Here is a 72,089-nt window from a genome sequence, read left to right as displayed (position 1 = left end):
ATTTAGACAGCTGATTTAGACAACTAGTCGAAAAATTTAGACAACTGGTCGAATTTTAGACATATGTTATTTTACAAAAAATTATCAAAAGTAGGCCAAAGTGCAAAATCACTTCAAAAAATAGACTATTTTCACCAATATATATTTGAGTCCCTGGTAAAATAGTCTATTTTTTGAAGTCATTTTGCACTCTGTTTTATTTTTGATAATTTTTTACAAAATGGTTTCCGACACTCTAGACAGTTGATCGAAATTTTAGACAGAAGTCATTTTGCAAAAAATTATCAAAATTAAGCGAGAGTGCAAAATAACTAAAAAAAAATGCAATTTTCACAAATTACTCAATATATATATACTAGATACAAGCAACGTGTAATATGCACGTTTGCTTAGTTTTATTTATAGAATTTATTAATTATTTTTATTAAATTTATATTAATGTCATATAAATTTCAAATAAATATCCTATTTTAATTAAATAATTTATTTATTTTTGTTTAAGTTTATGTTTATTCTAGTTTTTGAATTTGGGAGTAACAACAAGAATTTTTTTTTTATGAATAAGAATCAATGCATACTCAAAAGCCAAATTTACAACCAACCAATACAAAACCAACCAAGCTAGCCACAAAACAGCTAATTAGTACTAAGCTTAGCAACCCAATCTCTATCTATGGATTTAGCCTTTTTAGGCATTACAAGAGTGAACCTAACCTGAAGCTCCCTAATTACTCTTTTTACAGTATTATCTACAAGCCATAACTTGTTGTTCCAAAACACATCATTTCTAACTCTCCAAAGGTGATACACAAGAGCTGCAAGCGCAACATACAAAAAGCTCTTCGTGATAACACTCACCTTCTTAGCTTTATGAATCCAACGAATTAAATGCACCAGATTTAAGGAAGCTGAATTCCAACCCAGCCCTTGCTTAAGCTTCTTCAAACAGATCCTGCTATAATGACAATGGAAAAAGAGATGATCAATGCTTTCAATATCACCACCACAAAGCAGACAAGATTGATCCATTAGAGGCTGAAACTTATGCAGCTGCTGTCTAGTGCGCAGCCTCTGCAACATCACCAGCCACATCACAAACCTGTGCTTCGGAATGCACAGCCTATCCCAAACAATTTTACTCCAGTTAACAGCAAGAGATTGCTCTAACAAAAGGTCATGACCAGCTTTAATGCTATACTTCAAAGCTGCAAAATTAGTCAGATCAATCTTAGCTTTGAAAGCATTCTTGACAGCAACTAACCTCTTCCAATACCAGCTGCAGTCCAGAGGCGCCTGGTAATCCCACCAGTTCCTATCCATCAGGTATACACTATTAATCCATTTCACAAACAAATTATCTTTTTTGGTAGCAATTGCCCAAACATACTTGCCCATTGCAGCCACATTCCAATCAATAATATTCCTAAAACCTAAACCCCCAGCTTTCTTGGGCAAACATACATGCTGCCAAGCTACCAAACCCGGACTACTACTGCCAGCCAGCCCCTTCCAAAGATAAGCTCTGCAAACAGCTTCAACATCCCTTAATAAACGCTTAGGAAGGATCATTATTTGAGCCCAATAAGAGTGAATAGTGATTAAAACAGAGTTTATTAAAGTAGCTCTGCCCATATAAGATAGGTTCCTTGTGCTCCAAACCTTGATTCTAGCTACCATTTTCTCAAGAATACCATTACATTCTGCTGCTGAGATTTTTTTTGCACAAACAGGAATGCCAAGATACCTGAAAGGCAGATAAGCTCGAGTAAACCCAGACATATCCAGCACTCGGGACACCTCTGTCTCCTGCATTCCACTACAATAAATTGCCGATTATATATTGTATGTTTAATGTAATATTAAATAATATATTGATTTTAAATTTAAGTTTCTTGATAGTTTTTTTAAAAAGTAATGTGTTGCTAATTCACAATAGATTATATTATATGTTTAATAATGATATTATTATAATAAGTGAGTTTTAAGTTTAATTGAATTTTATTTAAATTATAAAACGTATGATTTTATTATTTTTAAATAATTATTATTGTAAAATATCTCAAAAATATTCTATTTTAATTTTATTAATCATTTATTTTATTTTATTTAAGTGTAAGTGTTTACAAACTACTGTTAAATATAATAATATTCTGTTAAAAAAAAGAATATTCTGTTAAAGTTAACATTAAAAAAAGAAAAAATCGTTAAAACTAAAAATTTATTTTATCTACACACTTATTATATAGAAGATATATTAATGATAATATAGAATGTACAGATATAATTGTGGGATATATATAAAAATTTATTATTGTGTCACAAACTTGAATTAGTATACTGTACTCAACACAATGAGTGGTTCATAACATTACTTGTAGAAAAATATAATAGACAATGAATTGAAAAATAAAAAATACACATAGATTTGCGTAGAAATCACGGATGATAAAAAATTCATGATAAATGAGAGAAATTTATTATGTTAGAAAGAACGATACAATAATGTTTTGTACTACAATTTAGATATAATACAAAAGGGAAACCTAATGAATGTCGCACCGCGAGCTTCTCGGGCTAGGCATTTAGAGTTGCATTTAAAAGGTTTAATTATAATGGGAAATCCATGTTGTGGTTGAAGTGTAACTCCATTCCAAGAAGAATGAATGGAGCTACACTTCAATAAAAAAACATTATTCACAATAAATATACTTTTAGTTTCAATAATAAGAAATTATTACAATTTGTCACTAATATAATTTTACTCACACCTTATTAAATATAATGATAAATTTTCTTGCGATTAAAATATTTAGTCAGAATAAAATGTATTTTTATTAAATAAAACTTTTAGTGAATACAATATTTTTAGTCACAAATTTTTCACTTTTAATCATAAACTGTGTTGCGAGTAAAAGTAAAACACATACAAAAATTTAGAGAGGTTGCAATATAATTGGAGCACCGTATTGTGGTTGAAGAGTAAGGTGTTGATAAGGGGCATGTGTGTAGGAAGGAGATAATTGAAATGAGAAACGTTGGAGAATCATAGCCAACCCCATTTTGGCTTCTATCATTGCAAAATTTTGCCCCAAACAAATTCTTGGCCCCCAACCAAAAGGGTAGAAGGCCGCCTGATCATCCTTTGATGACTTGGCAACTCCCTCCGAAAACCTTTCGGGATTGAATTCTGCTGCATCGTGACCCCAATACTTAGGATCGTGATGAAGAGAGAGAATGAAGAGCACTGTCTCAACCCCTGCCGGAATTTTCATTCCTCCAATGTTGGTTTTGTGTTTTGTGTACCGATAGAGTGTAGTCACCGGTGGATACAACCTTAGAACTTCATAGAATATCATCGTTACCTACCCAAACAAGAAACTATTATTATTCCATTTCAATGAGATCATTTCGTTTAGTATTCTTTACTAAATTAGAATACAAATCCAAACCTAGGCTCCCCACTAAATAGAGGCCCTAATTTTTTCAAAATAACACTATTTACATAGCATTTAGAAAAATATCACTTTTATATTGAAAATATTTTACCATTCAAAATCCCAACTTGGGCCTCTAAGGGCTGGCCTGATTAGATTAACTCTATATTTGTCCCCCACAAAAAAATGGTATAAATTAGATTCAGTAGCTACTTTTAAGTAAGTCATTTTATCTACAATTTTTAAGTTTTAGTATAATACCTACTATTTCAATCAATATATATTATACTCCTATAATTGGTGGATACTGTTTTTAGAAAAGTACCATGTAGTCAATGGTATTTTTAGAATTTTCTGTGATAAAAATAGGTAGAACTAAACTAAAAATATTTCAAATGTAATTTTAGTTAAGAACTCATTAAACTGACTAATTTTCAACTTTTCCCACAAGTGACATTCATTTAGTAAACTTCACTATATATATGAGAATAAGAATATACTTAAAGTAAATTTAATAAAGGGTATCAATAGGGATTCCAAAAATGTATAGTGACTGAAATTAATGATATATATTAGTGAGTAATTTTTGTGAAGAAAAAAACTTACAATTTTGAAGTGATTAATGGCATCAAAATCAGGTGTTTGTTTTCCACACAAGTGTAAAACCTCTTCTCTTGCCTTTTGTTGCCAATTGGGATGCATAGACAGTACAATCATAGTCCACGTCAGCAAGATGGCAGTGGTCTCTTGACCAGCAATGTAGAGCAACTTACACTCCTCAATCACATCATCAACGGTCAAGACATCATCTTGATGATCATGATCAACGGCTTGATCTTTTAGTTGACATTTTTGTAGAAGTAAACCCAATAAATCCAATTGGGCTACTTCTTTCTCATCTTCCATGGCTTCTTGCTTCTTTCGAATTAGGCCACGTAATATGGCTTTGATTTCCTTGTCCACTTTGTACCTTCTTCTGTTCTTTTTAGTTGGTATAAATCTAAAAATAAATCAAAATTAGCATATTTGAATCTACAAATCTCTTTTTGTGGTTTCCCAAATATAAATTTACATATAGTACTAGTGTAAATTAAAGAATGATGTATGTACACTTACCAAAACACTCTATATAGTAGGTCTAGGGTATATACTATTTTAATTTATTTGTGTTTTGCTTAAATACCCACTTGCACACCAGTATTTTTAAAAATACCAAATTAATTACACCCATGTGTTTGTTTAAATGCCTATTTACACCTTTACATATTTATATAAATTTGTGAAAAATAAAGTATTTTTAAAAAAAAGTTTTTAAATTATTTATAAATATATATTTTTTAGTTAATTACAAACTTTAATTTATCATAATAACTACAAATAAAGGTAAACTTTAGTGACTACTTTTTAGTCATAATATATATTTTGTGTGACTAAATGTCATTTTTAGTAACAACAAAAAAAAATTTGTGACTAATAAGTCATACTTAATCACAAATTGTCACTAATGTAGTTTTAGTCACAATCTATTATTTTTAGTGATAAAGTTTGTTGTGACTAAAAATACATTTAGTGACAACAAATTGTGATTTTTGTGACTAATACTTTTAGCCACAGACTTTTTAGTGATGACATTAGATAAAATAATTTTTCTTTAGTCACAAATTTTTTATTTTTAGTCACAAAATTTATTGTGACTAAAACTAAATTTTTTTGTAGTTTCATAATAAAAATTGTAGTGTATAACTAATAACTTATTTTATTATATCAATATCAAAATTTTATTTTGTTATCCATAATAAAAATGCAGGGTATCATTTCAAAACAAATTATGAAAAAAAAAAGTAAGTAAAGTAGTAATCTATAAATTTTACGCCTTTTTTAGACTCTGTATTTTGGCTCATTACTTGTTTGGACCTTGTGTTTTAACAAATTACTTTTTGGACCATGTGTTTTCTAAAATAGTTCAAATAGACCACTAAACTCGATTTTGATCAAAGTTTTTTGAACTAAAAGCACAAATAATTTATCAAACTAACAACTCGGAACAAAAATACAGTCATTCTGCCTAAGAACTATGTTGTTATATTCAATTTTTTGTTAATCAAAATCAGGTTTAGGGGTTTATTTGAACCATTTTACAAAACACAGGATCTAAAAATAATTTGTCAAAACACATAGTCTAAACAAATAATTAGTCAAAACACATTATCTAAAAAAGTATAAACCATTGGTAAAATAAGAAAAATAAACCACATACCTTAAACCAGGAAAGTAAATGGCACTATAGGCTTCAAGAACTAAAGTAATTTGTTCTTTTTGCAGTTCAAAAATTTTCTTTCCTTCTTCATAGCTACTTCCAAAAGCTGTTCGAGCAATAATATCACCAGCAAGAACATGAAACTCAGGCATTACATCAACTTCAATTGACTCTTCACCACTCATTAGTTTCTCCCACCGCTCAATTAAGCTACAACAACTTGTTGAAAATGCAGGTAACATTCCCTATAATTAATAATACACAATTTGTTAAATATATATAATGAGACTAATTGTTTAAAATAATTTGTGAAAATATCAAGGGTCGTCTGGTAAAATTTTTGTTTTTGAATTTTTTAAACACAAAAATGAAAATATAATTTTATTTTTGTTTTTTTATTTTAAAAAAATAAAAATATGTTTGATAACATTTATTTTTATTTTTTGTTTAACAATATGAGGTGTTGATTTGAAGAAAAGAAGAAAAAATGAATCGAAAAAATAAAAACTGTCTAAAAAAAATTTAAAAGTGAAAATTTTTTATTTTTAAAATTTAATAAATGTTAATTAAAATTTAAAAAAAATAATAAATAAAAATAGCGTTATCAAACACCTTTATGTTTAATTTTCAAATTTCTAATTAATTAAATAAAAAATTATTTTTTTAAGTGTTACCAAATAGCCCCAAGTGTTTATACATTTTTATCTAGATTATATATTTTGACAAATTACCTTTAAGACTCTGTATTTTCTAAAATAGTTCAAATAGACCCCTAAATCCGATTTTGATTAAAGTTTTTTGAATTAAAATTACAAATAATTCATCAAATTAACAACTTAGAACAAAAATACAGTCATTCTGTCTAAAAACTGTATTGTTATACTCAATTTTTTGCTAATCAAAATCAGTTTAGGGATCTATTTGAACAATTTTACAAAATACAGGATCCAAAAAATAATTTATCAAAACACAAAATCCAAACCGATAATGAAACAAAACACATAATCTAAAAAAATATAAACCCAAATAACAATATAAAATTTTGAAATTATATAGCAAAATAATTTGATTGATTAAACATATAATAAAGAGAGAGAGAGAGATGTGGTATACTTTCAACATGTCAAGGTGAAAGGCATGTGTAATAAGTCTTCTGCGATGGGACCATTGTTGACCTTCCAAGGATGCAAGTCCCAACTGAAGAAGATCCACAAGAGGGTTCAGTGGTGGCTTCATGAACTCACCATTCTTGTCGTTTAATATTGATCTTATCAACCCTGACTCACCTATTATCAACCTTGGTTTTGATTCAGCCCAACTCATGCATACTTTTCCTATAAATATATATATGAACATTAATTAATCAGCCGTATAAAAAAAATTAATTATCCGTGTAACAATATATTTAAATTTAAATTTTAGTTTTGTAATTATTCAAAAATTTTTAAAAATTTTCAAAATATTCTACATAACTACAATAAATACGTAATTGTAAAAAAATTGTGTCAAAAACTACTCAAAAGCAAAAAAAAAAAAAAAAACATGACAAATCACAAAAAGTATGCACTGTAATATATATGAACATTAATAAATAAGTATTATCTAGACAATGACAATAAATGATCTTCACATCACAATTATATACTACTTTTTCTCTTGTCTTTAGGAGCATTTCCGAACAGTTGAGCTGCTCTATATTTATTTTACCTCACTAATTTTTTTCTTTATTTAAACCTACAATAGAATACATCACTTTTCTATTTTACATCACTAAAAATTCATTTTAATATTTTTTTTATTTATTTTAAACATTTTCTCTCACTTTCAATAATATTTATTCATGATGTTAAATATAAATATACTCTATTTTAAATAAATTCAAAAGTTAAACAAACTAAAGTATAAATTAATTCAAAAATATAAAAATAATAAAACTATTATAGAAATATTCATTATAAATATTGTAATAACAAAAAATAATGCATTATAATTTAAGAAATAATTAAATAACAAACAACTAATTAATGAGTAATAAAAAATAACATAAAAATACTTAAAAAAATATATAATATTAAAATATATATAGCACACATATATTTATATTTATATATATATATATCTATATATATACATACAGACATACAATAAAAACACACCCTACATATATATATATATATATTTATATATAAAAGATGCACTCACATTAAAAAAAAGAGAGGGAATGAGATAAAATAAGTGGGAGTTTAAAAAATAATAAAATAATTTTACATAAGTGAATAGTTCATCCTACATTTAGCCAAAAAATAATAGCCTAAGGTAATTTTTTTTTGTAAAATAGCACATTTGTTGGAGCACTATTTTACCATTTTTTAGCTAAATTTTTAGATTTTAACTATTTCATCTCTTCCGTTGGCAATGCTCTAAGTTTTTTTTTCTTCTTCAAAATTTATAAATAAAACTATGTCTCAATTTTATCAAACTAAACTTATAAATATACCCTCAATTTTTATATATTTAAAATATATTTTTAAATTTTAATTATATCAAAATCACTTTATTTATATAAATATATCATTTTAAAAATTTTGTGAACATATTTAAATTCATTTCAATTAGTTTTTATTTTAAATACTTTATTTCATATAAATAATAAATATATTAAAAAAGATTTTAAACAAATGAAAGCCTATAGTTAAGAGTATTTTTAAAAAATAGTTGTTCCAAAATAAAAAAAGATTCATAGTACTATTGTGGGACTAAATTAAAATTAATAATATATATTTTTTAATTTTAGAATCAAAATATAATATTTTGCTTGAATTCAGAAACCAAATAATATGTTCCGAACTTACCATATTTTTGCAACATGTGGTAAAAGAACGGGGAGACTCGTGGAGCGATTTCGTGGTTGAGTGACATAGGTTTGGACAAAGCTTCTATGGCGGAGCTTCTCATCTCTTCCATGTCACCATGAAGAAATTTGTAGCGAGTGCCTTTAATCCCTTGTCTCTTCAAAACATTTCCAAGATAAATTGGTTTCAACAAAACGTTGTACAAAATTCTAACAACAAAATACACCATCAACCCCACTATTGAGGAGCTCACTAGGGTTTCCATCTTTATTTTCTACAAAAATTAGTGATTGTGTTAGAAGGGTCTATTTGTTTTCCCTTTATAGAAGAAAAAAGGAAAATAAAAGAGATAAGATATATAGTTGGGGTAGTTGTTGTATTGATAATTTATGTCCAATCTATTATTATATGAATGTGTGGCTTAAAAATGTGGCACGTGCGACAAGCCTTTGTCTTAATTAAACTTGGAGCTCAAGTTTTTTTGACTAATAGCCTTGGGCTGCACACATATGTGTGGTGTGTACTTCAAGCATAAATTTTATTTTCTTTTTTTGGATTCAAGCAAAAAATATTTAGGAGAGCTAAAATTACACCCCATTCCATAAATAAAAAATATATATTTATAATTACACTTCATGTATTTCATATATTAGGTTTTAATTATACAATCTTTTTATAAAATAAAATTATGCACCTCATTTATTAAAAAACTAAAAATTAAAATTTTTGAATTAGAATTTTTCTCAATAAAATAAATAATATAAGTTTTTAATACAATCTCATACATAATTTTTTGAAAAATAAATTAAAAAAGTACAATATACTTACTTTTATATTATATGATTTTCTAATCAATTATTTATTTATTTTTGTATTGTTAAAAAGACTTAATTTTAATTAAAAAAAGTTTTCATTCTATTAGAAAGGGGAAAATATATAATTAAACTAAGCCCACAATTTCATAAATATAATTAAATATTTAAAATGGTATATTTTAGTCATTTAATTTACTTAAGGATTAGTATGTAGTAATTTGTTATGCCAAAAAAGGTGTATTTATATATTTATGGGGGTGTAGTATATATGTTTTGGAAAATTTGAGGGTTAAATTTAATGCAAATTTAGAACATAAATAAATATATTAAAAAAAATACTCAAAAAAAAAAATATATATATTATAAAACCTTAAGGAAATATATTTTCTCCATTTTTTTATATATATTTCCCCCACAAAATATTTTGAGTTCCAAACAAATATTAAAACATTATAATTTAAATTTTATTTGAACAATTATAAATTTATTTCTAATATTTAGTAATTTAAAATTAGTCTACCTTAAGTATCAAAAGTTTAAACTCATATTATATATTAAATAAATTATCATTTAAAAACTTTAATAAAATAAAGCCTCAAATTCTACACTCGATATAGACAACAGACTTGTCTTGGTAGGGCACGAAACGCCAAATTTTGCAACTTGGTGTCTTAATTTACAATATTATGAGGGTGTCTATTATCTATTTATTTTTTCATATTAAGAGCAATCTCAATGGCTTTAAAGTAGTCCAAATATAAATTTTTTTAACTAAATGATTTAATATCTATCTCTACTTCATTGACTCTTCTATATATATATAATAGTTTAGCACTAAACTCAATAAATTATATTATAAATATAGCTAAGCTTAAATTAGCTATGTAAACATTTTTTAATATTTTTTTTGTCCTTTTTTCCCAATCTCTCTCCCATTAGCAAATATTTTATTATTATTTTTTCTTTTTTAATATGTTTTTTTTTTACTTAAACTATTAAATAATATTTATAAATATAATATTTAAATGATGTAAAAGAAAATATAGAGTAGTTGATGTATGGTGTAATGTAAAAATGTGAGGTAAAATAAAATAAATGGGATTTTGATGAGGTATTTTAATAAATAGAGTAGAGTAACTATTGAGAGTGCTCTAAGAACGTTTTTCATGAAAATAATAATAATATAATTAAAAATTTTAATTTGAGAAGGCAGGGAACCACATGGTGGCTAGGGGTTGAAACACCCTCAATTTCTAATTTTTTAGCTATAATTATCTTAATATATCTATTAAGAAAGTTTTCCAAAATTAATAAAAATAGTCCCTAAGCTCCTTCAAAATGACAAAAGAAAGTTATATAGTATAGTCCTCCTTCACTACAAAACATGGCTCCATCACTGCTTAAGTGACTTTATGTTTTTCTATTTACATTTGTGGAATAATGAGGATATATATATTTGTATAAATATATATTATTTATGATTTATATAAGCACATTTTTCGTGATTCTGAATAATTCGAGTCGTGCCATACACAAATTCGTGTCTTGCCGAACCAGCCCATATGTGAAGGAGTAAGCCCAATACGACCCATATCCTGTCGTGTTGGGCCCAAATCAAGCCGACTTATTTTATTTATTTGGGCCCACGTTTAGACCCATTTTATTATTGCTAAAACAATTATGGGGATGTGGTATTGAACCCCCCACACATTCTCTTTAAAAATCAACAGGCCAACCACGAATCTAAATACATTTTTTTGTGTAAATTATAGTTGGAGATATTTTTATATATTTTCAACAATACTTTAAACAAAATTATATTAAATATAATTATTAGAATTTGAATATCTACTAATAAATACTCAAATTTTTAACTCACAAATCTTAAAACAAATTAATATAGTTTTAATTTTATATTTTATAATTATTTTATTTATAATATTATTAACATTGAGAAAAATAATAAAGTTTATTATTATTTTAATTTATATATAATTGAAAAATAGAATTTATTATCATTATTAATATCAAAATATTTAGTTCTTTTTTTTAGATAAATAAATATATTCCCTCTCGAGCTTTTCTCTCTCTCAGTTCCTCGAGCTGGTGCCATGGCGAAGAAGAGTAAGGTTCTAGAGAAAGCTAAGTCAGCGGTGAAGAAAAAGAAGAAGCAAGGGCCTTCCTCGTCGGATGTGGTAAAAAAAACGAAGTCAACGGCCGAAGTGCTTGGTGTGGAGGCTATTGATTTCACTGATGAGCAAGAACCAGAGAGCAAGGAAACGAAGATTCCTTCCCCGTTGCCGCATATACTGGGAAACGATGCTCTGGTGCTTTCTCCGGAGGAGACATTAGCGATCTTGCAAAGGCAAGATGATATTATTAGGCAGGACTTCTCAAATTTCCTTTCAGTATCGCAACGTTTTTCAAGGGAAATTGGTGAAGGTAAGTGCCCAACTCCTCCCGTGCTTAGATCTGGGTCTATTGTGCAAAATTTAAGTGTGAAATTTGCTAATTCTGAGAAGAATTCTGAAGTGAAAAGGGGGATTAAGATAGATCTAGAGGATATTGAAGAGGAGGTTAATTTTTGGAATTCCTCACTAGTTTGCTATGTGTTGGGGGCGAATCCCCCGTTGTCTGTCCTGGAGGGTTTTGCTCGAAGGGTGTGGAGCACTAGAGGAGTTTATAAGGTGGGTATTCTGTCTCATGAGGTTTTCATCATTAGGTTTGAATCAATTGAAGATAGAGATGCAGTGTTAAGGAGGGTTTGTATTTTTTGACAAGAAACCCGTCATACTCAAACCATGGGACTCTAATAATGATTTTAAGAAGGAGAATGTGTGCAAGGTTCCAACATGGATTCAGCTAACCGATCTAGAACTGAAATACTGGGGAGAATGTTCACTTTTCAAGATCTTTAGTCAATTGGGCACGCCTCTGATGGTGGATCCAATTACTAAAAATCGGGAGAAGCTGAACTTTGCAAGAGTTCTAATCGAGGTTACAATCAATCAGGATTTTCCTGAGTTGATTTCGTTTGAGAATGAATTCGGATTTAATGTCTCTGTTAGTCTGAATTATGAGTGGGTTCCTACTAATTGCAGTCATTGTAAAGGTATAGGACACAAAGCTATTGATTGTCGCAGGAAGGAGGGCAAAAAGCAGGAATGGGTAGTGAAAACAGGGAAGACAAAGGTAGCTGAAAAAGGAAAAGGAAAAGGAAAGCAGATTGTGGTAGATGATGAAGGCTTCCAAGCTGTTTCAAAAGGGGGGAAACAAAAAAATAAAGGCTAAAGCATTGTTACTGTTACTAGTAATAGCTTTCAAGCTTTAGAGAAAGATAAAGGGGAATGCTCAAAGGATCAAATGGAAGAGGCTATTAGTGGAGGAGGGGGAGTACCTCTTCTATCCAATGGATAGAATCATGTCGTGGAATGTCAGGGGGCTCAATACCCAACAAAAATAGAATGAGGTTAAGTAATTAATCTCTCATTATAAGGTTGGGTTGATTGGGCTCCTTGAAGCAAGGGTAAAAGCTCACAACTTGGGAGCTTTGTACCTTCATATGTTTTCGGGTTGGTGTTTCACTTCGAACAATGCTTGGAATAATGAAGGTCGCATTGTGGTGGCCTGGAATCCCACTATGTTTTCGGTTTCTATTATTAAATGCTCTAGCCAATTAATTCACCTTTTGGTTAGATTATTTGATAAAGGAAATAGATTTTATGTCTTGTTTGTGTATGATTTTAATGAAGAGGAAGGAAGGGTTGAGTTGTGGAAGGATTTGTCCGATTGCATCACTTAAGAACCTTGGCTGGTGCTTGGGGACTTCAATGATATTCTGAATAAGGAAGAGAGGATTGGGGTGAAAGTCAAGTACAGGAAGTCGGTTGCTTTTCGGCAATGTATTGAGCGGTGTAAATTGGAGGATGTCAAGTTCACTGGAAGTTTCTATACATGGAACAACAAACAGCAAGGAAATGATAGAATATACTCTAAAATAGATCGAGTCATGGCAAATCAGCGGTGGCTTGATTGGTATACAGCACTAGAAGTTACATTCTTGAATGAAGGCATGTTTGATCACTGCCCAGCTATGTTGACAGTATACCCTGATGTGGGGAAAGGTAAGAAGCCTTTTAGATACTTTAAAATGTGGAGCACTGCACCTATTTTTTTTTAGCAAGTTAAGCAGAATTGGTGTGAACAGGCGTATGGAATACCAATGTTTCGAGTGGTTACAAAATTGAAAAGATTGAAAGCTTTACTTAAGGATCTGAATAAGAAGGGCTTTAATGAGCTTCATTTGGCAAACATCAAAGCTTTGCAGGAACTAAATGAGTGTCAGGAACAATTAAAGGGTGATTTGCTTAATGAGGTGTTGATAACCAAAGAATCCGAGGCTAGGAAAAAATATTCTGAGACACAAAAACTGTATTGCTCTTTTCTTCATCAAAAGGCCAAGGTAAAATGGCTTCAAGAAGGAGATGAGAACACAACATTTTTTCATGCTAGCCTTCAGGATAGAAGAGCTCAAAATAGAATTTACTCGGTTAAGACTGAAAATGGTGTTTGGGTGGACAAGCCAGAAGATGTTTCTACTGCTTTTCTCTCTTATTATCAATCTTTGTTGGGGTGCAAACTGGAAAATAGAATTACAGTTAACAGAGCTGTGGTGAGACATGGATCGGTTGTTAGTGCTATTCAAGCTCAATTATTACTTAAGCAGTTTTCTGTGAAAGATGTAAAGCAAGCGGTTTATTCTATCCTTGGTATAAAAGCTCCTGGCCCTGATGGGTATTGTAGCTATTTTTTCCAAGATTGCTGGGATATTGTTGGGACCGATCTTAGTGAGGCGGTACTGTCATTTCTCCTTATAGGCAGGATTTTAAAAGAAATTAATTCAACTACCCTTACTCTTATTCCTAAGAGTAAGTGTCCGGATAATGTCAATGATTACAGACCTATTTCCTGTTGCAATGTGATTTACAAGGTGGCCACAAAGTTGATTTGCTATCGTTTGAAGAATATTTTGCCATATTTGATTGCTAAAAATCAAGGCGGTTTTGTACATGGTAGATTCATTGCGCATAACATCATGATTTGTCAAGACCTTGTGCGACACTATGGTAGGAAGAGTTGCAAGCGTAGTTGTATGATTAAACTCGATCTCAAGAAAGCATATGACACCATAGAATGGGGATTTATAGAAGAGATGCTGGATGCCTTTCAGTTTCCAGGTGAGTTTATTCAACTAATTATGAACTGTGTTAGAACTCCTAAGTTTTCCTTGATGTTTAATGGTGAGTTACATGGATTCTTTGAGGCAAAAAGAGGGCTGCGACAAGGTGATCCCATGTCCCCCCTTTTATTGGTCTTAGGCATGGAATACCTGTCTCGAATTATGGGGAAGGTTGGGAAGATATCAGATTTTCGGTTTCATGATAGATGTGAGGAGCTTATGTTGAATCACCTTAGCTTTGCTAATGATGTATTATCATTCTACAATGGTGATTTCAAATCGGTTTATTACATGTTGCAAGGGCTGAAGTTATTTTCCAAGACCTCAGGTTTGTTCCCAAGTGAAGCAAAATCAGCCATTTATTGCGGAGGAATGGATGAAAATGAGGTGCAACATCTATTAGATGCATCTGGTTTTCAGAGAAGTTCCTTGCCATTCAGATACTTGGGAGTGCCAATCTGTGCCAAAAAAATCTCAACCAAGGAGTGTGAAGTACTCATTGATAAAATGGTTGGGCGTATAAGAAGGTGGAGCACCAGAAATTTATCTTTTGCTGGGAGGATCACACTTATTAATTCGGTACTCATATCCATTCACTCATATTAGAGTCAATTTTTTTTTTATTCCAAAAAAAATTATAAAGGAGATCAATGTTATATGCCGTGTTTTCTTGTGGCAAGGGAAAGCAGTAGGTACAAGTCCGGGAATGATTGCTTAGGATCAAATTTGTAGATCAAAAAAGGCTGGAGGGCTTGGCTTCTGAAACATTCTGGCCTGGAATAAAGCAGCACTTGGGAAATATTTTTGGGCAATATCATCTAAGAAGGATGATTTGTAGGTCAAGTGGGTCAATAATGTGTACATAAAAGACCAAAATTGGTGGGATTACACTGCTCCTTTGCAGAGTAGTTGGTATTGGAAGAAGGTGGTTGTAGTGAAGAATGAACTTAAAAGTCTGGTTGATGAGCATCGATTCTCAACAGATAAATACAAGATAAAACAGGGGTACAATCTCATATGGCCAGAAGCTGACCGGTTACACTAGAGTAAGGAGGTTTGGGGTAGATTTAATCTTCCCAAGCACAGGTTTATTTTTTGGCTAACCGTTTAAAAACCAGGGACAGGTTGTTTAATCATAATATTGTGCAGGATTGTACTTGTCTTTTGTGTGGAATTGGGAAGGAAACTGCTGCCCATTTGTTCTTTGAGTGTGCTGTTAGCAAAATGTGTTTGAAGGAAGTTAAAAAATGGCTCAATTGGAAAGCTACTACTGATTCACTTCAACAGTTGGTTAGATGGACTTCTCAAGCAAGGATAAGCAAGTTCAAAAAACTCTGCTTTGCTGCATGCCTTGCTGCCCTGGTCTATCATGTTTGGCAAGCTAGAAATGATGCTTATTGGTCGTTGAAAGTAACTAGAATTGATATAATTGTAAAGAGGATAGTTGAAATTGTTTAGAATAGAGTTTTATTTGTTTGGCCAAAGCACATTGGCAAGCAAGATATAGAGTGGTTTGAGAAACTATAGAAAACACACACATGGATTTTATATGTATAGTCTTTGTGCAGGCCTTTTCTTTAAGGTGTTGTTAGGATGTAAATAATTTGTTATATTGGAATACAATTCTTTGATTTCCAAAAAAAAAAAAAATTTAGTTTTTTATCGTGTCGTGCTTTCAGGTTGGCTTGTTCGTGATTTTGTGTCGTGCCTTGCTTAAGCCCATGTCGTGTCATATCGTGCCAATTCGCAACTTCGTGTTGTGCCTGACCCAAGATCATTTTTTTCGTGTCATATCGTGCTCGTGTCAATTTTGTGTTGTGCTAAAAAGCTCAAATCGTATTTACAGCTCTGTGCACAAATATTATTTATAAAGTAATAATATTAATTTAATTAATTAATAATAAATTAACTTTCTTCTTCTTTATTTTTTTTCTATTTCCTTTTTTGTTTTACAATCTAATTGATTTAATATCTAAAAAATTTCAAGACATTAAAATCAGTTTTGCTCTTTTTTTTTTGGTAAGTGATAAAAGTATATTTAATAATATCTACCAAGTTATTATACAAGGATTTTTGAATATGAAAATTATAATTTGCATGGAAAATTATAATTATTTTTATTAAGTGCACATGGAAATTTTATTATATATATTATGTGTTATTATTTTAGTTAAATTTTTTGCATATTCTTGTCTTCCATGAAAATTTTATGATACATTATTGTCTAATATTGATTTATTTATGTATAAATAATATGAGTATTTAATACATTGATCATCATCTCAAAAAAAAAATCATCATATGATCGATATTTTTTTTCTTCACTATGTAAGATTTTTCTCATAGTAAAAAATTAATAATTACATAATACTTCTTGTGGATTCAAGCTACTTATATACAATCTATTCACTAAAGTGAGCAACAAAAACAAATACCGACCTATCTCCTTATAAAAGACATTATTATCTATAAATTTATATGTAGACTTATAATTACTTTACTTATGGCTCCAATAAAATTATTACTAATTTTCTATCTTCTTATCTTCCTCTCAAAAATACCATTTTGACCCCTGTATTTTTCCTGAATACGCAATCGACCCATGTGTTTTGTTAAATGATAATTCGGACCATGTATTTTACAAAATGAATTAAAATAGTACCCTAGACCTAATTTTGCTCAAAATATTTTCAATTATAAGATCAATTATCGGGTCGTTAGTGATGCGATGAGTTCAGAGAAGTGGAGAAAGTAGTCGATGAGCTAAGAATGAAATATTATATTTGAATATTTTTTTTACCAAAAGTGGGTTTAAGTTACTATTTTGATCCATTTTGTAAAATACAAGGTCTAGATTGTCATTTAACAAAACAAAATGGCTAATCGCGTATTTGGAAAAAATCCAAGGGTGAAACTGGTATTTTTCCTTAAAAAATATTGTAGCGTCCCGGAATTTTACTTAGCCAGATAGTAGTAGTAGTAGTCGTAGCAGCAGTAGTAGTAGCAGTAGCTGTAGAATTTTAGTTTTCATGGATATTGGTTCAAGCCGTTATTTAGTTAGAAACTCGTAGAAATAGTTATGGATTTTATAAGTTTAATTAGCATATGGATTAGGAATATTAATTTTGTCATAAGGTTTGATTAATGAATATAGTCTTAAGAATATTATTTATTATAACCTAAGGTTTAGAAAGATTAAATAAGAGCGTGACACTTGTCACATGTATGTTTATTAAGAATTCAAGTATTTTTAATGAATAATTTAATTAAAAGAAAGATCTTGAAGCTCTAGAACCTTCATTTATATGTTAGGATCACGTTTTACTCAGTCAAAGTAAGTTTTAATCAATTTCAAATTATTCTGAAATGTGCAAAAACGTGTTTGAAATATCAGCGTATGTTGATATATTGCAGCTATAAGGGTCGATATATTGCCTATGATTGGTCCGGAAAACACGTCGACTTCGTACGAACAAAACAACGGACCCTCAGGATCATGGTAGGGGCGATATATCACTTACCCTAGGCGATATATTGGCTCCAGTGACCATATTTGAGTTATTCATAAAATTCTAAACTAGAAACAGCCCTCAACAATCTTGACTCGTTCCTAAACGTTTTTGACCGAGTTCTGGGCATCTGTTGAACAAATAATTCAAATTTATTCATTTTTAATCATTTATTTATTCATTTTAAAGGAGTTAGTTTCACTCCTTGAACTCTATAAATAGGACCCTTCACTTACCCATTCTATTCATCATTCAAGCACAATTCAGAGCCTCCAAGCTGCTAAGTTTATTCTAGAGAGAAATACTAGGGTTTTGGGGTTAAAGCTTTCAAATATAAAGCTTTTCTAAATACTTGGGAAGTAAGTTTTTGTGTAATTTTAGTGTTCAAGGTATATATCGAGGTTCTAAGCTATCCAAGGTATTCATTATCTTCAGGTTTAGTTCATTATAGTTTCTATTATTCTTTCATTTTTCTTCAAATCCTAACTTGTGATAGTGACTTTTGGTTAGGTGTTCAATTCCTTTGAAACATAAGGTTTTCAGTAAGTTCTTTTCTTGATGGTTTAGATCTTCTCTTCAACTTCATTTCTTTAGAAACTCATGGTTTCTTTATGTTTGGTTTTAGGAGTTTCAATCCTGCTCTTGTCTCCAATATTGCAGTTTTTCGTAAGGAAAATTAGGTAGTTTAGTACTATGACCTAGTTTATGTAGTTTATGATATAATTTATGTTTGTATGACCTAACATTTTAGGTACAATAAAAGGGTAAGTGTGTCTGGACCTAAGGTGTCCAATGATGTATGACGGACTATGTCCGGTAGGCTCGGTTGCCAAAACTTTATGACGGACCTAAGTGAGGTCCGGTGTATGACGGACTTATGTCCGGGGATTAATTTCCACCGTTGTATAAACATTTATCTTTTTATTATATCTGACTTGTTATTATGACCCATAATTACGATTATGATTATGACTTATGACCCATAGTTATGATTATGAGTATGATTTATGATCTGTGACTTATGACTTAGAGTATGATTTAAGATTTATGACTTATATTATGATTTAGAGTTATGACTTAAGCTATTATATGACCTAGGGTTTTGTATTTGTATGACTCTTGTGAATTTATGTTATGTTTGATTATATGATTATATGACTAACTCTTGTTTGTATTTTCCTTATTGGGCTTAGAAGCTCACTCCTTATGATGTTGTTATTTCAGGCAATTAAGGATAGAAAGGCCGATGGCGAGTGTGGACCTAAGAGCTTCGTGATATACTTGTGGGGACCATATAGCTGAGGAAGATCAAGCGAGCCTATTCTTATAAAAGCATATTATTTTAAAGTTTTACTTAAATGTTGCTCATTTTTATGTTAAAGACAATTATTTTATTTTTAAAATCATGGATCCATGTATGTAATTATTTTTAAGTTTTTATTCAATAAAAGAGCAATATTTACGATTATGATCCAACGTTGTGTTCTCGGTAATCTATGAGAAATTAGGGCGTTACAAATATTTCTCCTTATATACTGTCATAACACTATTATAATATTTATAAAAATATGTATTTAAATTAACTATATATATTTATATAGAGAGTTTTTTAAGTAGGAGCATCATTTTTGCCTCTACCGATAGAAATATTTTTTATTTTCAATGCCTAGAAAAATTATAATCTAAATTCTGTATATGACGATGTACATGATAGTTATAGTAGTCATCCTATTAATTTTTAGAAAATTCTGAATAATTTCCGGTTCTGAAATTAAGGTTCGAACAATTTAATTTACAACCATCATATAAAAATGCCCCTACAATGAGAGCAAAAATGATACCCTTATTAAATATTATTTTTTTATATAAAAAAAAGCATCTATATGTACTTAAATTATTAAATATTATTCATCATCTTAAATTATTCAAAATTTTCTGAAATTTTGTAAAAGGTCTCTTATAATTACATTACACACCGTTATGTAAAAAAAATATACCAAAAATATTAAAAATACCTATGGATAGTGATTAAAAACAATCACTACCCAATAATTTTCCGCCATACTAATAATAGCATACATACATAATGATAATTATGATATATAGTTTTCTTATTAATTTTTTCTTCATAGAATGAAAATATAGCATGGATAGAACTTTAGTTTGATGGAATGTTAAATGAGATTGAGTAAGATAATTGTTATTTTGTATATGAATTATTTAAATTATTATGTATGGAGGTTGTATAGGATGGATATTAGGTAGTGTAGTATGATGATGTTGATAAGTTGGATGATTGGTGGGACAAGGAAGAGTTATGTTTTAATTTTTATGTGTGTAGGAAAAGAGAAGACAAGGTAGTAAGTTAGTAGTAAAAGACTTGATTTGGCTACTCAAGCTTGGTTACAATTTGGAAGCTTGATGGGGTATTTATAGTTGCTTACCCCTACATTTAATTTTATCTAGATTATTCTAGTTCTATATGATTTACAACTTTTCTAGACTTTTCTAATTGATTTACATTCTTCTACATTCTTCTTGATTGGTTACTTCTAGTTTTCTAAATATTCTAGGCTTTTCTAGTTTATTTATTTTACTAGATTTCTAAAGTTTTCACTAAAATATTCTAAGATACAAATATTCTAGAAATGTGTAGCACATTTTAACACTCCTCCTTGGTACACATTTCGGTAACTCCAATCATGTCTCGCAGTAGCTCGAACTTGCTTCTTGGTAGTGCCTTTGTGAATATGTCTGCTACCTGCTCTTCAGTCTTGCAGTGCTTGAGCTCGATTTCTTTATTTGCTTCTGCTTCCCTGATGAAATGGTACTTGATGCTTATATGCTTAGTTCTACTGTGAAATACTGGATTTTTCGCCATTGCTATAGCTGATTTGATATCGCAATATATCTTTGTAGCTTCCTTCTGTGATTCTCCCATGTCTTCTAGTATTTTTTTTAAGCCATATAGCTTGGCTTGTAGTCATTGCTGCTGCAATGTACTCTGCTTCAGCTGATGATTGTGCAACTGTTGCTTGTTTCTTTGAAGCCCATGAAAATATTCCAGATCCAAGTGTGAAGGCATATCCTAACGTGCTTTTCATGTCGTCCATGGATCCTGCCCAGTCACTATATGTGTAGGCAATCAGTTTTGACTCATTCATGACTTCGTACCAGATTCCGTAAAGTTTTGTTCCTTGTAAGTATCGAAGGATTCTCTTGGCTGCTCCGTAGTGAACTTGACTTGGATCAGACATGAATCTTGATAGAAGACTAACTGCGCACATTATGTCTGGTCTTGTAGCAGTTAGATAGAGTAGGCTGCCGATTAGACTTCGAAATTTTGATTCATCTGCTTTTGGTGAGCCATCTTCCTTCTTGAGAGCTTTGTTGTTGTCTAATGGAGTTGATACAGTTTTGCATCCCTCCATTTTGAATTTCTTCAATAGTGTCTCCGTATACTTCTTTTGTGAGATGAAGATCCCATCTTCTTTTTGAGTTATTTTGATCCCAAGAAAATAGTGCATTAATCCCAGGTCGGTCATCTCAAAATTTTTCATCATGTCTTCTTTAAACTTCTTTATCATCTTCTCATTATTGCTTGTGTAGATGAGATCATCAACATATAAGGAGACAATAAGTGTTTCATTCGTACCTTGAGTTTTGATATAGAGTGTTGGCTCACTTTTGCTCTTCCTGAATCCTTGTTCAGTAAAGTAGTGGTCGATTCCACTGTACCAGGCTCGCGGAGCTTGCTTTAAGCCATACAAGGCCTTTTTCAACTTGAGAACTTTATCTTCCTGTCCTTGCCCCACGAATCCTTGAGGTTGTTCCACGTATATTTCTTCTTCGAGAAAGCCATTAAGAAATGCCGACTTAACATCGAGTTGAAAAATCTTCCATTTCTTCTGTGCGGCTAGAGCTATCAATGCCCTTATTGTGTCGAGGCGGGCAACTAGAGCAAATGTTTCATTGTAGTCGACTCCGTATTGTTGTGAGTATCCTTTCGCAACTAATCTTGCTTTGTGCTTTTGGATAGAGCCATCTGCGTTTAGCTTTGTCTTGTAGACCCACTTGACTCCTATAGTATCTTTGTCTTGTGCACAATCTACAAGCTCCCAAGTCTCATTCTTTTCAATCATCTTTATCTCTTCATTCATGGCTTGTCTCCATACTTCTTTCTGTTGAGCTGCTTCAAAACTTTCTGGCTCCATAAGCAATAGGTTGCATGTCTCATAGATCTCAGCAAGCGGTCTTGTTCGCCTTACTGGTGAGTCTGGCGGGGATTCTATGACTTGTGTCGGTTCCTCTGTGGTTGGCTGAGTTGGAACTTCATTTTGATCAGTTTCTTGTCTTGGTGGTAGAGGAATATTGACTGTCTTTCTTTCAACTTCTTGTGTCTCCCAGTTGTATGCAGCATCTTCGTCAAATTTTACGTCTCGGCTAATTATTAGTTTATTTGATTCCAAGCTATAGACTCGATAACCTTTTGATTGAGTACTATAGCCTAAGAAGATTCCTTTTTCAGTTTTCTCATCAAGCTTGCCTCTTTTCTCTTTTGGAATGTGAGAGTAGCATATGTAGCCGAAGACTTTGAGATGCTTTGCTGATGGCTTACGTCCGCTCCAAGCTTCGATAGGCGTCTTATTCTGCACGGCTTTGGTTGGACATCTGTTGAGCAAGTAGACTGCAGTGCTTACTGCCTCTGCCCAAAATCATTTTGGGAGACCTTTCTCTAGTAGCATGGCTCTTGCTGCCTCCATAACAGTCCTGTTTTTCCTTTCAGATACGCCGTTTTGTTCTGGTGCGTATCCAACAGTGAGTTGGTGCTCCATCCCTTCATCTTCACAGAACTTGTTGAATTCATTAGAAGTGTATTCTTTGCCTCTATCACTTCTAATTGTCTTGATGTAGTGACTGCTTTGTTTTTCGACACAGGATTTGAATTTTTTGAAAATATCGAAGACTTGCGACTTTTGTTGCATAAAATAAACCCATGTCATTCTAGTAAAGTTATCAATGAAGAGAATGAAGTACCTGTTTTGGTCATTTGATGGAGTGCGCATTGCCCCACAGACGTCAGTATGGACCAGCTCCAGTGGCTTTTTGGCTCTCCAAGTTTTGCCGGATGGGAAAGGTTGTCGATGTTGTTTCCCGAGCATGCATCCTTCGCAGACTGTGTTGATCTCCTTAATTGCTGGGAGGTCTCGCATCATATTCTTCTGCTTGAGGATCTTTAGCCCATGGAAGTTAAAGTGACCGAACCTTCTATGCCATAACCATGACTCATCTGTTTGTGCTTGCATTGCCACACTGCTTGCATATCTCCATTGTATCGGAAAGCATCTGTTTTCTTTCATTTTTACCTTTGAAATTTGAAAGGATTTATCTTGCTTATCATAGATTGTGCAAGAATTTCCTTAAAAATGCAAAGAGTACCCTTTTTCAATCATTTGGCCTACACTAAGTAGGTTTTGATCGATGTTGGGTACCAAGAGTACATTGATGTATCTCTTGCCTTTTTTAGTGTCAATGGCGATGGTGCCTTTGCCGACTGCTTCCATGAAGTCACCATTACCGATTTTGACTTTAGTCTTGGATTTATCAAGACTACAAAAGATGCTTTCATTTTTCGTCATGTGGTTACTACAACCACTATCAAGATACCAAGTATATTTTCCTTCTTCTGTTGTAGCTTGACAGACATAGAAGAGATTACTTTCATCATTTTTCTCTTCGGAAAAATTAGCTTGATGGGATTTCTTTAAACGACAAGTTTTTTCAGTGTGGCCAAAATTTTTACAATTTTGGCACTGTGGTTTTCCTTTAAACCAGCAGTCTTTCTCCAAGTGAATTTTTCTTTTACAAATGCCACATGGAGGATACTTGTCGTTATTTTCTTTTTGTTTTTCTTGTGTCTTTTTCCCATCAACTTTTGGTTTTTGAGACCGCGGATTGATTTTAGACTGAAAGGCATTTTCAGCTTCACTTTCCTTATGCCTTTCTCGTCTACTTTCATATGCTTCAAGAGAGCCCATTAGTTCAGTTGGTGATAGAGTTTCTAAATCTTTAATTTCCTCTATCACAGAAACTATTGAATCATATTTTTCTGTACAAGAAATTAGTATCTTTTGTACTATATTCTTGTCAGAAATTATTTCTCCGTAGGCTCCCATTTGATTTACTATTTCTTTAATTTTAGAATAGTAATCTTTTGCAGTCTCATTATCTTTCATTTTAAGATTTTCAAAATCTCTTCTAAGCTTTTGTAGTCTAACAATGCGTACCTTAATTGTTCCTTGGAACTCCTCCTGCAGCGTGTCCCATGCTTCTTTTGCCGTTGCTGCGCCCATAATCCGTGGAAAAAGATTGTCTGCCATAGCTTGCTGCAAGCAGTATAATGCATGAGAATCCCTTTGTTGACTATCCTCCATTACCTTCTTTTGATCTTCCGAAAGAGATGTAATGTCTTCCGGAATAGTGACTCCCTCTTCAATAATTTTCCATAGATATTGTGATCGAAAATAGGTCCTCATTTTGATGGACCAAAAATCATAGTTTTCTCCATGGAAAATTGGAAGAGGTAGAGAAGAGCGGTTGGACTCCAAACTCATGTTGATGAGCGGAAAAGATTACGCCCAGTGATATGATCGAACGGAGCTCTGATACCACTGATGGAATGTTAAATGAGATTGAGTAAGATAATTGTTATTTTGTATATGAATTATTTTAATTATTATGTATGGAGGTTGTATAGGATGGATATTAGGTAGTGTAGTATGATGATGTTGATAAGTTGGATGATTGGTGGGACAAGGAAGAGTTATGTTTTAATTTTTATGTGTGTAGGAAAAGAGGAGATAAGGTAGTAAGTTAGTAGTAAAAGACTTGATTTGGCTACTCAAGCTTGGTTACAATTTGGAAGCTTGATGGGGTATTTATAGTTGCTTACCCCTACATTTAATTTTATTTAGATTATTCTAGTTCTATATGATTTACAACTTTTCTAATTGATTTACATTTTTCTTGATTGGTTACTTCTAGTTCTCTAAATATTTTAGGCTTTTCTAGTTTATTTATTTTACTAGATTTCTAAAGTTTTCACTAGAATATTCTAAGATATACAAATATTCTAGAAATGTGTAGCACATTTTAACATAGTTTTATTTTGGATTTTTAATAATAATAATAATAATTATTATTATTATTATTATTCCATTTTTGTCCAACAGTGTGAGTGTGAGAGAGACAATAGGACAAAGGTACTCTGCATTTCACGTGGAAATGAAATGTGTATACTTCCAAAACGACATGTCTTTTATGTCGTCAGACACGATAACTCCTTAACATGTGTTATATGTAATTACTGTCCCTAATTCATTCATACTCATGCCCCTCCTTTTCTACACTCTCCTCAACCTCTTCCTTTTCTAAATTAAATAAAATAAAATAAAATAAAAATTTGTTGGAATTTATTTTATAAATAATAATAATAATTTTGTGTGAAAAATATTATAAAAAATTGTTTATTAATACATTGTAATTGTTAGGGCCGGCTCTGAACTGGTAGGAGCCAATATAAAATAGAAAATAGTATTTTCAAATTTTGAAGCTTTTTTTTTTTTATAAAAAAATAATATTTAAAAAAACTAAATCCTTTTAACTTGAGAGTCTTAGAGACAGGCATACCTACTCAGAATCCGTCCCCCATCGGATTCAATTAAAAAATATATTTATTTTTAGTGAAAGCAACCGCCCACACTTGTCTCTATGTGGGTTCGCCAATGAATCATCTCACGGTAGATCAAGATTTTTCATTTTACTTACCCATCAAATATTATGTAAAGACTTATTTTAGAATCAAACAATGTAAAATCTCCAAAAATTTAAAAAATAAATAAATAAAAAATTTCATTTTAGTTTTGAAGAAGCCTTAAATCCATGTCGTCCTAATAGCTCAAACCAAATAGAAGCATCATGCAGATTTTCATAGTTGTAGTTTTGATCAATAATGCTACTTTCATAAATGTATTCTAACCCTTTTATAATTCAACTTTCAAAATGATATGACAATCTCAAACACTTCATAGCATTAATTAACTTTATATTATTATATGGATATTTATTTTATGATGTGATCGAATCCAATCTAATTAGTTAAAATTTGATATTTAATTATAATTGGATTGGATATCATAATTAAATTAGATTAGATTAGTTGACGGATAATATTGTGAAAAATCCAAATAACTGATCCTATCCAATTTATATATTATATATTAAATTTATTATTAATATATAGTATTAAAAATTATAAATAATGTCTTACTAGTTATTGAAATCTATTACAAACTATTAAACTATATTTATTATACTATATACTATGTTATAATTATTTAACATTTTCCTATTATATATATATATATTAACTCTTAAAAAATGTTTACATGAAATTTTTAAAAAATCAATTGAAAAAATATCAAATTGTATAATAGAAGATAATTGAATTGGGTGATAATTTTTAAAATCTAATATTTAATAATGTTGTTTAAGCTTAAAAAAAAGTTAGATGGAATTTGATTGGAATGGATAAGTATAATTATACTAATTTATGATTAATTTAATATTAAAATTAAAGTAGAGTAGATATTTATCAACTTTATCCTTATAATAATTTTCATGATTTAATAGGTTCATGATTATTTTGGATAAACCCATTACTCATAAAAAAATAAATAATAATAAAGCACGTTTTCATGATATCATCGAAAACGACAATCATATATTCTTGGTTTGTATGGAATATTTAGTATTTAATAAATCCGAAGAAGAAGCCAATGATAATAAATTCAAAACGACAAATAACTGTGAAAATGGAGACCCTACGAACAATCACAATAGAGAGAGCCTTGAGCCTTGAGCTTTGAGCCTTTGAGCTTTTGAGCTTTTTCAAGTCTCTTCTTCTTCTTCTTCTTCTAGCTAGGGTTTACTCGAAACCACAAGAGAAGAAGATCAAAGAAAAAGAAAAATGCAGACGAATTATGATAATAATCTTCCTGATTTCATGGATGGCGACTGTTGCTCACCACCACAACTACTTCAAAACCACCACCATTATTACTCTCATCATCATCATCATCATCAAGATCATGGCGAAGAAGCTCATCACAACCTTCATTATTATCCACACCAACCTGTTCAGCCATGGCAGTACCGAGCTGAGCAAGAAACAGTTCTGAAACTGAGCTACCAGTCTCAGCAGGTCCCACAACTACTGAATTTCAAGCTGGGTCTGAACGAGAATTGTACTGCTACTACTACTACTACTTCTACTACTGCTTCTGCTAATAATGCACTTCATCAGTTTCACCACCTCTACTTTCCCGAGAAACAAACACATTTTGTTGAGTCCACCAAGCCCAAATATCGTCGGCAGCCACAAGAATATTCCATTTCCAATGAGCCCTTTTGGTAATTTTAGTTCACATGCATTTTAATGTTGGGAGACATCTCGTGTTGTTGTTTTTCGATTATTGTCTTCTACGTGTTTGTGTTAATGTTGCTGTGGATATTATTAGTTTTGCAGACGACAACAGTAAGGACAACTATAGTCTGAATGAGCTTGATGCTGTCTACAACCTTGCCAAGATCGGTGATAATAGTATTCCTTGTGAAGGTGGGGCTGCCATTGATGGTGCAACTTCCATAGGAGAAGAGGGTTTGTTGATGAGGAAGCTTAAGAAGAAGAAGAGGAAGAGAAGAATTAGAAAGGAAGTAATTCTATTGAGCTCGATGACTCGATTCTTCAAAGGCTTAGTGGAGAAGATCGTGAGCCACCAGGACAGACTGCATGAGAATTTCTTGGAATCTATGGATAGAATGGAGAAAGAGAGAATGAAGAGAGAAGAAGCATGGAAGCGCGAGGAAGCTCGATGGCATAACAGAGAAGCCATTGCCAAAGTTCATGAACAAGCTCAAGCTTTAAACAGAGAGGAAGTTATTGTCTCACACATTGAAAATATCACAGGCCAAAGAGTCAACTTTCCCATTTGATGATGATGATGATGATGATTTTGATCCAATGTTGGGAAGAGCTTAGTGCTTCGTTCATTGGCTTTAGTGGGTTGAAAAAGAAGTGTGAAAATATGCAAAGAAAAAGCAAGAAAATGTAGCTATATATACTCGAATACTCTCGTTCTTATTATTACTTTGATCGTTTGGATCAATTATACCAAAAGAAAAAAGCCTCTGTAAGGATGTAATTTCTTAGTGTGGTAAGCTCATGAAAATGTAGAATTTTAAAAGGAGAAGACCATGATCAAGATGAGCAAAATAGACAACCAAGTAGATGATGATGATGACTAAGATGAAGTTGAAAAAGAGGAGAATGTACATTAGCAATACTACTAACTACTTAGCTCTATTATTGTACTTTGTTTCAGTATTATATTAATTGTACGTCATTTTACTATATATTATTGTTGCAAGTTCGGATTATAGCTCTGCTGATTTCTTGTTCATTATAAATGTAATCTATACATTGTGTGTTTAATTTTGGTGAGATATGTTATTTTAATTGAGCATTGTTCATACTCAGTACTTGACGTATTGCTAATTAGTGCAATTTAGTACTATACCTTATATATTTCAATTTAAATTCAAATATATTGGACTTAATATTCATTTATACCTATAGCTATAGCGGTATAGGGTGTTACCTGTAAGAATAATAGCATGAAAGAGAATTTTAAAAAGTATAGTCAATAATTTTAAAAAGAGACCAATCTCATCACTATCATCATCATCATCAAAAAGCATTTTAGCTAATTGACTAGATTCATAACTTTTATGATATATTTTGTAGAAAAATAAAGTTTTGATAGATAAGTATGAGATATAAACTTTATATAGGGTTTCACTTTAAGTCCTATTGGTGGGGCTTTCAGTGTTCTCGATCCATCAACAGTTTTCAGCGTGCTTTTTTATGATCGTGTATATTGTAGCTATTTAGAGCATCCTGCAAATTTTCAGAAAATTTTGAATAATTTACAGTACCGAAAACTAAGTTCAAACATGTTGTTACACGCGTGACTAATTTTTTTTATGCGCGTGAAAAACAACATGTTTGAACATAGTTTTCGGTATTGTAAATTATTCGGAATTTTTTAAAAATTTGCAGGATGCTCTAAATAGCTACAATATACACGGTCATAAAAAAAATCACGCCGAAAACGGTTCACGGGTTGAGAAACACTGAGAGTCCTACCGGTAGGGCTTAAAGTGAAGTCCCTATAGAATAATTGTCCTAAAATTTAGATGCACAAATATGAGATATGAAATATCTTATTTATAGAAAAAAATATATAACTGTTGGAAATATAGCTCTGTGAAATAATATAATTAATTATTAAACAATTTTATATTAAAAATTTTAATTTTTAAAAAAAATATTAAAATAATGAATGTTAGTTAAAATAGAGATTGTGAATAGAAAAATTGGTTCTCTAAAATAACCTTTTTTGTTTGCTTGCTAAAATAGTTAAAATTTAGCTAAAATGTAAGGAACACCTTGGAGATGCTCTTACATTGCATATTTTATATTCTAAAAATGAATAGATATTTTTAAATATGAAATATAGCTTTTATATCCTTGTCTTTTTCTTCTATTTTTGTTTTATTAATAATAAGACAATAGCTGGGTAGCATTACATTACTTCATTATATAGCTAATAAAAAACTATACCTTCAACATACATAATTAATATATATTAACTAATTTTCATGAATATCTATTTTATCATTAGGTGAGGAACAATTCTATGTAAAAAAAAATATCTGCAATTTTAATATATTATTAAAGAGAATTGAAGAATCCAACAAAAATATATTACAATTGTGTGTATGAATGAAAACTATAGAGCAGTTTGGGTATAAATGGATACTAATGAAATAAAATTAAAGTACAGATAATTTTGGTCAAACAACAAATAAAATGGGTTTTTCTTCTTTTCATAGGATTTAGATATTCTCTTAAAATATTAGAAAACATATTTAAGGATAAAGTTAATTTAGTTATGATTTATATATATATATATTAATTATTTTAATTTCTCACATTTGGTTTTAGTTTAAGTGGTCCCATTCTGATTCCAGTGTACTATAGATGGTCAGACCTGTTTGTAGTCTTGCTCGTTGGTGAGAACATATAATCGAGAAAACTGGTGTAACTACCATGGTGGGATCAATTGAACAAATTGGCCAAATCGATACACCTAAAAAATTAAAGTTGATAAATGTGTTAATATTATAGTACATACAATAACGACCAAGGGGCCTTGAGGGGCCTTAGGACCCCCTAATTGTTTTGTGGGGGGAAATTTACAAAAATACCTAAGGTTTTAAAAAAAAATACTAAAAATATGAAACTATAAAAAATTACAAAAATATGGGGTGACATAATCGTAAATATCGAGTTTTTTTATTTGTAAACAAAATTTACAAATTTGTAATAGTGTATTTTTTTTGTAACCAAAGTTTACAAATTTGTAATTAAAATTTACAAGTTTGTAACTATATGTTACAATTTTGTAAACAATATTTATAGGCTAAATAAAAAATTATAACAAGCGATTACAGAACCGTAACAAACTGTTATTGTATTTTTGTAAATTTTGTAAAATTCCGTATTTTTCAAATTTTTTTGAAATTTGCAGTGCTAGGTGCAATTTTTCCATATTTTTGGCTTGGTGCAAAATGACTTTTAATAGTGTTCAAAAGTAGGTAAATGTCAATATTTTTAATTTTGTAGTAAAATAGTCTAACCACCATTTTATTATTATATATTACCAAATATACCATTTAGCAAATTACTATTATATTCTAACTATTTTAATATTATTGTATATGTATATTAGTTTTGTTTAATTATTTTTTTATTTTGAAGTTATCTTTTTTTTTTTTTCATTTTTTATGGGTTGTTGAATGATATATCATATCACAAAATACATATATTGAGTTGAAAAATAATATACCAACAGAAGTTATAAAATTATTACTAAAAAATGTATATACTATGCTAACAAAATTATATATTACCATTAAAATGTATATATTATGATACAAAATTATATACTACCATTATGATATAATAAGATAGAAACTAAATATCATAAAAAAAAATGATATACCATACCACAAAAAACATATACACTAGTTGGAAAAGAATATACCTACAACCCATAAAAAACTTAAAAAGTCAATATAACTTTAAAATAAAAACTAATTAAACAAAACTAATATACATATACCACTATATTAAAGTCATACGCTCCTAAATAAATAAAAAGATTATAAAAAATGACAATTTAGGTAATTAACAATGTAAAATTGTCATTTCTCTACAATTTTAAAAATGAATACATTAGCTTCTTGATGTCATTATATTAAATATATATATGTGCATAAATTAATGTTTATTTCTCTTAAAGTTAAAAAAGAAAAATTATACATTATTTTCTTCGGTATTTCCCTTTTGTGCTTTTAGCACGTGGATAATTATAATCCTATTTATTTTTATATGATTGTATGTAGTTGTTGACTAGCTTTTTTGCTAACAATTAATTAAAATAAAGCTTTAAAAAATGAAGATTAGACACATGAATTTTACGTGGTTTAGGTTGTGAATCGACCCTAATCCATGTTTCACTTGTATTAAGATTTGAAGAATTTGCAAAACTCAAGTTTTCTTGGGGGTTTCATGCAGCGTATTGGCTCACTTTTAAACTGAAAGATCAGATCCTGTACAATGTGTGCCCTAGCCCTATTTATAGGCAGCTTGGGGCTATCAAGTTCATTAATTGGAGCTGATTACAATTATTCTCCCTCAATGAAGATTTATTACATATTAAATGCACACTCTTGTAGTAAATGAGCTGGTAGGCTCTAGTGTATTTTGGTGAGCCCATTTTGGGGAATGTCAGCCCACTATTTTGTTGGAGGAAACGTCTCTGACACTATTAGAGTGATAGCTGCACTTTTTCCCATGTCAGGAACTTCAAAGACTTATACGCAATAAGAATATTGTTCTCCAAAATTTCTATTCCAAGCCTTCCCTAATTGCTTGAAGCTTCAACCTATTAGAATGAGATTTATGATTGAACAAGCCCTAAAAGTCATGCAAGTCAAACAATGTTTGATGAGTTTCTTGGTAAAAACTTTGGTATTTGAGAGCTAGAGAGAGAGAAAGAGGTTAAAGAGAGATTGGAGAGAGTGATCAAGTCTTCAAAAACTCTATAAGGACCTTTTTATAGTGTAGGAAATGTCATTAGGTATAACCAATAGGATTAGGGATAATTAACTCATTATTTGGAGCTTATTTCACGTGTTTGTATGTATCGCCTGTTGGGGCTTTTGAGCCCCTTCGCATTAGGCGATGCAACACCTCTTAGGAGGTGATGCATCGCCACCGATCTGAATTTTGACCATTCCAATGGTCCTAAAATTTCTCCAAATGCCACCTGTTTATCCAAAAAATAGTTTTTGATGACGTGGCAATAATTTTTAACACATGGCGACACATGGCAGAGATGCTACTTGCCTATCGACCAGAGATATTTCCATATGCGAAATTTAAGTTTTATATACGACTAGCCTGGTCGTATACTCCATATATTTATGAATAAATCTGTACAGTTGTAATGATATTCGAGAATATCTCTTCATTATAACCTGAAGATCCGTTTATTAAGGAAAGATATGACTAATTGATTCATGTAACCCTCATTGAGCCTATAAATATACAAGAAATAGCTTAAGGGGGGATCTTTTGATCTTTTTCCGAATTACATTACTATTATCCATCGTTTGTATTGTTTTCTCCTTCTAAGGTCTGTGAAACTCAGGAACCCTAGTTCTTTGATCACACCTTTGAAGCTCAATATTAATAATAGTATCAAGTGGACGTAGGTCATTACCAATCACTAGGGCCGAACCACTATAATTCCTTGTGTTCTTTACTTTCCATTAGATTGTTTGCTCAAGCATCGTACTTTTTTCCTGTTGTTTACTTGACTCCGTGTCGTTGGCCAAAACGAGGGTCAACATTCTGGTGCTTTCATTGAGAGATTGACAAAATATCTAATGGCGACTACCAAGAAGACTGGACAAGCTGCCGCTGCACCATCCCAGCCTCCTCCCCCAAATGTGGCTGAAGATGAATCTCATTTGGAGTTTGATGAGGAGGAGTTGGATTCTAAGACCCTGAAGACAACACTGGGGGTGCTGCAAGATGAGTTGGCCAATCTGAGAGCCAATCAAGAGAATGCTGCCGAGATAATGGCGTCACAGCAAAGGGAGATAGAGCGCCAGCGCCAGGAGCTAAGCGAGCGGCAGGTGGAGATGGACCGTTGGCAGAGGGATGCCATGGCAGCCCTTGAAGCAGCCATCCAGCTGGCTAGGAATCAGGCTGCGCCAGCCTCCCAGCCAGATCAGCCACCAAACGGGCCACCTCAAAGGGGTCCCAATCCTAGTCCTCCGCTCCAGCCAATAAGCCCTCAGATGTCGGAGCAGGCACCTATGCCTCAGGATGATGTCCCACCTAAGGATCTTGAGACGCAGCCTCCGTCTCAAACTGGTCGAGGCAATCCCCCGCGCCCGAGGTAGAATAGGGCTGGGCAACAGCCCCGTAGCCCTAGACGCCTAGAGGGTGAAGAGCCGCATCCATCAAGCAGGGGGCAACGTCCTTCTGCCAACAGGAGGAACTCAGAGACAGGCTCTGCGGTCAGGGGCCCCCCACGGCATGAAAATGTACGAGGACCGGCTGACCAGCGCAAGCCTCCCCCTAACGCTCGGGAAATGCCAGCCCAAGGAGGCAACAAAGGGAATAGTCGGTCGCACTATAGCCAGCCACGGTTCAGAGATGGCCACGGCTATAATGAAGTCGACTCAGGCAGAGGAAATGCTGGCCGGAGGAACGAAGAGAGAGGTGGAGGCAGGAGCCCCCCACCTAGAGAAGACCGACCAGTAGGTCATAACGCTGGGGGGCAGCCCAGGCAGAATAACGTTTTTAGTTGGCTCGGAGTCAGCGAGCAGCGGCGAAGAGACGATGATTTGAGGGATGTACTCAACGACCGCCGAGAAAGGCATGATGAGTACATTCCCCCGGCACCAGAGGCCCCAGCAATCCCAGAAGTTGTTCAAGCTCAAATCGACGCCCTGAACCAGGTTGTGCAGCAGCTGGTCGGGGGGCGAACATCACACATTGAGTACGATCGGAGGAGATGCACCCCTTTTGTACAGAGGATTGTTGTGGCAAAAATCCCTAGTAAGTTCAAGATGTCGACACTGCCAAATTTCGGCGGGTATGGAGATCCAGTATCTCATGTCAACAAGTTTGAGATACAAATGGACATTCAGAAAGTCTCTGAAGATACTCGCTACAGGATCTTCCCAGCGACACTTTCTGATGCCGCCCAGGAGTGGTTCTTTAAGTTCCCTCCTGCAAATATAGTATCCTGGGAGATGTTCGTGAATGAGTTTTACTGACAGTTCTATGCGGGTCGTGTGCACCCCACTGAGGCGAACCAATTGGTCGAGATACGCCAGAAAGTGGGAGAGCCCTTGAAGGAATATGTTCAGCACTTCATGCAAGATGCAGCTGGAGCCAAGACTGTGGGCGATGAGGGAAAGATGATGGCCCTAACTGCTGGGGTTAGGCGCCATTCTCCCCTCTGGAGTAGCCTCAGAAAGCATGGGGTTAAAAGTACCCAGGAATTTTTAGATCAAGCTGATCGCGATTGCCAATGAAGGGAAATCGCCAGCTAAAGATAAGGGGCCCAAGGAAGAACCCGCCAAAGCTGCCAACGGCAAAGCCAACAGGAATGGCAATGGTAAGAATGGTGGAAAGCGGGCGAGCAAAGAACCCTCAACCTCCGAGAGTAAGCGCCCCAAAGGTAATTGGTATGAACTGAGATTCACCAATTACACTGCCCTTGTTGAAAGTTGAGCCGAGGTCTACCAGGTGACTAGCTCGAGCGTGCCCTACAAACGACCCGCATCAATAAGGAAAGATATCTCCAAGAGAGATTCAACAAAGTTCTGTCGTTTTCATAACGACTACGGGCACGACACTAATGAGTATAACCAGTTGAAGGGCGAAATTGAGTTCCTAATAAGACAGGGACATTTAAGAAGATATGTACGAGCCGTGAGAGGTTCTCAGCAAGAGGCTCAAGGTGGCAACGAGTCGGCGCTTGCACGCCAACGCTCGCCACCTTTACAGCCAGCTCCTGTGGCAGGTACCCAACTCACCATTTGTGGAGGCCCACATCTTGCAGGAGATAGTGGGAAAGTGAGGGAACGATATGCTCGAACCCTGCGCCATGACCAGGACATCGAGATGATGAGTGTTGAGGACTGAGCACCAAAAAAGGCTCGAACATAGGAGGAACTGATCACCTTCTCTGAAGACGACGCCCAGCACGTGCGATTCCCACACTCCGATCCGCTGGTCGTGGACGCACAGATCGCGAACATCATGGTGAAGAGGGTGTTGGTCGATACAGGAAGTTCAGTCAACATCCTGTATAAGTCCTCGCTGGAAAGAATGATGTTGTCCGTGAAAGACCTGGAGCCATGCAACCAAACCATTTATGGTTTCTCCGGAGAAAGGCTCGCCCCAGTAGGGACGATTAGACTCCCAGTCACAGCAGGCACTGCACCTGCTAACAGGACATTACTCATTACTTTTATAGTAGTTGATTGTCCTTCAGCGTACAACGCTGTGATAGGGAGACCAATTCTGGTCGACCTACAAGCCTTCACTTCTATATGGCACCTCGCTATGAAATTCCCAACGGACGCAAGGGTGCGTGTTGGGAAACCAGAGGGAAGCGAGGGAGTGCTACAACGCCTCGATCACCAAAGCAAAGAAGGGTGTATCGAGAGATGCCACCGGAAAGGAGTTGCAAATGGCAACTGATGTTCAGCTCGCTCAGGTGATAATCTCACCAAATAGGGCGTTGCCCAAAGTGAGGATAGAGACTTAGATCCTCGCTTTGGGGATTTTGAAGAAGAAGTGGGACCCATCGAGGACCTTGAAGAGGTCCAACTTGATGAGGAAAGTCCGACCAGATTTGTGAAAGTCAGTAAAAACTTAGAGACAACAACAAAACAAGCACTGGTGGAGTTCATAAGGAGGAACCAGGATGTCTTTGCCTGGTCGCACAAAGACATGGTCGGGATAGATCCTGCAGTCATCAACCATGTCCTGAACATCGACAAAAGCTTTCCACCAGTGCAACAAAAGAGAAGGTTGCTCGACAAAGATAGATTAAAGGCCTTGAAGGAGGAAGTCGAGAAGCTGAAGGAGAATGGATTCATCAGGGTGGCGTTTTATCCATCGCGGGTCTCTAATCCCGTACTAATGCCCAAGCCGAATGGCAAGTGGCGTACGTGCGTGGATTTTACAGACCTAAATAAAGTCTGCCCCAAAGACTGTTTCTCACTCCCGAGGATCGACCAGCTGGTCGATGCCACTGCAGGGCATGAGATCCTCTCATTCATGGATGCAAATCATTATGCATCCCCCTGATGAGGATCACACTAGCTTTTGAACTGATACAGGGCTCTACTGTTACAAGGTGATACCCTTCGGTTTGAAAAACGCTGGTGCGACTTACCAGAGACTCATCAACCAAATGTTCAAGGAGTTAATTGGCACAAACATGGAGGTTTACGTCGACGACATGCTGGTTAAGTCGAAGAAAGCAGAAGGACATGTAAGGGATTTGCAGGGATGCTTCAACATCCTGAATAAATATAGGATGAAGTTAAATCCCCTTAAATGCTCCTTCGGAGTAGGATCAGGGAGGTTCTTGGGATTTATAGTTAACTCGGGAGGAATTGAAGCTAATCCCGAGAAAATAAAGGCCCTGATCGGGATGAAGTTGCCAGTGAAGATTAAGGATGTCCAAAGCCTGACCGGGAGAATTGCTGCTCTCAGTAGATTCATTTTGAAATCAAGAGACAAGTGCGTCCCATTTTTCAATCTACTGAGAGGCAATAAGAAATTTGAATGGACAGATGAGTGCGAACAGGCCTTTCAAGCACTAAAAATGCATATGGCGCAACCACCCATCCTGTCAAAGCCGGTCGATAAAGAGACTTTGTTCATCTACCTGGCAATCACGGACTACGCTGCTAGTGTTGTTCTAGTAAGAGAAAAAGAAGGTGTGCAGAAGGCTGTCTATTATGTAAGCAAAAGGCTGATCGGTGCAGAGTTGAGGTATCCCCCCATTGAAAGGTTAGCCTATTGATTGGTTTTGGCCTCTAGGAAGTTGCAGCCTTACTTCCAAGCTCATCCAATTACGGTCTTAATCGACTAGCCTCTTCGGCAAGTCCTGCAAAAGCCAGAGGCTGCAAGAAGATTACTAAAGTGGGCAGTCGAACTCGGGCAGTTCGACATATCTTACTTGCCGCGAGCAGCGATAAAAGGACATGCCTTGGCTGACTTCATCGCCGAATTCACAGAGCTCGCGGGTGGCGAGCAGACTGAAGAGCCCAGCGGGCCTGAGTGTCAAATCCAAGCACCCTCGTGGAAATTGTTTGCAGACGGTTCATCCAACAAATCCCACGCAGGAGCAGGAGTGATATTGATAACGCCGGAAGGGCATCGATTTCACTGTGTGATCAGATTTGACTTCACTGCTTCTAACAATAAGGCCGAATATGAAGCACTACTCGCTGGATTGCAGTTAGCCAAGGATATGAACATAAAAATGCTTGACATCTATAGTGATTCACAACTGGTGGTGAATCAAGTCTTGGGAGAGTACCAGGCGCGAGGTTTGAAGATGGTCGCATATCTAAACAAAGCAAAGGATCTGTTAGCCCAGTTCGACAGATACACTCTCTAGCAAGTACCTCGCGATCAGAATTCCAATGCTGACGCTTTGGCAAAGTTGACAAGTGCGAAGGATGCTGATACTCTGAACATAGTGCCAGTCGAGCGCCTATCGGCACCAAGCATCCAAGCAGCAGAAACCACTCTAGTCATCCAGATGGCAGATACATGGATGGCACCATATGTAGAGTATCTGTCAAGCAGCGTACTACTGACAGACAAAAACAAAGCCAGGACCCTTCAACGTCAAGCTGCTAGGTATATCTTGGTCGATGGGATCCTGTACCGAAGGGGATACTCCATGCCACTCCTCAGATGTATTACAAAGGAGAAAGCCAAAGAGTTAATGAAAGAGGTGCACGAAGGTTTTTTTTGGGACCACGCTGGGGGGCAAAGTCTGTCAAAAAAGATCCTAAGGCCGGGCTAATTCTAGCCAACCATGAATGAAGACTCAATGGAGTTTGTGCGGAGGTGTGACAAGTGTCAGAGATTTTCTAAAATCCCACGAGCACCTCCCAACAAGTTAAAGCAAATGCAGAGTCCATGACCCTTCGCAGTTTGGGGAATAGATCTAATCGGATCTTTGCCTACAGGAAAAGGTGGTGTAAAGTATGCAGTGGTTGCCATCGACTACTTCACCAAATGGGCCGAGGCTGAGCCACTCGCAACCATAACGACCAAAAAAGTGCTTGACTTCGTAGTCAAGAACATCATTTGTCGCTATGGATTACCAAGGAAGATAGTCTCGGATAATGGCACCCATTTTGACAGTTATCTATTCACAGACTTCTGCAAACGTCATGATATTATCAAAAGCTTTTCTTCAGTCGCTCATCCCCAATCGAATGGGCAAGTCGAAGTAGTTAACAAAACGCTGAAGGATACCCTGAAGAAAAGACTTGAAGAAGCTAAGGGAGCATGGCCAGAGCAGTTGCCTAAATTTCTTTGATCATACAGAACTTCCCACCGAACAACAACAAGTCATACCCCGTTTTCCTTGGCATACAGGTTTGAAGCTATGTTGCCTGTCGAGTTAGATCCACCCTCGCACCGCAGATTGACATACGACCAAGACTCTAACAGCCAGGTATTGATGGAATCCCTGGACTTAATTGATGAGAAGCGTAAACAAGCCCAGCTCCAAGTAGCTGTTTACCAGCAAAAGGTCGCCCGGTATTTCAACTCTAAAGTGCGAGAAAAAAATTCAGTGTTGGAGACCTCGTACTCCGAAGAGTTTTTCTAAACACTCGGGCCTAATTAGGAAGGGCCATACCAGATTGATGAGGTCCTTCACCCATGCACTTATAAACTTGCACGCTTAAACGGAGATCTCGTTCCTCGCTATTGGAATGGAGAACACCTGCGCAAGTATTACCAATGAACAATTCTTCTTAAAGAATTGGCTTGTATAAATTTTACTTTTTACAAGTTTTGAAAAAGTGTAAGAACTTATTGATCACTTGTACATATATGTTTAGTCCATTGATTACGAGAAATAAAAGAGATTGTGCTCAGCCAGTCATTTCTTGCCAACTATTGTATTTATTACAAGTATTTGCTCATTATGTGTGTTGTTCTGTTGTATTATAATGCTAATCATATTGCTACGAGCAGTAATGTTTGAACAGGTTCTGGTCAAGGCAAGTGACCAAGGACCTAAAGCTCCTCGATCACTTGGGGGCATATAAGGTACAAGTAAGCAAATCATATCGTTAAAAGGTATGTAAACACATGAGCAAAATAAGTGAAAGCATGCTAGGGCACTTAGAGTATTTTTCAAAATTTTGTTATTTTGTTAAATAAAACCAAAGTGTTATGCTAAGTTCGGTCATGCGAGCATATGTTATAATAATATGCAAATATATTATAATATCAAAATGAATCCTTTTACACCGCGAGTAGTCGCTGCTCAGATGTAATTGTTCAAATAAAAGTAAAAGTTGCCCATGCAGCAACAAAAAATATATTGTCTTTACATCACGACCCGTAGGTCGTGTAGTTAAAAAGATAGAATATAAATAGAAAAAGCTTAAGCATCCGGAGGATCTTGAGGAGGGCATTGATCGACGATGCCTGCAGCCTCGTTGTCTGCCCCATCCATCCCAGAGGCCAGCGAAATTTCAGGGGAAGCAGGAACCCTTGACCTTTCTTCCTCAACCAGCTGAGCAGCGCAACGAGCAAGCTCGGCGTCTCTCGCATTCTCGGGAAGGTAGTCGAAGTTGGCACCCTGGTTATGCTTCCAAAAATCATAGAAGCATCGAAGAGTGGCATTCTTGTACCTTTCCAAGTTGCTAGTGTTGGCTTTCTCCAACTCCTCAATCCGGCCCTCCAGGGTAGTATTCTCCTGCTTGCTCGCAACCAAGTCCACCTCGAGTTGTTGGGCCGCGCGGAAATTGAAGCGGTTAGACTCCTTAAATTGGTCCCTCTGCTCACGAGCTTTGTCCAGAGACCTCTGCTTCTCCTCCAACTCCTTAGCCAGTTTAGCCTTTTCCTCAAGCACCACTGCCAGCTGTTCAGCATATTTAGCCTCGGCAGCTTTAAGTTCATCCTCGTGCCATTGCTCCAAAGTTCTAGCCTGCTCAGTGACAGCACCCGAGCGGATACGGCCGGTAGTGAGGGTCGGCATGGCCTACAGTCAAAGCAGAAGTTAGACTAACTATAAAATAAAGAAGACTTGTTTCCGCAGAAAAAGATGACTTACACTGGTGAACTCGTTCAGGGCGCAGTTCAGGATCAGGTCAACATCCATCGCCTCTGTCGCAACCATTGCCTCTCGGCAGCGGTCATGCTTCACAATCTTAGTGACCCTCTCCTTGACCAATTTAAAGGCGCGACCAGTTATGTTGCCCCCAGTTGAAGTAGGATTGGCCTGCTGAGTTTGGTTGGTCGAGGTCGCGGGAGGTGGAGTTGATCTGGCTGGAGCAGGAGGAATCTGCTGCTCGCGAGGAGAGGATGGAGTTGTGGTGGCGGAGGGCCTGCATTGTGAGGCATCCTCGCCTGAGGCGCTTGACTGCTTTCCCCGTGGTGCCTCTTGCTTGTCTTCTTTTTGCTCGGGGGAGCCGCGACAGCCTCAGGAGTGTTGTAAATATCGAACACATTTACGGAGTCCGTGTCTGAAAAAGAAGAATTTTTTTTAACAATGAGATAGCATAAATGACAAAGTGTATAACATCAGAAAAATAAATAAAGAAAGATTGCAAAGTCAAATACCCGAGCTATTATTACTGGTCGCTATCCTATAGACTCTATTAGTCTTATACTCACTCTCTGACATGAAGAAATTTGGGCCTAAATTTGGAGCATTTTTTAAATTTCCGTCCCCGTCAATAGGTGACAGGGTATTGGCAAGCTATCTAAAAGCAAAATAAATGTACCATTATCATTCGAAGACTCGTCCGAGTGTTCGACAGGCTCGGTGGCCTTCTTTTTTCCTTTCCCCAAGGGGGCCGAGGGCCTCTCTGTTGGAGGAGTGCCAGCAGGTTCCTTCGTGGAGGTGACGCTGGAGGTTGCTGCTCGGGGTCCTCCTCGGCAATGGCACTCCTTGTTGTTGGCTCCCTCGTGTCCTGATGAGGGACCAAGAGGCCAACCAACCTAAGGTTAGCCTCTGTAACCAGATGCTTGACGCTCTTTTCTACGTCAATCATGCTGGCTAGGAGCGCCGATCTCAACTCCATGTCCGGAGCTGGGTTTGGTCGTAGCCATGGGCCTGGAAGACATTAACAGTTTAAGAAAATGTGGAGGAGAACACTATGTGAAGAACTAACAACCAGTGATACAAAGGTTTTACCTCCTTGAGCGAAGGCCAGGTTGTCTGTGATCATGTCAGTTGTGAGGAAGTACTCCTGGTAATACCTCCCCACATTTGATATATGGGTGGTGTCAGTCAGGAAGGTGCGCCCGGTTTCGTGATGACAAAAGTGAAAAAACCCCGTGCCTTCTTGGTTGGGGTTAGACTTGAGGTCAAACAGGTAGTTGACCTCATGAGGCGTTGGCACGGGCCATTTCTTGTGTCTGTACAGGATATAGAGTGCAGTGAGCATCCTATATTTGTTTGGGGTTATCTGAAAAGGGGCAACTCCGAAATAGTTGGCCACCCACTGAAAAAATGAGTGAAGAGGCATGGTGCCCCTGCCTCGATGTGAAACATTGACCAGGCACTGAAGGCGCCTCCAGGCAGGTTCGGCCTTTGGTCTTGGTTAGGTCTGACTAAGGTCACCCCCGTGAGACCGTACTTCCTGATATAATTGGCGATCATCCTGATCATCACTCTGCTCTCAGGAACTAAATGCCACTCAACATCTAGCTGAATGGCATGTCGTGGTCGAGCGTGTTTTTGGATGTTGAGATCGAGAGCATTTTCAGCTCGACCACTGGTCGAGGGAGTTTCAGCCCACAGAGCATGCTTATGTGAAGAAGTGGGGGTTTTCTTTTTCTGAGCTTTGGTCTTGGCACGAGCCATATTTTGAGCAAGGACATGTTAAGTGTTTGGATTGACACGAGAGAATGGGATGTTAGGAATCAGCGGCGATGGTTGCTCTTTGTCCTCAAGCAGTTGAGCCAATAGGTCGTCGTCTATAGGTCTTATGTTATCTTTCGACTTATGTAAACTGCGAACAAAGAAAGTAGGAGATAAGACGCACAACCTGGGAGCTTATGTTGAAAGTTGAAATAAAGTTGCTCGCGTCTACGACCAGCAACATTCTAACGGAAACACTAAGTTCTATGCCAGTAGTTTGAAAAACAGATCAAAAAGCGGAAATAAAAAGTCTTTGGAAAAAAGCTTTTTCGACTCCGAAGGGGGGGGGAACCCAGTTTTTCAACTGGCCTAAAAATCGAATTTTTACTTCGATTTTACGCCCTAAACTTACGATCTTGATTATCAAACTAGCTCCTAACTCCTACAGAGCAAAACTACACTACCCTATCAAGCATCAATCAACATTTCCACAATCCTCATGCATTTCTACCCAAGAACACAAAAAACTTCAGAACTCAAAACAGTCGTATAGCAGTATGCATGGCATGTCAAAGGGCTTAAAAGTTTAAATTTTTTACCTAGACGAAGGTTGGAGGTTCTGAAATGAAGCGACTTTGGACGTGCGAACGGAGGATCCTTAGAACAGCGACGGAAGATCTTCAAAACTTTTGAGCTCTGAGATGGAGTTCTTGAAGGTTCTTGGCAAGAAAATGGCTAGTAAAAAGTTAAAAAGTAAATTCGGGGATTATTTATAATGGCTGAGATGTGTTGAAAAGGGGTAATCATGAGTTACCTTTTTCAAGGCATGGGGGAGTGTAATAGCCGTCAGAGGGATTACTTGGAAACCGAAAAGGCATGATTGGACGAGATTAGATCACAGTTTTCAAGAACGCACGAGGGACTCTAACAGATTTCGTGGAGCATATGAAAAGTTAGTTTCCTAAGTTTACTTATTGCTGGTTACAATAAATAAACTTGGGGGGAAAATGTTTATCCAAAAAATAGTTATTGATGACGTGGCAAGAATTTTCGACACGTGGCAGAGATGTTGCTCGCCTATCGACCATAGATATTTCCATATGCGAAGTTCAAGTTTTATATATGACCAGCGTGGTCGTATACTCCGTATATTTATGAATAAATCTGTACAGTTGTAATGATGTCTGAGAATATCTCTTCATTATAACATGAAGATCCGTTTATTAAGTAAAGATATGACTAATTGATTCATGTAACCCTCCTTGAGCCTATAAATATACAAGAAATAGCTCAAGGGGGGATCTTTTGATCTTTTTCCGAATTACATTACTATTATCCATCGTTTTTATTGTTTTCTCCTTCTAAGGTCTGTGAAACTCAGGGACCCTAGTTCTTTGATCACACCTTTGAAGCTCAATATTAATAATAGTATCAAGTGGACGTAGGTCATTACCAATCACTGGGGTCGAACCACTATAATTCCTTGTGTTCTTTACTTTCCATTCAATTGTTTGCTCAAGCATCGTACTTTTTTCCTATCGTTTACATGTCGTTGGCCAAAACGAGGGTCAACACCACCAAACTTTTTGGAGATCCTTAGATACCTCCATGTACCACTTTGGACCCAAAAAATCATTTTTAAAGTGCCTACACTTGAAACTCAAATGTCACATATACACTCTGTGAAATTCACTAAGTGTTTATACCTAGCTTGTATATTATCACTTATTCATTGTATTTAACCAATCATAACACATCATAGGATACATGTGGCCTGGTCAAAGTCAGATATTGGAGAGCACTTAAAGTGCTTCTATACAGTGTAGGTGGGTCACCAAAAGTTCACTGTCACCAAGATAAAATCGATAACCTGGACATGTAGGAGTAGAGCAGGCTTTTGAAGTCTCCATATTAGTTTTTCATAGTATATCCATGCATACTTGGATTGACATAAAAAAATGATTTTTTTCTTCGAACATCAAAACTCAGAAAGTAACTAACCTTGCCCAAATTTTTAAGAGCAAACTGATGGTCTAAATCCAATATAACCTGCTGAATAACATTTGAGTTTGCACATGTAATGAGAATATCGTCAACATAAACAAGTAGTAACATGAGATTAATTACCATTCTTGAGACAATAAAATAGAGAAGTGTAAGAAACAGAGTTGTAGAAGCCCCAAGAAATTAATGCATGCATTTAAGCTTATCATACCAGGCTCTAGGTGCCTGTTTTAGACCATACAATGCCTTATGTAGCTTGTAAACATGGTTGGAAAATTGTGGGTCCTCAAAGCCTTTTGGTTGAGATATAAAAATAGTATCTTGCAACTCACCATTCAAAAATGCATTATTGATGTCAATTTGTTGTATATCCCAGCCAAAAGTAATAGCCATAGTAAACATAATCCTAATTGTGGATGCTTTCACAACTAGACTAAAAGTATCAAAATAATCAAATCCTGGAGTTTGTTGAAACCGAAGCCACTAACCGAGCTTTAAATTTATCTATGGAACCATCAACTTGGATTTTAGTCTTGAATACCCACTTGTTGTGAACAATACCAATATCTGAAGTGTAAGGAACTAATGACCAAGTCTTGTTTCTCATAAGGGCTTGATATTCAAGATCCATTGCATGGGATCAGACGTCGCCTGTTTTACTGTATTGGGCTTAGAGAAAATAGAGTTAGCATTAGTAATCTCAACTGCTAAAGCTTTGGGTTTAAAAATTCCAGATTTGAACCGAGTTTGCATGGGATGTTTAGACACAATATTGGGTGAAACAAGTGGCTGACTTAGGTGGAAATAAGTTGGTTGACCAGCAGAAGGAAGAACACTAAGAGGAACAACATGAAGAGACTCAACTGTGGAAGTGGAAAGGAATATGTTCAGTTGAGAAAGACTAACTGGGAACAAAATGGTGTTATGAATTTGGTGACTAAAATGCATTTCCAGATTCAGTTTTGGTGACTGATTGAACTTGTGTGATTTTGTTGATTGGAGGGGATAGATTTGTACACATCTTGAGGTAGGACAGGTAGAACATAAGAAGTAGTTGTAGTGTTAGACGCAGAGGCTTTAGGTTTGGAAAACAAAGTTTGATATGGAAAGCAAGACTCACCAAAGGTGACATGACATGCTACATAGATCCTTCCTGAAGGGTGGAGACACCTATAACCTTTACGAGCATGGCTATATCCTAAAAAGACACATGTAGAAGTTTTAAATGCAAACTTATGATTGTTATATGGCCTGAGGAAGGGAAACCAAGCACACCCAAAATTTTTAAATCTGAATAGTGTGGTTGTTTGGAAAATAGACTTTCAAAGGGTGAGAGAAACTTGGTATTTTGAATAGGTAGTCTATTGATTAAATAAGTGGCTGAGACAATTGCATCCCACCAAAACTTAAGTGAAAGTTGAGCTTGAGCTAGTAAAGTAAGGCCAATTTCGGTTATTTGTCTATGTTTTCTCTCAGCCCTTCCTTGTTGTTGGTGGGTATGAGGACAAGGGTGCCTAAAAACAACACCAAGTTTGTCAAGAATTAATTTTAAGAATCTATACTCACCATCCCAGTCTGTTTGAAGGCACTTAATTTTGCATGAAAATTTTCTTACAACATAGGCATTAAATTTGATGAACACATCACACATTTCAGACTTTTGTTTTAAAGGAAATAACCATGTATACTTAGTGAAATCATCAACAAAGTGCACATAATATCTATAGCCTTCTAAGGATAAATGTGGGGAAGGCCCCAACCATTGGAATGAACAATATCAAAATAATTAAGAGAAGCATTTTGAGAAGATGGAAAAGAAAATTGATGTAATTTGCATATTGACGCGCATGACATAAATCAGATTGTGCACTTGGAACTTTCAACACTTTATTCAAGAAAACTTTATTTGGGTGGCCAAGTCTTTTGTGCCATAGATTTACAACTTTGGAACTAAGAGTATATGAGCTAGAACTATGAGCTAAATTTGTTACAGAATTCAGACTCAAAACAGACTGGATTCGGAAATACAAGTAGCGTTGTAGTTGGAATTCGATGAGGAAGAACTTGAGTGGGTTGATGGGCACACTTTGGAACTTGCAAGCAAAAGAGCAACTTGACTGGTTTGAGGGGTTGACTGTGGGAGAGACTAACTGATATAGACCAGCTTTAAGTGTGTCGTGCAGAAGAATTTTCTTCGAAACAATGTCCGTGACAACAAAAATCAGAAGTAAACTCAACAAGAACTTGATTATCATGGGTAAAATAGAAAATACTTATAAGATTTTTGTAACGGAAGGGGCATGCAAACTATTTTTGAGATATAGGGTCTTACTAGCAACACGATAACTAGTACCAACATGTTTAGTAGAAAGATGAACACCATTGCCTACAACGAGTTTGCCTTTTCCTTTGTAGTCGACTTTATGCACCATATTCCCACTAGCAGAAGTAATGTGGTTGGATGCACCACTATCCATGTACCACGCTTCATCATTTACGGTGCTTGGTGAGGCAACAAGGGCTTGATGATTATTCTATGCGCTACTCTAAGCACCACTTTCTTGGCCTTGGTAAGTAACAACAAATCTGTGAAAACATTTCAAGACAGTACGACCAACTTGACCACATAATTGGCAAGTGGGTCTTTGATTTCCAGAGTAACTTCTTCCTCTGCCATAACCATTTCCATGGCCTCGACCATGGGAGTAGGAAGAACCCCTGTAGGTGTTATTGTAATGAAAGTTGTTGGAAGACTTCTTGGTTTAAGAAAAGTTTGCTGAGGGAAAATTCAAATCAAGAGAAGTCGTCACATTAACGAGTTCAAGAAGAATTTCATGATTTTGCAACATATTCTGTACTTCTTGAAGCGAGACTGAGTCTTTGGAAGAAAAATTAACCACAGCTAATTCATATTCATGTCCATGACCCGCGAGAATATAGAGGATCAGTTCATCATCAAAGATTTTGTGCCCAACTGCCATTATGCCATCTAAATAGCTCTTTATCTTCCTAATATACTCATCCACAAACATAACACCTTTCTTGATGCTTTGAATAAGAGAACGAAAATGAAGTTGTATGGCCTTGGACTTAGTAGTGAAAAGTTGCTCCAAGGTACTCCATATAGCTAGCTGTCGAGGTCTCACAATGCACAACATGACCAATCATTGGTTCGGAGATGGAAGATATAAGCCAAGAAATAAGGAATTGATCAAGATTCACCCAATTTTGATAAAAAGGATTATGTACCATTTTATTGGCATCTGAAGCATCTTTTACCAATGGCGATGGCATGTTGATAGTCTGTAGCAAGATCCCATCAAGATCATGAGCCCTAATCGTTGGAAGAACCTGAGAACGCCAATAAGAAAAATTGGTCTGATCGAGCTTAAAGGATGGGAGCGACATAGTTGAGGGCACAATAGACGGGAGCGGCACTGAAGAACCAGAGGAGGTGGTCAATTCAATCAAAGAGGTTGTAATGGAAGACCGGCCTTGACTCGGACACCAACTTAAGAAAGCACAAATCAGAGAAGTACACAAGCAAGGCAAAAGAACAATCTGTAAGAATAAAAGTTTGACTGGAGGAAAAAAATGCTTTGAACTTGTAACTATTAATTGTAACTATTAAATATAACAAAAGAGTTATTTATACAGGTTATACGAGTGGTTAGTTAACCATAGTATCACATAATTTAACAGATCAAGATTACCTGAAGAGTTACAAGATTGTAAACTAGAGATAACAAAGCACCAACTAAAAACACTTGTCATTCACAATCATCAACCAACTTAGTACATATATACTCAACAAGAGGTGTGCATTTGATACAAATGTACCTTTTGTGTAAAACAAAGGCTTAAAAAAATGGTGAATAAATGCAAAAATGGAAACCAAAAAAAAGTTAAAGTCGTAGTCCCACAAGATGTTTAGTCAGACATAGAGAAGAATTAATGGAGAAGTAATTAATGGTACAAATATATACTAATTAATTAAACTATGAGGAGTGCTAAAAAAATTCTCTATTGCATTCTCTTTTACACTCTCTTTCATTCATGCATGACATGTGTATATTATTAAAAAATTTATATTTTAATATTTATTTAATTTATTAGTGGAATTCACATGTCATTCATTGATTTAAGAGAGTACAAAAGAGAGTGCAAATATCATTCATATTTAGCATTTCTCAAAAATTAATAGGCGAGACATAATAATGAATTATTACATAATCAAACGGAAATAAACATCATAATGAATATTTAAAAAAAATTATAGTGGTTGGGTGAAGAAAGTGGTTACTTCTATTAATAATATCATTATATTCAATGGAGTTGAGACAACTAGGATTTAGTTATTTTTTCTATTTAAAGAAAAAGTGTTCTAAAACAAAATGGTAAACTGTTAAAGTGATTAAAAGCTAATTCTTAGAGAAAAAAAGTCACAAGTAAAATCCAACTTAAAACTAATGGACAATGAGTGAAGTAATGCATGGACTTATAAAAGTGAGAAATGGAGAGAGGGGGAGATTGAGAGAATGAGAACGATAGAGAGATGAGTGCAAGGGAAGGAACGACGATGAGAGAAAGAGGAAGTGAGAGGGGGATATGATAGGGATTTTTTTAAAGTGTAAAATAGGATTCATTTTTGCAAAGTATCATTTTGGTATTCTGTATTTATAATAATATTTATTTGGTACCCAGTATTTTGAAATCGTACATATTTGATACCCTATATTTTAAAATCATACATATTTGGTACCCTAAACTCAAATATAATTAATAAAATTTTATCAATTTAATCAATTATATAAGGTCCAAATTTAAATTTAATTATTTAATTACATATAACTAATGACAGTTTGATAATATGTACAAAATTTTATCTATCAAATCTGAGTCTAGGGTATCAAATATGTATAATTTTAAAATATATAGTACCATATGAACATTATTGAAAACAGAAGGTACAAAAATAATTCTTTGTAAAAATATAAAGTATCAAACGAGTAAATTCTTTTTTTTTTTTTTTTTTTAAAAAAAAGCACAAAAACATCTTCTGCAACATGGAAAACATGGCCCAAAAGTCCACAACGTGGTACCAAATGCTTTGTTGGGCTCAAGTAAAAAATGTTCATTTCATTAAGGCCCATTAGACTTGTATTGCGCTAAGATGTAGTTTTTGTGCCTTGGGGAATGTAGCGCAAAATATAGTCATAATTCCCCAGTAGATTTTTACACCACGTTTTAAAAAGCGTGGTATAATGATTATATATATGAAAATGGAGGAATTTTAAAATATTAAAATATCAAGGAAGCACAAATTTGAGTTTTAAAAATATCATAGCACTACAAAAATAGATTATAAAAAAAATGTACGAAACAAAAATCTAAATTTAAATAACATCACAAAAAAAATTCAAAATATATATTTCAGATTCAAAAAATATCACAAAATAGATTTCAAGAACTCTAAAAATACCACAAAGAAACAATCTAATACTTTCAAACATATATACCACAATACATTCAAATTCTGAAAAATACCAAAATATGCTATTTTTCTTTTCAAAATACCAATACATAATTTTTCACTATGGTTTGATTTCATTATTTATATACAGATTCCAATATAGATGACAATCATAATAAAAAAATTATTATATATTTTGCATACGTGATCACATCACATGGGGCACAATATTTGGTGCATAAATATTAATTATATTGGCTTTTGTCACATGCACTCCTTACTTAATTAAGAAATAAACCAAAATTGAACTCAATTGGCCAAACCAACTTAAATTAAGTTAATTACAGTAAAAAATCTCTTACTCACTCACTAGCTATAGTGTTATAATTTAGTTTATAAACACAAGTCAATCTGATCCCAATTTTTAATCACATCTGTAGTGACTCATAATATTATGTACCTAAATTCACGATTAATTAAACAATTAAATATATATATTTATTTGTATATTTATATAAACAACCGTTAAGGCACGTACTTGTAGTTAAAAGACTCCCATTTGTCTTCTCATGCAATATATATAGCGTAAGACATAAAAAATATATATACTTAATAACAAAACATAATTAATTACATATAATTTGAAATTCATCGTGTGCTAAAATGTTTACTTAATGTGTTAGTGTGCTTAGTTAACAAGTCAACAAAGTTGGGTTGAACTTATAGTGATTAAAAAAAACCCATTATAGATTAATATAATAGATAGAGATTAATTTACCTAGGAGCTGGCAATTGGGACATTTTTTTAATCCAAATTGAGATTAGACTAAAGTTTGAAATGTTGTGCTTATAAAAGGGGTTTGTAATATTTACTAATTGCATTGGTTGATACAAATTAAGTAGATCATAATATAATGGGAAGAAGCCCTTGTTGCCCAAAGGAGGGTTTGAACAAAGGAGCTTGGACAGTTCTTGAAGACCAAATTCTCACTGAGTATATCAATACCCATGGTGAAGGAAAATGGAGAAACCTTCCCAAGGAAGCTGGTAATTATTGTTTTTTCTTCTAGAAATATATATATATATATATACATTTATGTAAATTGAAACTAATTAGAGTGTTAATTATTACTAATATGGTTTGGTTGAATATTTATTATTATTATTATTATTAGGTCTTCAAAGATGTGGAAAGAGCTGTAGATTGAGGTGGTTGAATTATCTTCGACCAGATATTAAAAGGGGTAATATTTCTGAGGAAGAAGAGGACCTCATAATTAGGCTCCATAAGCTTTTGGGCAACAGGTGATTAATTTTCATTAATTATATATATATATACACATTTTTTATTAATAGATATACTTTACAATGTTTTCCTTTTGAAATTGAAAAAAAAAAAATTGGTGGATCATTGTTTCTTTTCACTTAATTTTTATTTTTTGAATTCACTTAATAAAATTGTTAGTTATGTCAATTAAATTGATGATCTTATTACTAGATATATATATAAATTAAAAAATTAATATAAAAAATTGAGACCTCTAATAATTTCTTAATTTCAGTCATCAGGTGGGTTTTTTTTTTTTCTTATTATTTTTTATACCCTTGCATGTTATTTATTTATTTTAAATTTTCTATCAATCAATATTTTGTATATTGATATATAATAATACATTATTTAATTCACTTAGAATAAAAATAAAATCTTCTCAGCTCCATATGCACCATTGTATAAATATAAATATATATATATATTTATATATTTCTCTCTTTTATTTTACAACATACTCTAAACCCTAGCCATGCATTGTGTGATTGTTGTACGTAGATGGTCACTAATAGCAGGAAGACTTCCAGGACGAACAGACAATGAAATCAAAAACTACTGGAACACAACCCTAGCAAAGAAAGTAATTAAAGCCACTACTACAAATCATGATCAAAAACGACAAAAGGTGGAGGAAAACGACACCAAACACAATCCTCCAAACACTCATCATCATCATCATCATGTACCAATTCGAACCAAGGCAACAAAGTTCACAAACAAGGTTTTAGTATACACCACTCATGATTTTCAACCAAACAGACCAGTTGTACCACTGCTAGAAGATCATAACAGCAATAATAATGACATGGTTGCCAATAGTTGTTTTGATTTGGATTTTGATGTGGGAGAGCTTCTTCGTCAGTCTGTAGATTTATCTGATTCTGAGCTATGGAAACTTCCTTGTAATGATGATGATGATTATTACTTGGATATCAACAATGGTGTAGATGATCATCGTGATGGTCTTGATCACTCCATTAAGAGTGTTGATAGTAATAATAATGATGATCATGATCAGTATGGTTATGGTTTGAAAAATAGCCGACCATTGCTTTTCTCTGAGGAAATGCTTGAGGAATGGATTAGTGGAAATGATGAACAATAATGTTATCGCTCGGTGTAGGGTTTCGCGATCGGGTGATCAGCATCATACGCTAATACAGATGGACTCTTTTTCCTGTTTAACTACTTATAATATGTATTGATGTTATGTTAATTGTTAGTATTATTCTTAACATTATTATACTTAGTACGTAATTAGTAAATTTGGAGGTACGAGCTTAATCTAGCTAGCTAGCTAGCTAGCTAGGTCAAGCTAAGATAAAATAACTAAGGCACATGTAATAGTAGAACTAATAGTACTACGTACTGATTATTAATTAATTATACAGATGAGTTGACTAAAATTATTCTCCTGTTTTAAGTTTATCCTATTGTTTATATTTTGATTAAATAATAATTATGCGGTTGTTATATAGACTTTCTTTTTTAATGTCACTTTGTGATATTTTTTATGGGAATATACCACTTATTATCCTCTTGTTTGCCTTAATACCCTTTATACTCCTATTGTTTAACGCATACCAAAATACTGCTATATATTTGACGAATCTATATAAAAAAGGTATCATAATTGTAATTAAATTTATTTTCAATATTACCAAAATAATCATATTTTAATTACATAAAATTAACAGTTTTTTATATCATAAATTTTATCTATTAGCAAAATTATCAATTTTCTGTACCTTTCTGAAATGCGCTAAGAATTTTTTTTTTTTAAAAATCAATAAGAATAAAAGGATGACTTTCTGTTTTCTCACTCCTATTTATAATTTTTAAAAGAAACTATAGTAAATGACTCAAAACAATGACATCAAGAAGTTGAATACTCATTTGGTATTACCCATTTGTCTGCAGTTCGTACCAATTTGGTATCCTCCGTTGGAATGTGGTTAACTCATATTTCAAATATGACCATATTGTCTCTCTTTTTAATGATTTATTTTATTATTTTTTTTGTTATTTTAAAATAATTCAAAAATATTTTTTAATTTATAAAATAAAAAATTGTTTTCTAAAATGAATCAATTAAATATGTAAATTTTTAAATAAAAAATAATATAAATTAATTTTTTTTTAAAATTTAATAAAACTATTTTAATTAATTAAATAAACATAAAAATGTTTAATTTGAAATATAAATAAAAAAAACAAACTAAAACCAATATTTTTTAAATTAATTAAAGTAAACTAAAAATCTAATAATTTTTTAATGTTTTAATTAAACTATTTTTGTTTGAATTTATTTTAAATTTTGGCTTTTAAGTTTAGGGTGTTGATTTTAATTTTTTTGTTTAAGTTTAGGGGTTAGATTTAATTTTTTATTTTCATTTATTTAAATTATTTCAAAGTTTTAATTATACGTTTTTTTACTTTATTATTTCAGAAAACATTTTAATAACATTTTAGAATAGCAAAAACAAAAAGAAAATCAAATAAAACATTAAAAAGAGGGGCAATATAGTCATATTTGAAATATGACTTGACCAAATTGCAAATAGAGGGTGATGAATGATTATTATTTTAAACATTGGGTACAAAGTGCGTATTTCGATAAAACATAAGGTACCAAATAAGTATTAACCTATATATATATATATATCATATCATTGTAATTAGTGTCCATTTTCTACTCCATTTAATTTGTATATATATTCTCTCTTCCTAAAAGCTATCAAAAAGGCACTTGAAATTCAAAAAATAAATGAGCTGAGAAATACCACTTATGAAAGAATTAAATGAAGGAAGATTCTAAAGTGTATTTCATTCCTTGAGAGGTACACGGTACATGATGTTGCTTATATAGCAAACACAACAATAAAAACAAGGCAGCATGTCCTGCTATGAATGGTGCAATAGCACTTCTTACAATTAACTAACTTAAGACTGAATTAGGCATAACTAATTATTGTTAATAATTTGTGATCCAGTGATTCAAGATTGGTGAGCAAAAAATAGTCATCACAATAAGAAGGGATATTGGAGTATAGTATCTCACATGAAACAAGTATAAGAATATTAAACTATTAATAAGAATATGAATAATTCCACTAACAACTAATTGATTTTTTTTTAGATAAAACCGCATAACTCTTGTCAAGGGAGACAGCCTATGTAAAACTCAGTCTAGAGATAGGAGGAAGGATGAGACAATGGCATGAGTGATCAATATTTACCGGTATCCCACAAATCCATTATATTCAATAGTGGGACTTGATCCCATAATTTAAGGTAACAAAGCTTCATTATATATATATATATATATATTTATGAGCCTTTAATATATTAAAAAAAATTAATATTAGTTTTCAAAAAATTAAAATCCAAATCATATAATAATATATTTTTAATAGTTATTAGCAAAACGACATTTTGACATGGTGTTGGGTGTGCTGGATTTTGAAAAGTCGTTTTACAAATAATTATAAAAAAAATTATTATGCAAATTCAGTGATTATTACAAAATATGTTATATTGTCAAAAAAAAAAAACATTTTTAATTTTCCACTAAGCTAGATATGTCGGATTCTATTAATAGGTAGCAAGATATGTGCGATTGCATGCTTCGTTACCACTTCACTTTAAACTAAAATTTTCTAATACCTATATATAATTTTTTTTTAGTTATTAGCAAGTTGTTTTTCTTTTTATAGTTTGCTTTGTCTTGAAGATTTAGTTAGCTAATTAAGAATTTTAAAGCTAAATTATATATATCTCACTTTATGACTCGAATCACTCCCCCTTGATTTCTATCTTCTCTCTCTCTTTATTAATTTATTACTTAAATCGTGGACAAGATTTGGGAAAGGGTCACTAGTCACTACTAGGGCATTCTTGTTACTAAAATAATGTACAAGAAAAAAAATATATAAGATAATTAGGAAATGTGTCAGGTTATTGAGTTTTATAATTATTAATAGTATTAGGAAAATTACTATATTAGCCTATTGCTTGGTTTCAAAAAAAGCTAAAAATAATATATTGTTACATTAAACTAACAAAAATAGTATGTTTTGCATGTTTCTAAAATAGTACAACGAAAAGCCCACCAAAGGGCTGGGCTGGTTCAACCATTAGGCTTAAAGTTTCATATTTTTATTTCATTTTTTCATGAGAAATAATGCCAAAAAAAAAAAAAATCAATTGAAAATAAGGCCTCCAAAAGTATCTTTCAATGAGAAATAAGGACAAAAAAAGAAGTCTATTTTAAAAATAAAGCCTCAAAAAGTATCTTTTAATGAGAAATAAGACCCAAAAAAAATTCTTATAAAAATAATGCCTCAAGAAGTTTTATAGGCCTAAGGCCACAAAACATGTTGCCTCGGCCCAGCCAGTGGGTGTATACAACAATAAAACCTACATAGCAAAAATATAATCAAATATTTTTACAAAATATATAGTTGGGGGGTTTAGAATCCTAAACTTTCCACTACAAGAAAAACAGTTTTATTTATAGAATTTATTAATTATTTTTATTAAATTTATATTAATGTCATATAATTTTGAAATAAATATTTTATTTTAATTAAATAATTTATTTATTTTTTGTTTAAGTTAATATTTGTTCTAGTTTTTGAATTTGGGAGTGATAACAAGAGATTATATATTATATATTTAATGTTATATTAAATATTATACGTGGATTTTGTAACGCCCCACCTCACTATGGTTGTTTCCTGGAATGACGATTAGCCCTACAAACCAACACGAGTCTTTCCAGCGTGCTTTGTCCTCACTCGCACGCTTCTTGGGAAAACTTCCCAGGAGGTCACCCATCACTTGAGAACTCCAAAGTTAAGTGTGCTTGACTTGGAGTAGTCTCATAATGGGTGACCTCCTGGGAAGTTTTTCGAGAAAGCATGCGAGTGAGGACAAAGCGCACTAGAAAGACTCGTGTTGGTTTGTAGAGCCAATTATCATTCCAGAAAGTAGTCATAGTGACGTGGGGCGTTACAGATTTTCAATTTAAGTTTCTTTCTAGTTTAAAAAAAAAAAAGCAACTTGTTGCTAATTCATAGTAGATTATATTATATGTTTAATATGATATTATTCTAATAAGTGAGTTTAAGTTTAATTAAATTTTATTTAAGTTATAAAACGTATGATTTTATTATTTTAAAATAATTATCATTGTAAAATATTTCAAAAATATCATATTTTAATTTATTTAATTATTTATTATTTTTAAATAATTATCATTGTAAAATATCTAAAAAATATCATATTTTAATTTTTTTTAATTATTTATTTTATTTAAGTTTAAAGGTTTATAAACTACCGTTAAATATAAAAATATTCTGTTAAATATAAAAATATCCTATTAAAGTTAACATTAAAAAAATAAAAAACCATTAAAACTAAAAATTTCCATTATACACACTTATTATATAGAAGAGATATATCGTTTCTATATATTAAGAATGGATAAGTTTCTTTGAGTAAATTCTTATGAAGTTCTAACTAAATCCCATAGTTCTCTTTTCTGCTAACGGAATTAAATTTTGACATTAAAAAAATTAAACATTTAAATACAACATCGCATAATTTTTAAATTCCCCAATTTTCCTTTAAAAAAATAGTCAAATAAGATTCTTTGCATGGCATGTGGTGTCTTTTGTAATTTTAATTATATATTTGATTTGGATTCCTTAATAAAATAATTAACTTATATATATTTATATATTAACCAAAGTACGTGAAGCAACCTCTAACTGTTCCTGCTCAAATATATTTAATAAAAAACTTTATCCTTAGATGTCTAATAATATCAATTTATTAATAACTAATAAGGAAAAGAGAGAAGAGTGATCCAATAATTTGGCTTTTAAAATAAATAAAATACGATAACCGAGAAATATGGGACCTTTTGATCAATGTTTTTTTAATATATATTTTGTGGCCCTGATTATGTGACATAATATTAAATTAAAGTCAAATGGGTCAAATAATATCTCCTCTCCCATGTATATGGAACCAAAAGTAAACCCTAAGAATTGGAAATTACCTAGAAGGTATCAACATGTTACATCTTAAAAAATATTTTTTTTCTCATCACACAGCAACTAGGTTAAAGGGCACAGTTGTACACAAAGTGGTCTTTTGTAGAAAAATATATGTATGTTACTTTGTCCATACTTGATGTTACTATTTAGGTTCGACCTAACAATTAAGCGTGCATGTTAATCCTAATTAAAGATTTATTTTATTTTATTTTATTTTGAATTTTATAAATGATGTGTACCAAGACATGACAATTCTATTAATAATTCCCAACTCGATGCAGCCCACTAGGAACACTTATAGGAGAAGGAGTGACAGACCTTATCATGAGGGAGAACACTCGTGGAGGAAGGAGTGACATGCGTACCTTATTATGAGGGAGAACACTCATGGAGGAAGGAGTGACATACCTCATCATAAGAGGAGTAGAAACCACCATTTTGAGGGACCAATATACCACAATCTTTGGAGACAAATACATGTATATATACAATTTTTGGCATGGGTCCTGATTGAACCCACGACCTCTTAGTACAAAATTAGAGACTCCCACCACTAGACCAAACCCACGGTGGTCAAAGAAAATTAATATTATTGGTAATTGAAGAAGAATTAGTTCATTTATATATATATATATATTAAAAACCTGATGTTTTAATAAATATTGTTATGATACATCGAAAGTATTTAATTTCATTTAATGTGACATAATAATTAGTGTTGTTATCACTGTTTTCACCCATGACACGTGGCAAGACTAAATGGGTCTGTGGGCCAGCAGAGAGGTCCGGGCCCATCCTGAGCCCAATGAACAAGGAAAAAAGACATCTTGACGACCCAAGTGATGTCCGGCCCAACAACAGTCGACAGGAGCGGGCTAAATAAATGTACCGGGATAGTACTACAAACCAAGTTACCTACCCGGTCCACACCAACCTACATCCTCCGAGATTCTTATTAAGGTGGTAGGACCCCAGTAAAATAGAGCAGGACATTAGTAAACAAACCTGGACCATACGTCCGAATAGGGTAAGCCTAACCTTCCTTGACGCTAACATGTCCCTGAGAAATCCGACAGTTGGTCCCCTCAACTAACCTACAGAAAATGTTACGGGTGGAACGTACGCTGTTTTCCTAGGAAACGGTACTGCCACCACTCTGACAGATCCTGTTCCCAAGATCCTCTTAGAAGCCCACGCGGACCAATCCAAGCTAATGTACAGTGGGCAGCTATAAGGGTTGGCCACGCCTGAGCCGACCCAATGGGCCCAGATTAACTACATTTTATATTATGTAAGATTCTTTGTATTATGGCCCCATTAGTGAGCAAACTGTGATTATATCCCTATTGGGCCTGGATTGATCCGGCCCAAGCCTACTGTGCTTGACTGCCTATAAATAAGGTCAGTTGTGCATTATAGCAGGGATCCCAGATTTTCTTTTGTAAGTAATTACTCTACTAAAACTTGTAGAAAACTCAATTGTCAAAAACTCTCTAAGGCCTAATACAACTGATTCGTAGACTAAAGCTTATTAACGTCTCAATTATATAAAAACTCTGATTATTCATCTCTTATTATTTCTTTTCAGCTTTTACTTCTTAATATATTTCTAAGTTTCTGAAAAATTCGATAAACAAGTGTAATTTAATATTAATTATTACATATTCTATTTTAAATTAAAATATTTCCATATTAAATTACATGTACGTAACACCACCCTAAACACTATATATGTTAATATTAAAAAAGTGGCATTGCTTTACTAAAGTATGTAAAAGTGGAAGCCAATTATTGATCAAAAGGTCATACTATGCAAGGATACAAATTAATAACGACAAAAAATATCGACCCAATAATTATTATATATGCATGTGCACAATTCATCACGTGCGTATATATAACACTTAAAGTTGTTAAGCATATTGCGTCATCTTCAACATCATCAAAATAATAAGAGTTCATAATTTCAAGGAATTCTCTTTAGGGACTCCATTTTAAGTTTTATTGGTAGGATTCTCAGTGTTTTCAACCCGTGAACAGTTTTTGATGTGAATTTTTTTTTATAATCATGTATATTGTAGCTATTTAGAGCATCCTGCAAATTTTTAGAAAATTCTGAATAGTTTACAATACCGAAAACTAGGTTCAAACATGTTGTAGCACGCGTGACTAATCGTGCTATAAACTATTCAGAATTTTCTGAAAATTTTACAGGATGTCTTATATAGCTACAATATACACGGTCATAAAAAAAGTCGCGCCAAAAACTGTTCACGGTTCGAGAAACACTGAGAGCCCTACCGGTAGGGCTTAAAGTGAAGCCACTATAGAAGAATTGTCCTATAATTTTTTAGACTTTTGTTCAATTATCTATTTGAATATTGTATTTTGACAAAATAACTTTTTTAATATTATATTTTATAAAATGGTTTAAATATAACCCTACACTCGATTTTAATTAAAGTATTCTGAATTAAAATTACAAATAATTCATCAAACTAACAATTCAAAACAAACTATAGAATCATTCTACCTAATAATTGTGTTGTTATATTTAATTTTTTCTTCATCAAAATTGAGTTTAGAGGTCTATTTGAACTATTTTACAAGACACAGGGTCCAAAAAAATATAAATCATAATAATAATAATAATTGTGTATCCTAATTTCAGCAGGGGTCTTTCCCTCAGGTCGCATGCAGCTGGCAAATAAGTGCATGGAAGAAATAGCCAGGGAGTCCATGTACGTTCCATATAGACAGCATGATTTTCATGATGGTTGTACGAGCTAGGGATGCATAAATTGATAAGCGCAAGCTTATAGTATTTATAAGGCATGACCTCCATGATATGAGCTCGACGATGTATTCAGCTCGTGATAAATTGAAGATATGGCGTGTCTGTAGATCTTTGAAGATCCGGATACTTTATATGATCGTTTATGGCCAACCTATGATGGTTAATGCCCCAGATATTATGAGTCTATTTATTTCATGATCAGATCATATCCTAGTATAAATGAGAATATTCCATAATAAATTTAATAAATACGCATATCTGTTATTGACTCACGGGGTTACCCAAACTTGTCCAAGAAATTTCTCTATAAATACTGAGAATATTGGACAGGAAAGGGGACGATGATTCTGTAATGCCGAAACTCTGTCAAAATAGAGAGAGAAAAATAGTAATATAGACTCGTGGACTATGTGGATTTTAACCACTGAACCACGCAAAAAGACCAGTGTTCTTGAGAGTTATTTTCTTACTTCAGTTTACCATAAAGCACTAATTCAACCTTATTATTTTTTTAATTCACTGTTGGCGAAAAACCGTGTCAATAGTTTGGCGCTTTCATTGACAGGAAAATTAGTGCTTTCGTCAAAATCTCAATCAAATCTCATCATGGTGGTCACTCGCTCGATGCACGACAATGAGATGGCATAGCCTGGTGGGCAAGGGGCCCACCATACCACTGTTTCAAATGAGAATGGCCCTGAAGTTTAGCAACGACCGGGAAAGCAATTGGTGGGCCATGACGATGCTGGGAGTTCAGCGTCATTGCCGCCGAATCCAAACCCATACTACTTAACTGCAGTAGAACTGGAAAACATGCAATTAAGGAGCCATCTTGCTAAGGCAAACAAGCAGATTGATGAGGCTTTGACTCGGTTACCCCCTCTTGCAACCGGCGTTAATGTCGGAAAGAGGCAAAGTGGGTCTCATAAGTCCCACAGGAATAACCGATCCAAGCCAAGTCGGTCAGTCAGAACTGCCACCGCAAGTTCTGTGCCCACAGTGCAAGATCACCGAACTGCTCAGCCTAGTGGCCCTCCTAGGGGTCAGCGACAAATTAGTCGATCAGTCAGAATCGCGACCCTAAGTTCCGTACAACCGTCGCATGCTCATGAGAATACCCATGGCAACCCACAAGGAGGAGCCGTAGCAGGCTCACAGAGACAAAATGTTTCGAACTATCCTCCAGCGCAACGATCGGATCGCCAGACGCAAAGAGCTAGAAATGGTGGGGCAGAGCGACCGCGGGCTAATTTAGTTTGCCCTGATGGGACAATAATTGCCTCACCAGTCAAGCATCCCCCATCACCCATAAGACATCTGACACCACCTCGTTCTGCACGAGACATTCCGGTTCATGGGAACAGCAGAAGAAATCCTCCTCCGTCTGCTCGGGACAATCCTGCTTATGGGGACAACAGGAGAAATCCTCCTCGGCCTGCCCCTACTTATGTCCCGCGGACCCGAGTCAATAGTCTGGATCCTCAGCCTCAACCGCGAGCAGTGAGCTTCACTAATAGAAGTTATGGACTGAGAACCACCGAAGTGGCAGGTCCGAAGGCGATCTGAGAAATCACCTTAGTTTGGCTCAGAGTCCCCAATTCGATCCACAGCCTGATCTGCGAGATTGTTTAAACGCAGAGAATAAATTCAGCTCGAAATGAAGGAGTTAGTTACACTCGTCACGGGGAAGGTCCTTCCGAGGTACGTGATAACGGGAATGCCCCACAAAACCAAGCCCAAACTTGGAGGGACAACTGTTAGGAAAAACTTATACAGGAACCTTATTAATTTTCATGTGGATTTAATATTAAACAAATTAATATGAGATAACCTAGAACATGTTTCTAAAATTTAATTCAAAGAGAAACATTGATTAGAATACTTACAGTATACGCAATTGGGAAACTATCCAAAATTGACCTAGTCAACTTTGATAATTCTAATTGATAATTAAATCAATTAATTGAGACTATCTAGATGATTTTATCCAAGGTACAATGGGGACCATGGGCCTATGAAATCAAGCTCCAATAAGTTATCATAAATCTAACAAATAAATTTACTAACTTATTAATTCCTCGTGACTCCACTATAGACTCGGAATTGCACTCTTGAATTAATAGAACGCTCTATAACAAATATAGATACGCTATTAATTAACCATTGTTACAACCATAATTGTCACTCAATCCTCTATAGACGGTCTATAATGAGATAAGACTAAAATACTGTTTTACCCCTCATTGTATTTTATCCTTAAAACACTTAGATCCTTGTAAATGATATTTCAGTAAACTAATTTAATTACTGAAATGAGATCTCTATCATTTAACACCTTGAACCAAACTATAAGGAAATCACTGTTTCACTTCTTCATCAGAAGCTATAGATGTTCATATCTATGATTAACACTCCCACTCAATTATACTACCGAGTTCCCAAGATGTAAGTATGGGCTAGTCCATAGGGTAAGCTAGTAACGAACAAGTCAAAGAACTCAAATAATACAATCAGTTAGAATACTAACCACTCAGAATTGAGATTGAATTGACCTATGGTCAACTATATGATACGACTAAAATAGATAATAACAGTATGTTTACTTATCTTATCAACTGTCAATATCGGTCCAGTTCGATGTAACAAATACATCCGATCTTATCTACTTTGCTAATGTTCTGGAAAGAACATAACACTGTAATGTGTAAGTAGATCATATCATAGATTGGCTAGTCAATATAAATCCGGTACACTAACTAATCTTAGGACTAACTTATTTTGAACATATAATCATATTATATTCCACAGTGATTACGCCACTATAAATAAGATTAGCTATATGCTCGAGATTTAATAGAAGTTTATATTAAACAAATAATCATGAAAATAAAACATGTGAGCAAAGTGATTGACCAAGTCAAAAATGATTTCTATTCTTTTATTGATAATAAAATGAGATTACAAAGAATTTGGGTTTTAATTAGGGCATAAAACCCCAACAATAACAACCCACAGAACGCGTACAATAGGACGAGAGTTGTTGAATAGCCCCAGAATAACCAAGGAACCAGGGACCAAACCCTTGAAAGGTTAGCCCAGATGGAGGAGCTGATGAAAAGGCTCTTATCGGAAAAAGAGAAAGATGAGTGTGATTCAGAGGATGAGCTCGAGCTTTTCGCCTCGAATATTGCGGCGACTGCATATCCACAGGGTTTCAGAATGCCACATTTGTCACAGTTTGATGGAGATGGAGATCCGTCTGACCACTTGGGGATGTTCAACATCATGATGATGGCCCACAACATCGAGCCCGAGCTAAGACGCTTAATATTCCCCACGACTCTGATTGGGCTAGCTAGGCAATGGTTCAAACAGTACAAGAGGCATTCAATCAGCTCATGGAAGAGCTTTTCCACTAATTTCAGGAGAGAATTCAAGGCTTCTCAAGTAGCTAGGATTAAAGGTGACTCTTTGGAAAACATAAAGCAACAACCCAGTGAACCATTGAAAGCATGCCTAAGTAGGTTTGCCAATGTTGCTGTATGAGCTAGAGACACCGATGAGAGTTCTAAGCTCATGACAATGAGAACTAGAATCCTTATTGGAGGCGACCTGTGGCAAGAGCTACAGAGGAAAGGAGTTAGAACTGTTGATTAGTTCTTGAACCGAGCTCAAAGGTGGGTTAACCTAGAAGAGGTGCGAGCTTCCGTTGCAGGAACTGTTGATCCCAAAAGAGGGTGTTTTAATATTTAAGCTCGCAAGTGCACGAATCGTTTCGGAATATAATGTTCATGTAAGTACGAGGTCGAACCCATGGGAGTTGACTAACATCAAAAGAAACTATTTCAAACAAAGCAAGAATATTCTAACCTAGTTCCAAATATTTGATGAGATTTTGTTTTAGAAAAATAAAACACAAGTAATAAAAAAGATTTAAGATTAAATAGAAAAATTGTTTTCAAATGAGATATATAAAATAAGATTATTAAGATTTTAGAATCCACAAAATGCAAGTTCAATAGTATTTATAAGTATATTGATTCCCAAGTTTTAATATAGTTGAAATAAATCACACTATATATTTTTTCAAAATATATTTTCTATTCAAGCACAAATTACTCTTTCAAAAAGGTAGGATTTTTCTTCACTTTTATAAGATATAATTTCTAAGCATTAGTTGTGTTACAACCTAATGAAACTACAAAAAATCAAAGAGATTATGTTTAGGCAAAATATGATACTTATGCTCTAAGAATTAGATGTGAACAATTTAATGAAAAACATTTAATCAAAGAATATCATATTTTTGCATAATGAAAAACTAAGTGTAATATGCTTTAACACTCAATAATAGATGAAAAATGCATATCATTGATAGAAAAAATCCATAAACAATGTTACACAAGTGGGAAATCAACATACAATAAAAAATACTATCTAGTTACATTTTGCTTCATCATCATCTTAATAACCTTTGAAAAAGATTAGAAGCTCATAACTAGATAAAAATTACAAAATAACATACTTGACATGCTCTTCAAAAGATGAAAATGGTAGATAGAAAATATTGAAAAGAAGAGAGAAATATGGAGTGTAGAAGAGGTTGAAAAAAGATGAAGAAGAAGAACTCCTCAAATGGTCTTACAAGACTCTATTTATAGGCAAAATATGGAGATTAAATTAATCAAATTAAAATAAATAAATTGATTAATTTAATTGTGTTGGGAAGTGGTAGGATAAATAGAGTAAGTGTAAGAGTATTGGAAAGATGAAATGTTTGGTTGGGTAAAATATTAGTGAAAAGCTAAGGTAAAAATATAAATTAGGAATGTTTATTTAGGTAAGAAAAATAGGGAAAAGTGAATTGATATTTTGGTGAAAAATATTGGGAATGAAAAATGTGAATTTTGATCTTATTTTTATGGCTATTGGTTTGGTTGTCTTGGAATGGGGCTGTGTCTTGGCTGTCTTGGCTAGGCTGAATTGGAGTGGCAGCAGCTATGGGACGTTGGGCTTCGGAAGGCTGCAGAGAAGAGGAGACCGAAAATGGGCCTGGGCTTGAGTGAGCTGCAGCAGAAGGCCCACGGTCTGTTGGATTGGCCCGACTTGGGCCTTGGCTTTGTGCATGCGGCAGGTGGAATTGGAGCTGGCCTTGACTTGGGTGAAGCTGGCCGAAGGAGGACTTGAAGGCTTTGATGGAGTTGTGTTGCTGCTGGGCTTTGATGGAGTGTTGAGGAGAGTGGACAGGTGGCGCGTGGAGAGCAGAGCTGGGCTCAAGTGGCAGGCGGGCCTGGCTGGTGAGTGGGCTTCGGTCCAGGTGCTTGTTTGGCTCCATTCTTTCAAAAATAACATTTTTTTTCCTTATTCCTTTTTCTTTTCTTCACTCTTTCTTGGCTCTTCAAGAACCAAAAATAGAACCATATCCTACAAAATAAATGCAAATTAAGTCATAATAAAATATTTCCAATTATAAATAATTCATATAAATTCTTTGAAAATATTAATCATAACTTAATTTAGCATTTAAGTTCAACAATACTAATTTATTTATTTATATAAAATTTTACAACAAAATAATTATAAAAATACATAAAAATCTATAAAAATTAAAATGAAACTAATAAATTCAAAAAGTAATTAAAACTTAATAATTTAATTAAAAACTTAAGAACTAAATCATTTTTAGCTTAAAAAAATGTGGTAAAATAACTCTAATTTCTAGAGTTATCAGGAACCAGCCAAGTCGCTGTCCAGCCTGTTGGAGCAACAACAGATGTAGCGGCTACAGCTCAAATCGTTGCTTAGAGTAACCAAGGCGGAAATAACAAGAGAAAGGGTAATGGTGAGGGTGACCAAAACGGAACAAAGAAAAACAAGTCTGTGGAGAAATTTAAACCAGTCTATACAGCATATACCGACCTCACGGATACTAGAGAACGCATCTTCTTGGAAAATTCTGCTCGCCTTCCATGGAAGAAACCAGAACCTTTAAAGAATCAAAGGACGAAGAGAGACCCTTCAAAATTCGGTCGATTCCACAATAATATCAGTCATAATACGGATGACTGCAGACACCTGAAGGATGAAATCAAGACTCTCATCAGGGCAGGACCTTTGGCTCAGTACGCCCGAAATTGAACAACTCCCAGTCAGCCCGCTGGACAAAACACTCCGTCAGCTCCAATGAATCAAACCGGAGCTCAGGCGAATCAAGACAATCCTCCTCCGATAACATGAAGAGATATAGCCACCATTTCGGGAGGACCTCATTTGGCAGGCACGAGCAGAGGTGCCCAAAAGAGGTATATCAACGAGCCGAAATCCCATAACGGAGCCGAGTTTGTCTCGGAGCAACGGTTGTCAAAGCAGCAGCGATTGGAAAAACAACCAATCAGTTTTACAAAGGAAGATGCCAGCCATGTCCAGTTCCCACATAACGATCCTCTGGTGATAACCATTCTACTCACCAACCGGAGAGTTAGGAGGACACTAGTAGATAATGGAACTTCCATGAATCTACTCTTTAGGTCCACTTTAGAAAAAAATGGGATTGTTTGTAACCGAGCTGAATGCTACCTCCGTGATTCTATATGGGTTTTCTGGTGAAGGGTCTGCAACTATAGGAACAATCGAGTTAGTGGTAACATTGGGTGAAGGTCCACGAACTGTCTCCAAGCTTCTCGAGTTTGTGGTCATCGATTGTCTATCCGCATACAATGCAATTTTGGGCCGACCTGCGTTGATGGCGTTCAAAGCCATATCCATGTCTTAGACTAATGTGTCTAGAATTCCCATTATACACTCCGATGTATGCTCTAGCCAATGTCGCTTGGCTATCACAATGTATCAATATAGTAGATACATTATCTTTGATTAGGGGAATCTCTATCAACAAATCCCTTAACCATTCGGCCTTTTTTCCAGTAGCAGGTAGAGCTATGAACTCTGCTTCCATAGTGGAATGAGATATACAGGTTTGTTTCTTGGAACCCCAAGAAATTGCACCTCCACCAAGTGTAAATACCCAACCAGCCTTGGACAAGTTGTCCCCAAGATTGGATATCCAACTTGCATCTGTATATCCTTCTAAAATCGAAGGAAATTTGGAGTAGTGAAGGCTTAGTCCTTTGGTTTTCTTAAGATAACCTAAGACTCTTCCAATTGCCTTCCAGTGATCCACACTTGGATTACTTGTAAACCTACTAAGTTTACTTACCGCAAATGCTATATCAGGTCTAGTACACTGGGCAGCGTACATTAGACTCCCTATAGCACTAGCGTACTCCAATTGAGTCACCGCTCTTCCTTCATTCTTCTCTAGTTTTACACTATGATCGAATGGAGTATTGGCATCTTTAACCTTGAGATGGTTAAATTTGTTCAATACTTTCTCAACATAGTGGGATTGTCCTAACGCAAAACCCCCACTATGTTTCTTTACTTTGATACCGAGTATAGTATCAACTTCTCCAAGATCTTTCATCTTGAAGGTTGATGATAGATACCTCTTCGTTTCTTCTATCCCTTTCATGCTATTACTTAGAATAAGCATGTCATCCACATATAAGCAAACAATGATCACATATCCCTTACAGGTTTTGGAATACAAACACTTGTCTCCATTGTTATGTCTAAACCCATTAGACATGATGGCTTGATCAAGTTACATCATTGGTGCACAATTTAACCGTACCCTCACAAGAGTACCCCTTTCCCAAAAATACATTTGATTTGGTAAGTATAAGTTTACTGGACTAAAAAACAGCTTTAATACCGGGCTTGCCAAGCAAATCACCACTTACCAAGTTTCTACTCATTTCGGGAACATAAAGCACATTCACTAATGTAACTTTCTTGCCGGAGGTGAAGTAGACATCAATAGTACCTTTGCCAAGTACCTTGGATTTGCCCTCATTGCCCATTTGTATCTCATGGTTGCCCTTTGACTCTTCAAAGGTCTTGAACAATGATTTGTCATAGGTGACATGGACGGTGGCACATGTATCATACCACCACCCTTTCACCTTGCCTTGGATCGCATTTACCTCACTAAGGGTAGGAACTATGTTTTCCTCTTGAGTTGCATTCACCTTAGGTCCTTGTTGGTCTTTTCTATGCCTACACTCTCTAGCATAGTGACCCTTTTTCCCACACACAAAGCAAGGACCTTTCTCGCCCTTAAACTTGTTTGGGTTGGTTTTTGGACCCAAAAGTTTATCATTTCCCTTTTCCCTTTGTTTTTGGGATGTTTTGGTTGTGACACCGCATTTGCTTTGGAAGTCTCTCCATTAGACCCCTCCACAAGTTTATCTCTACATATCGATTCCTCTTCGATTCGAATATGCTTTTGGATCTCCTCCAAAGAATAATCCTCATTTTTATGAAGGATTATTTTCCTATAGCTCTTCCAAGTTGGTGGTAATTTAGCCACTATAGCACCAGCTTGAAAGGCCTCGGGAAGCTCAATCTTTAAAACTTTCAATTTATTAACAATAATTTGCAATTCATGAATTTGAGGAAGAATAGGTTTATCACCAAAAAATTTGAAATCGAAGTATTGAGATATCAAAAACTTTTTTGGTACCTTCCTCTTCCGCCTTAAACTTTTTCTCAAGTGCATCCCATATCTCCTTGGCTGATTTGGTCTCGGTGTAGAGGTCATAGAGCCTATCGGATAGGGCGTTGAGGATATGACCCCTACAAAGGAGGTTGTCCTCCACCCTCTTCCTTCTCTTATCCACCTCCTCGGGAGTGTCTTTGTCGGATGGCTCGGCTAGAGGTGCCAAGGAAGACTCAAGGATGTAGGTGATTTTAAGAGTGGTTAAAAGAAACCTCACCTTGTCTTGCCACCTAGTAAAATTGGATCCATCAAACCTATCCAATCTCACTAGGTCTTGGTTCATGATCTTGATAGTCTCCCCTTCCATTGAAACAAAAAGGGATAAGCTTTTGAATGTTAGATAAAAATTTATTGCCTCAATGGAAATTGATAATAAAATATTACAACTCTATGCAAAATATTACAATAGACAAGGATTGATTAAATAAGGTTACAACTCTATAACTAAAAATTACAAATAACCAAAGAAAATGAAGAAGATGATGAAGAAGAAGAGAATAGTAAAATACAACTCTAAGCAAAAGGTTACAAGTAAACTAGAAGTGTTTGAAACAAAAGAAAAGAAAAGATTACAACTCTTGAACAAGAAATAAAAGTAAAAGAACAAGAGAATAAGAAGAAAACAATACAATAGAAAGAAGAACAGAAATGCAAGAAACTCTCACTTACACAACCTAAGTGAAGAGGGTTGGGGATCACCAACTTGAACAAGGTTTAAAACCTTTGTCCAAAAGCTTATTTCCCCCTAACTCAAGCACTAAGGGATCTCTCTCAGATATTGGAAAAGCTTTCTGGAATTATCAAGCCTCAAGGTGTTTCTAGCCAAGTGCTCTAATGGATAGAAAATGTTGTGTCTTTCAAGTGAGCTATAGGCTCCTATTTATAGAGTTTAGAGACACCCTTTGAATTTCAAATTCCACCAACCCCCATGGCTGTTACCAATGTTTAATTGGATTAATATGGAATTAAAATTGAGATTTGGGAGTTATTTGGGTTTTTTGAGCTGTTCAACAAAGATTGAAAAAACTGAAAAATTGGTCAGTTTTGGCCTGTGGCCGTGGCCAAAGACATTAGTGGCCGCGGCCATTGGTCTCTGACCCAGAGGCCGCAGCCACTGAATGTTGGTGGGCACGGCCACCAACCAATTTCAGCACAAAAAATGTACTGTTTTTCCAAACGGTTCCAAACCCTCCCAAATGATTTTGTAACTCCCAAAACACATTATTGGGGTTAAAATCATATCTCTAACAGCCATATCACATATGGCTTTATGAAATTCATCTCAATATTGTGTAACAACAAATTTACACAATAAAGGGTAATATTTGGAAGTTACAAATTTGTAACACCAAATATGTTACATTATTTGGATATATCTCATATATCTAAATATTGTAACTCTCTATTATATGTTACAATATGTGACACACTTTGTCACATTTATTTAATCTAAAACATTATATTATAATATAATATAATATTACATTATATTATAAAATAATATAACATTCGCTTGGTCTCATGAAGACATGGTGGGAATAAGCCCGAGTGTGATCATGCACACCCTAAACTTGGATAAAAGCGTGCCTGCGAAATCCCAAAAATAGAGACGTTTGGGAACAGTTCGAGCTAAGGCAATGGAAGAATAAGTAGCTCAGTTATTAAAGTGTGGGTTCATTCGTGAAGCAAAATATCCGATCTGGGTCGCGAACCCTGTCCTGGTACCAAAGTTGAATGGAAAATGGCGGACTTACTTTGATTTCTCCGACCTGAACAAAGCTTGTGCTAAGGATTGCTTCCCATTGCCGAGAATTAATCAGTTGGTAGACGCCACCACGGGACAAGAACTCATGTCTTTTATGGATGCGTACTCTGGATATAACCAGATCGCGATGAATCCTGCGGACCAGGAGCATACTAGCTTTATGACTCCTACGAATGTATACTGTTATAAAGTTATACCCTTCGGGTTGAAGAATGTCGGGGCTACCTACCAACAGTTAGTTAACAGAATGTTCGTTGATCAGATCGGGAAAAGTATGGAAGTATATTTCGATGATATGCTAGTCAAATCCAAGACTGCCGATAACCATGTTTCCGATCTAAAAGAATGTTTTGAAATCTTGAGGAAATACAATATGAGGCTAATTCCCCATAAATGTACTTTTGGAGTAGCGTCGGGAAAGTTTTTGGGATTCATAACCAATACAAGAGGGATAGAGGCGAACCCAGAAAAAATCAGGTCATTATTGGAGATGCCTTCGCCCAGCTCGCGTAAAGAAGTTCAGAGCTTGATTGGAAAAGTGGCGGCGTTAAACCGATTTATTTCAAAGTCCACTGACAAGTGTTTTCCCTTTTACAACTTGCTCAAGGGAAATAAGAAATTTGAATGGACTGAAGAGTGCGAGCTGGCATTCCTCGCCCTAAAGACACATTTCGCCGAACCCCCAATATTGTCTGAGCCTACATCTGGAGAGCCCATGTTCCTATATTTGGCCGTAACAGAAAATGCAGCCAGCACCGTGTTAGTTCAAGAAGAAGATTGTGCTAAAAAACTGGTGTACTATATAAGCAAAAAACTTATTGGGGCTGAATCACGGTATCTGCTGATAGAAAAGATAGCATTCTGCTTGATATTAGCTTCCTGGAAGCTTAGACCATACTTCCAGTCCCATTCAATCCACGTCATGACCGACCAACCTCTAAGGCAGGTTTTGCAAAAACCTGAAGCGTCGGGACGTCTTTTAAAATAGGCAGTAGAACTCAGCCAATTCGAGATACGGTACACACCACGGACCTCGATCAAAAGCCAGGCTCTTGCTGACTTTGTGGCTGAATGCACCTGATTTCAGGAGGAGTTTTTGAAGGAGCTGGTGCATGAGTTCTTGAAAATATTCGTGGACGGCTCATCTAACAAGAATGGATCTGGAGCTGGGATCATATTGATTTCTCCAAAGGGGCACCAGTTCCATACAACGCTGAGATTCAAATTCGAAGCATCAAACAACGAAGCCGAGTATGAGGCTTTGTTAGCCGGGCTCAGAGTGGCAAGAGAATTGAAAGAAAGGGCTGTCCAGTGTTATAGTGATTCTCAACTTGTGGTTAATCAGGTGTTGGGGGAATATCAAGCGCGTGGTACCAAGAAGGCAACTTACCTAGCTAAGGTGAAAAAAGAGCTGTCAGAATTTGAATATGGTACTGTCGAACAGATCCCTCGGGAGCAGAACACTAATGTTGACGCTTTGGCAAGACTTTCCACCACCAAGGAAGCTGAGACTTTGAACGTAGTACCAGTGGAATTCTTGGAAAGTCCAAGCGTGGCAGAAAAAGTGAAAGAG

At 34.5% G+C, this 72,089-nt stretch overlaps 4 protein-coding genes across 4 annotated transcripts; 2 read left to right on the top strand and 2 right to left on the bottom strand.

Annotated features, from left to right (window-relative positions):
• Positions 1-2,808: 2,808 nt before the first annotated feature.
• LOC133807394 (cytochrome P450 CYP72A616-like) lies at positions 2,809-8,876 on the bottom strand. The gene is made up of 5 exons (XM_062245708.1): positions 8,544-8,876; positions 6,805-7,025; positions 5,692-5,936; positions 4,041-4,434; positions 2,809-3,362 (listed from the first exon to the last, which is right to left on the bottom strand). The coding sequence occupies exons 1-5, from the start codon at positions 8,806-8,808 to the stop codon at positions 2,934-2,936; spliced, it is 1,554 nt and encodes a 517-aa protein (XP_062101692.1). The 5' UTR covers positions 8,809-8,876; the 3' UTR covers positions 2,809-2,933.
• A 14,650-nt stretch (positions 8,877-23,526) lies between these two features.
• Positions 23,527-24,720, bottom strand: LOC133804515 (uncharacterized). The gene has a single exon (XM_062242669.1). It carries the CDS (start codon positions 24,718-24,720, stop codon positions 23,527-23,529), a length of 1,194 nt encoding a protein of 397 aa, XP_062098653.1.
• Positions 24,721-26,959: 2,239 nt separating this feature from the next.
• Positions 26,960-28,665, top strand: LOC133803549 (trihelix transcription factor GT-2-like). The gene is made up of 2 exons (XM_062241634.1): positions 26,960-27,577; positions 27,685-28,665. Exons 1-2 carry the CDS (start codon positions 27,135-27,137, stop codon positions 28,157-28,159), a joined length of 918 nt encoding a protein of 305 aa, XP_062097618.1. The 5' UTR covers positions 26,960-27,134; the 3' UTR covers positions 28,160-28,665.
• A 22,188-nt stretch (positions 28,666-50,853) lies between these two features.
• LOC133804511 (transcription factor MYB123-like) lies at positions 50,854-52,374 on the top strand. The gene is made up of 4 exons (XM_062242665.1): positions 50,854-50,986; positions 51,115-51,244; positions 51,768-51,851; positions 52,200-52,374. Exons 1-4 carry the CDS (start codon positions 50,854-50,856, stop codon positions 52,372-52,374), a joined length of 522 nt encoding a protein of 173 aa, XP_062098649.1.
• The last annotated feature ends 19,715 nt before the right edge of the window (positions 52,375-72,089 follow it).

The sequence above is a fragment of the Humulus lupulus genome, chromosome X (assembly GCF_963169125.1).
Source record: "Humulus lupulus chromosome X, drHumLupu1.1, whole genome shotgun sequence".
In the NCBI taxonomy this organism is placed as follows: Eukaryota; Viridiplantae; Streptophyta; class Magnoliopsida; order Rosales; family Cannabaceae; genus Humulus; species Humulus lupulus.
The sequence above is the reverse complement of the archived record's forward strand: the minus strand, read 5'-3'. Positions and strand labels throughout refer to the sequence as shown.

Coding starts and splice junctions, on each gene's coding strand:
- LOC133804511 (XM_062242665.1), top strand. CDS start 50,854: ATGGGAAGAAGCCCTTGTTGCCCAAAGGAGGGTTTGAACAAAGGAGCT. Junction 50,987..51,114: donor AAACCTTCCCAAGGAAGCTG/GTAATTATTGTT, acceptor TATTATTATTAG/GTCTTCAAAGATGTGGAAAG. Junction 51,245..51,767: donor CATAAGCTTTTGGGCAACAG/GTGATTAATTTT, acceptor TGTTGTACGTAG/ATGGTCACTAATAGCAGGAA.
- LOC133807394 (XM_062245708.1), bottom strand. CDS start 8,808: ATGGAAACCCTAGTGAGCTCCTCAATAGTGGGGTTGATGGTGTATTTT. Junction 7,026..8,543: donor CCACATGTTGCAAAAATATG/GTAAGTTCGGAA, acceptor ATATATTTATAG/GAAAAGTATGCATGAGTTGG. Junction 3,363..4,040: donor CCATTAATCACTTCAAAATT/GTAAGTTTTTTT, acceptor TTGTTTGGGTAG/GTAACGATGATATTCTATGA.
- LOC133803549 (XM_062241634.1), top strand. CDS start 27,135: ATGCAGACGAATTATGATAATAATCTTCCTGATTTCATGGATGGCGAC. Junction 27,578..27,684: donor ATTTCCAATGAGCCCTTTTG/GTAATTTTAGTT, acceptor GGATATTATTAG/TTTTGCAGACGACAACAGTA.
- LOC133804515 (XM_062242669.1), bottom strand. CDS start 24,720: ATGAGTTTGGAGTCCAACCGCTCTTCTCTACCTCTTCCAATTTTCCAT.